We start from the raw sequence: 72089 nt of genomic DNA, 5'->3' as shown, positions 1-72089 counted from the left end.
AGGACAGGCAGGGGATTGGACCCTGAAGTTTGCATGAAAAATGCCACCCCTAGCCAGACAAGCCTGTCTTATTTCCCCCATAGGAAATAATGGAGGAAGGGAGGGCTAAGAGCAGCATCTTTGGGAGGCCATAAAATGCCCCCCAAAGTGGGATCAGCTTCGGCCTTGGTGGAGGGTGGGAAGACAGGTGGGAGATGGGTCCCTGAAGGTTGGGGGTATTTTGCATGCAAAATGCCACCCCTAGCCAGACAAGCCTCTCTTATTTCCCCCATAGGGAATAGTGGAGTGGAGGTGGATAGGGGCACCTTCTTTGGGAGACCATAAAATGCCCCCCAAAGTGGAATCTGCCTGAAACTTGGTGGAGGGTGGGAGGACAGGTGAGAGCAGGTCCCTTGAAAGTTGGGTACATTTTGCTTGCAAAATGCCACCCCAAGTCACCTAGAAAGAGGACTTGTTTTTCCCCTTAGAGAACCATGGAGAGTGTAGGAGGATTGGGGCACCTTGTTTTGGGGGGCATAACATGGCCCCAGACTCCCAGAATGCTGGGAGAAGGTTTTCTCATTGAAAACAATGGCCGAATTGTTTCGGCAATCTCCATTTCGGTATTACCGAAATTTTTCAGTATTCAGAAAAAGTTTCGGTAATACTGAAAAAAATCGAAATGGCCCTGATTTGGTAACTTTAACCTAATCAGAATACCGAATTGCACACCCCTATTCAGGAAGAGACATGATTCCTGGATTCCTCTTTTATCTCAGTTCATGCCACGAAACCGGTTTGTCTGCTTCAGATTCTGGGAAGAGATGCACAGAACTCTCCATTAAGTAAATAGCTCTCAGCATTCTCTCTAATAACATCCCTTTCTATCATGCAAGCATTATTTCTCATTGAGAAAAAGATGGGGCTGTAGAGGTAGAGAAGGTAGAGAAGATGGGTGAGCCTTTCAGTCCTAATGGCTCATCTACAAATTACAAATTCCTCATGTTCATTGGGGACCAGCATGAGGACTTCACATTAGATATGCGATGGAAGTTTTCTGCCTCCCACACATACACCACTGCTTTTTTGGCTGTGACCAAAGCAGGCATTTCTCCGCCCTGCCGCTTTTAGATTTGCAAGCTCCCTGGCTTTGTTGCTGTTGGCTCCATTGTTAGAATCATGTTTCTTATGTGGCTACAGCAAAGTTTCACATTGGAGCATTTAGCAGTCCCAAAGGGCAGTTTGCAAATATCAGAACAGCTGTGAGGAAAGGCTCATGCAGCTTCTTCCTACTTGCTTTAGTTGTAAGCAGAAAAGAGCCTGAGTGTGTATGGCAGCCAGAAATCACCCACTGCACATCTGTTGCAAAGTCCTCTTGATATTTGCCAATGAACACGAGAACTTTGAATTGTGTAGCTGGACCTTAAGGGTTGGAGAAGAAGTAAAGGAAGGTGGAGCATAAGGAGAACTGCAAAACTTGCCTTAGGAGGTTCAGGAAGTATGAGGAGAAGGGCTAATGTTTCTTCCCTGCCAGGTCCCTGAAACAGGGTCTCTGATTTCACTTCAGAAATCCTCCAGTCTGTCATATCATGGTCCTGCATTTTGCCAGTGCTCTGAGCACCAGTTGAATCCTTCCTGCAGCCAAAGGAAACATCCTCTACTTTAAGGGTTCTAGCGTTTGCAGAATGGCCTCTTAAATTGTGAAGAAAGCCCCTTTGTTGGGAGAGAGGTTTCAAACTTTGTTCAGTGAAGCAACAGAATAAAGACCCCTGAAACTGAATAAAGACCCCTCAAAACAGAGATTACAGATAGTATTGATGGGCCACAATAAAATCTTGAAACAAAAGCCTCATAACTAGAGGTGGGCAGGGACCAGGAAAATGCCATGGACCACCTGCCTGTGGTCCACTGATTTTCACGGACCACAAACTTTTCACTTACTAGCCTGTTCACAGACTGGTTAATCAGTCCATAGTCTGTCATTTCTGGAGGCCCTAGGACTTCCCCCGTCACACTCAGAGATCCCAAACTCACAACAAAGCTTCAGCAGGTTCTTCTACAGCCACCATCCAGGTTTCACCAAGATTGTGCTTTTTGTGCCGAAAGTTTTTTCCTTGCACACCCCTAGTTGCAAACTCTGGATTGGGAAATTCCTGGATGTTTGGGGTTTATAGAAGTCAAGATTTGGGGAGGGGAAGGACCTCAGCCAGCTGTAATGCAATATGTATTCCACTCTCCAAATCATTTCCTCCAGGGGACTGATCTTTGTAGTCAAGAGACCAGTTGTCATTCCAGGAGATCTCCAGGCCTCAACTAACCACTCCACTGAGCAAAGGTTGAAACCTTCCTGCAGCCTAAGGAATCTTCCTTCAACTTATATGGCTCTTCCTCTGCCAAAATACCATCCTTGGCAATAAAATACAGGCACCTATGTGTATTCTACATCTTGGAAAGTGGTTGCAGGTAGCTATGTATTTGGGCTACAGCAAAGACCAGAAATAAAAGTCTGGGATCACCTTCTTGTAAAGTCTTTTGGAAGCATCCTGTATTGATTGCTCCTGTGGCCTCCTGGAAAGAATCGGCAAAACACAGAAGCATCAAACTGAATATATAAAAAAACAGTAGCTGAATGTGAGGATCGTTTGTGGAACTACTGATTTTTATATTTTCAGGTGAATGCTTTCCTATTTTTTCCCCTTTTTATTCCCCGAAGATTATGGGTGAAACATGGCATGAGCTTCAGTGTGCACTATTTTATCATTGCAGATTTGCTAAATAGTCTATACAGACTTTTACAAAAGACCTCATATCTATAGCCTGAAAGACCCTGCCTCCATTTTTTTTTTTAACTATCACCTGTGGGGGTTACATCTCATTTTATAGAAGACAGGTGCAACATGACACTGGCTACTGCCTGCTCTGTTTTATCATTCTAGATTTGCTAATGTTCTATACAGGATGTTTACAAAAGGCCTCAAAATCATAGACTGAAAGATCCTGCCTCTTGGGGAAGGGGGTTGATATCCGATTCTACAAGGGGGGAAATTTCTGTCAATTAACAACTCAACGCCTTTGTATCACTAAGAAGAGAAAACTGGATACAAGGGGACAATCACAGATTTAGAGAGAGAGAAAGGTCAGAGATCTGTTTATCCTTGCCTTCTATGCTTCTGCTGCAATGCTCTGATGTGCAGATAGTACTGTTTGGGGCCTCCTCTTCATGATACCTCCTCTTTCTCTCTTTGTCACTCTCCCTCTTTTCCATCTTGCCACCATTGGGCCAAGATATGCCATCCTGGCATCCCCAGGCATCTTTATACTAGATCTCTTATACAAGGAGATCTATCTCTTCCGTTTCCTATCCTCTATGGAGTTCCAATAATAAACTCTTTATTTTTTCTCTAAAGCTTAACCTAGGATCTGGGTGTAAATTTGTTTCTCTCTCTGTGCACGCACACCTACTCTCTCTGTAGCCCATGCTCACATGTGCAGAGACACATGATTTGCTGCACATTATGCAACTCTGCAAACAGCACCCACTTGGGAAGAATAGAGCACATTTTTCACTGGCCATCGACTTTTTATGACTATTTCAATCTCTTTCTCCCCAAGCTGAAAATGGGACCCTCTTTCCTTCCACTCCAAGAGGCATGAGAATCCCCCACTCTGGAAATGCTACTTACCATCCAGCCACTTCTGGGAGGTCATATTAATGGTATGAAATGTGGCTTCAAGGGAAGTGAAAAAATTTTGCTTCTTCGACAGCAAGTTATATTCATAGTGAGAGTCAGGGAGGTTGATGAATTCATCCAATGCCTTCCATTCCATCAGCCAAACAGAGGATAAGCAGACTGCAAAGAGGAAAATGGTCAGAGGATGCATGTCCCAGCTTGTAGTCAGACCCTTTAGCTGTTCTCTCTATGGAAGTGTTGCCTGACAGTCGTGAGAAGTTTGCTGCCTATTTCTAGTGACAGGAAGGAAGTAGCTTTACTGTCGTGGTTTTTGAAAGGAACACCAGGTACAATGCTCTCATTGCGTTTAAATGCTTAGCCAATCCCCTTGGGCTGAATCACCAGCACAGGTGATGGCGAAATCATCCCATGCGCCAGAGGAGGAGCCAGAAAAGAGCATCTTGCCTCTTGAAAGGATCTCACTATTCAGCAAAGTCTAAAGAGGACTAGGTAAATTTTGCTATATCAGTAAAACCTACTGAGAATCTTTAAAGGCTAGACCACAGTCAAGGAAAAATCAATTTTCATTCCTCATAAGGGTGGAGGAGAAGGCAGGACTCAATCACTATCCATATGTCCATTTGCTGTCATGGGATTGTGCTGCATGCTGTGAAATTTAATTTCCAACCTGGAATCCATCTGCTGCCCTCCCTCCTTTCCTTCTATCTAAACCTCATCCATCAAAATATCAATAAAAAGGGAGACACAAGCTTTTAATTACTGGGTGATAGTGTGTAGCTTTATGTTCCTCAAAGGCCTTGGAGTCGTGACCTTAATTATGTCATACTTGAGAGTGAGATGAGTAGAAACCTCTCCCTATTTAAAGTTGAGGTGGCTCCCTGCTCCCATCCAGTGTAGTTTCAGGCTCTCTGGTTTGCTGACCAGTGTCAGATGTGCCCCACTTATCTTACTATATAATTGAGTAAACGTGTTTCAGACAACTCACTTTATACCCTGGTGCACCACCAGAGGGCACTGCTGTGGAGGAAAGCCCAGGTAACTCACCATATCACTCCAGAACACATGCCGTGGTGGGAAGCCCAGTCAGGGAACAGAAGTGGAGCAGGTGCAATGCCCTTCCTGTGCCTTAACCCAGCTGGTATTAGGTGTGGAGAAGGTGGCAATGCCCACCCCTTGCCTTAACCCACCTGGTATTAGGAGTGGAGCAGGTAGCGATGCCTGACTTCTGCTTTAACCCAACTGATATTAGGAGTGGAGCAGGTGGCAATACCCACCCCCTTCAGCCAGCTGGAATCAGGAGCAGAGCAGGTGACAATGCCCTCCCCCTCTTCATCCAGCTGGGATCAAGAGCAGAGCAGGTAGATATGCCCACTTTCCACCTTAACCCAGCTGGAATTAGGAGCAGAGCAGGTGACAATGCCCATTCTCCTTCAGCCAGCTGGTATAGGAACAGAGCAGGTGGCAATGCCCACCTCCTGGCTTAACCCAGCTGGTATTATGAGTAGAGCACGTAGCAATGCCCATCCCCTACCTTAACACAGCAGATATTAGGAGCATAGCAGGTGGCAGTGCCGACCCCCACCCTAACCGAGCTGGTATTAGGAGCAGAGGTGGCAATGCCCATCCCCACCCTAAACAATGGGCCCTAGAAAGGGGAGAGCAGGCAGGCAAGCATTCCCTCCTCCTCCATCACTGATCCTGGCCGGTGAAGGAGGGGTGGTGGGCATTGCCACCTGATCCAGACCTGATCTCAGCAACATAAAGGGGTGGTGGGCTTTGCTACCTGCTCACATGTCTGATACAGGCTGGGTAAAAGGGGGCAGACAGAAGAAGCCAAACAGCCCACAGTTTTTTTGAAAAGCATTCACTTTCTCTTCCAAGTTAAAATTCCATGTGAAGCTAAACCAACTCAGCTGTGTGATTAAAGTGCATTGTTACTCTCCTGTAAAAGTTTTGCCTGTTTCCCATCCTGTAGTGGTGTAGAAGGTGAATAAAGAAACAATAAGGATCCCAAACAGTGAACTAAATGAATTCCTTGTCATTTTTGTACTCTTTCTGTCCCCGAGGAACAAAACAGTTGTTGATATTGCATATAGACTTTAGGAAATGAAAGAGAAATTTCTTGCTTCAAATTCTCTTGTGGTTAACAATCACAATGTCAAAGGCAGGAAGCATCTTGCCACTTAATCTGTTCCTCCCAACTTGAAAGATGGGCTTTTAAAGCATTTCTAATCCGAAGACATAACATTGGTTCCAAAAACACACTTTGAAGAACTCTTAGACATGGATACTCACCATAAAAGAGGGCTGATCTCAAAAATATATACAATTATTATACAGCTTCACAAGCCAAAACAATATGCATATCAAAAAAATTGGCAGCAGGACTGTGATTTGCAAATCTCTCAAAATCAATGGAAAGAAATTGGGTCATCTCCCACTCTAAACTCAAAAGTAATAAATATAAAATTACAATCATTTAAAATTCTAACACGTTGGTACCTAACCCCCCAAAAGCTATCTGTCATCACATCAAAATATTCACCCACGTGTTGGGAAAAATGCAGAAACATAGGCACGTTTGCCCACCTTTGGTGGCAGTGCCGTAAAATCAAAACATTCTGGGAGGAGATATTAAAGCAAATAAAATTAATAACAAACTACGACATACCCTTAGTGCCTCAACTAATTTTTTTAAATCTATGCCACGGGTAAACGTGCCAACACCTCAACGAGATTTAATTAATATCCTACTTGCTATAGCAAAATCATCAATAGCATATTTTTTGGAAAAAGCAGTCCCCACCATCCTTGAATCACTGTTACTCCAGAGTGTGGGACCAGCTCATTATAAATAAAATAACAGACAATTTATCGGCTAATCCCTCTACATCTAACTATTATGACAAATGGTGGTTTTTCTTAGATTTTATCGACAAAACCGAAACACTTCCTCCCAACCATCTTTATCAAGATATATTGAAAGTCTAGCACTACAAACTAAACTATCTACACCAATATATTGTGAATTATTCTTTGTGGTGTGTGAACTACAAATTACAGTAAACAAGTGTTTTAAATGTTTTTCTTCAAAACATGCAATCTTGTATAACCACTAGGGGTGTGCAAGGAAAAAACTTTCGGCTTTCTTGTTTCGGGATTACCCGAAACAAGATTCTCTACCGTTAAAGCCGAAAGCCGAAACAAGAATCTCTTTCGGGATTCGGGATTCGGGATTCTTTCGGCATTCTTTCGGCATTCTTTCGGGGTTTTTTTTTGGGAAAATGCCTCCGTCTTTCAGGACGCCTGGAGGAGGCATTTTCCCACCTAATAAGCCCAAAATTGGTGGGGACCTTCCTCTAACCCTTCTCTAACAACCACCCAAGTTTCAGACAGATTGGACTTTGGGGGGCCATGTTATGGCCCCCCAAAGCAGGTCCCCCCATCCTCCCATAAGAAAGCGAAGGAGCAGCATATTGTTAGCATGCTGCTGCTGATCTTTCTTCATTATTTCCTATGGGGAAAAAATGAAGAGGCAGGCTTCCTTTGCCAGGGGTGGCATTTTGCATGCAAAATGCCCCCCTACCCTCAGGGGCCCTTCTCCCACCCCTCCTCCCACCCCCCACCAAGGCTCAGCCTGCTCCCACTTGGAGGGGCCATTTCATGGCCTCCCCAAGTAGGTGCTCTAATCTCTACCACTGACAGCTGGGGGAGGCTTGTGTTGCCAGGGGTGGCATTTTGCATGCAAAATGCCCCCCAACCCTCTGGGGCCCTTCTCCCACCCCTCCTCCCACCCCCCACCAAGGCTCAGCCTGCTCCCACTTGGGGGGGCATTTCATGGCCTCCCCAAGTAGATGCTCTGCTCTCATCTCTACCACTGACAGCTGGGGGAGGCTTGTGTTGCCAGGGGTGGCATTTTGCATGCAAAATGCCCCCCAGCCCTCTGGGGCCCTTCTCCCACCCTTCCTCCCACCCCCCACCAAGGCTCAGACTGCTCCCACTTGGGGGGGCCATTTCATGGCCTCCCCAAGTAGGTCCTCTCAGCCCCTAAAGTCCACCCCTTACAGCCCCACACAAACCCAATTCCCCCCCCAGCTGCCACACACAGACCCAAATCCCCACATTAGCCCCTCACAGACCCAAATCCACCCCCACCTGCCCTACACCCATAACCCCAGGAACAGGCTGGCAAAGGCCAGCCCTCTCCCTTTGTTCCCTATGCTGGGAACTTCTAAACTCTCTTTCCCTGGGCAATTCTGCACAGCCCAGGGGTGCCACAATGGTGGGCACACTTCTGAGTGCCAGCTGGTCCCTGTGAAAGAGCACCTGAACCACAGACACCCTCCCTCAAATTCCCCCACCACCTACAGAGATGGCTGGCCAGCCAGCCCCATTGTTCCCTATGATGGGAACCAACTGCACAACAAAGAATAAAACAAGAACAACACAAAATAAAGTTTTAAAAAAATTATATTCTCCCTTCCAAAGTACAAGTAGGCAAAGCATTATGACACATTACACCAGCAGTCCCCCACACAGAAAAATTAAAACAAAACTCGCTTAACATCAGAGAATCACAAAGCATGATTCCTGTCAAAAACACTTTATTTCTTGAACAGCTTTAGGTTACACAGCAGGGGGGAACACCAAAGGGCATGGCAGCACTATCTTACACAAAAATAACACAACTCGCTTCACATTAAAGAATCACCCCAAAAAATTGCTGTCAAAAGCACTTTATTTCTGTAACTGCTTTAGGAAGGCACCACAGAGCAGGAAAGCAGTGTACTACACAAAAATAACACAACTCACTTCACATCAGAGAATCACACAAACACAATTGCTGTCAAAAACGGTGAAGTGGGTTGTATTATTTTTTGCAGTACATTGCTTTCATGCCCTGTTGTGCCCTCCTACTGTGTAACCTAAAGCTGTTCAAGAAATAAAGTGTTTTTGCCAGGAATTGTGTTTTGTGATTCTCTGATGTTAAGTGAGTTGTGTTATTTTTGTGTAAGATAGTGCTGCCATGCCCTTTGGTGTTCCCCCCTGCTGTGTAACCTAAAGCTGTTCAAGAAATAAAGTGTTTTTAACAGGAATTGTGCTTTGTGATTCTCTGATGTGAAGTGAGTTGTGTTATTTTTGTGTAAGATAGTGCTGCCATGCCCTTTGGTGTTCCCCCCTGCTGTGTAACCTAAAGCTGTTCAAGAAATAAAGTGTTTTTGACAGGAATCATGCTTTGTGATTCTCTGATGTTAAGTGAGTTTTGTTTTAATTTTTCTGTGGGCTGAGGGCTGGGGGGCATTTTGCATGCAAAATGCCACCCCTGGCAAAGGAAGCCTGCCTCTTCATTTTTTCCCCATAGGAAATAATGAAGAAAGATCAGCAGCAGCATGCTAACAATATGCTGCTCCTTCGCTTTCTTATGGGAGGATGGGGGGACCTGCTTTGGGGGGCCATAACATGGCCCCCCAAAGTCCAATCTGTCTGAAACTTGGGTGGGTGTTAGAGAAGGGTTAGAGGAAGGTCCCCACCAATTTTGGGCTTATTCGGTGGGAAAGTGCCTCCTCCAGACGTCCTGGAAGACGGAGGCATTTTCCCATAGAAAAGCCGAAAGAAAGCCGAAAGAATCCCGAAACGTTTCGGCTTTTTTCTTTCGGCTACCCGAAACGTTTCGGCATTCCCCGAAACGTTTCGGCATTCCCCGAAAGAAGCCGAAACACTTTTGTTTCGGCATTCTTTCGGCATTCTGAATGCCGAAACGCACATCCCTATTTGCAACCATAGAAATGGTACAATGCTGTCCAGTGATGTGACTAGAGACGGGCACGAACCGAAATATGAACCAAAATTAAGCACGAAACAGGCTGGTTCGTGGTTCACGAACCACGGTTCATCAGATCCCATTTCTGACGAACAACCACGAACTTTTAGGCTGGTTCGTTAGGTTCATTTTTTGGTTTGTCACTGCAGACAACCTGGTGCCAATCAATCAGTTTCCTAGGCAACAGGGGATGGACTTCCTGCAAACCTTCTGCTGAACCAGAAGTGACTTTCCGCTGAACCGGAAGTGCCGATTTTCTGATCTGGATGTGACATTTTCACGAACCAAATGAACCAGTTCACGAACCAGGGGCAGGTTCATGAAAGTTCATGGTTTGTGAAATTTTTTTTTTTTTGAAAATTTTTTTATTGGGTTAGAATCCATTATTTTTACATTTACATTTACATTCAATTTTCCCCAATTTTTTCATCTCTAACCCCCTCCCTTCCCCCCCCTTTTTGTTGACTTCCAACAGCTTTCCAACCCTTTGTCCCCTTTCCCTTACTTCTATTAGATTCCTCTATCTAAAACAAATATATATTCTCCATTATTCTAAGCAGTACATCCTTAACTATTTTTAACATTGTATGCCCAAACTGTAAGTCTTTGTTTCCATCATGGTTTGTGAAATTTGATGAACCACAAACCACATGGTTCGAGTTTTTTCCGGTCCGTGCCCATCTCTAGATGTGACACTCGGAGGGTTTTTGAGATTATCTTGCAGTGACTAGGATTCATGGGCTCAGAGGGAAGAAAACTCCTTGAAGCAAGCACAAACTGTATCTAAGTATGCATAAACGTTCATCAGGGATGCTCCCTCTTCTTATTGACAGGTGGCCTTTGCTTCCCTAGGAGGAATAAAAGTGTATAAGGAAATTTGTTGTGTTTTTTTTTTAAGCTGCACTGGAAGTTGCTTCAGATTTTCCTCCCTCAGAACAGGCCACCCAGGGTCAGGGCTGCTCACCCACCTTCTCCACTCCACATCTTGTTCTTTGAGAAATGCTTCTTTGTGGTCCTGCTGCATGACATAAAGGAATATCTTCTACAGGAGGATGTAGGTAGAGGGAACTACATTCTGACATCTCTGTTTTTTCTCCCAGAATCTGAAGTAGACAAACCAGTTTGGCAGCATCAGCTGACAATTGTTGTGCCAAGAAGGGTGAAAATTAATGACACGTGCCTCCTCATAATCACTCCTGGACAAAATGATGGATCTGCTTTAAGTAATCTTTCTTCAAAAGATCAACTGATATTTATAGCATACCAATCTAGATCGTAAGTAAAATGGGCCACTGGTTAAGAGAAGCTAGGCCAACTTATCTTTGAGCTGGTATAATTTGTCAAGAACAGAGATGGATGCCAGGAATGTGAGAATTAAGAACCAAAAAATGCATCCAAGAAAGATACATTAATCTTTTTATTTGTTTATTGCTTTTTCCTCTCTCCCTTCCTCCTCCAATCAGAATGGCATACATGTCTCACTCCTATCATTCATTTTAACCTCTAAACAACCCATCAAGAGTGAGGATTTGAACCTGGATCTCCCAGTACAAGAATGCAATGCTAAGCAGAGTTACACCTTCAATGGCCTTTAAAAACAAATGATTTTTCAAATAAGCAGCAAATAGAAAAGAGAGAGAAAGATATAAAGAAGTGAGAAGAGAAAAAGAAGAGTATTAGGAAAAAGAAAAAGGAGAAGAAAGATAAATATATCCAAAATAATCTACTTACCACAATACTCAGTACGTCATTAAACATTCTTAGTAAATAGCATATACTGTTAATAGTAAGGCATTTAAATCCTTTTACATTCTTGGCCAGTTCAGATCTTTATGCTGATTTTTAATTCAATTGTAAAACAGTATCCAGTGTCTGGCGAACTCTTCTTCCATTTTCCTTTTTAATATTGTCAATTTGTCCATTCCCGCTGTTTCCATAATCTTTCCCATTAGTTCTTCTTGAGTTGGTGTTATTTGCTGTTTCCAGTAAGATGCTGCTAGAATTCTAGCTACTGTCACTGCATGTATTATAAAATGTTTTGGGTCTTTGTTGAATTCATCCAGGATGCAGTTCAGCAGAAACAATTCCGGCTTAAAAGGTATTGGTGTCTGTAAAATTGTATGGAGTAATATATGTGTCATTATCCAATCCTACGTATAGCTTTACAAGTCTACCACATATGATAAAAAGTCCTGTACTTTCCACATTTCCAGCACCTAGTTGGGGTATTTCTGTACATTTTAGCCAATCTATCTGGAGTTAGGTACCATCTATAAATCATCTTACTATATAATTGAGTAAGCGTATTTCAGACAACTCATTTTATACCCTGGTGCACCAACAGAGGGTGCTGTCATGGAGGGAAGCCTGGGCAAGGCACCATGTCCCTCCAGAAAATGAGCCATGGTGGAAAGCCCAGGATGGGAGCAGGATGGGAGCAGGTGGCAATGCCTACCTCCTGCCTTCACTCAGCTGGTATTAGGGGTGAGGCAAGTGGCAATGTCCACAACCTAACTTAACCAAGCTGATATTAGGAGTGGTGCAAGTGGCAATGCTCACCCCCTGCTTTCACCCAACTGGAATCAGAAGTGGAGCAGGTGGAATTTCCCCTGTAATGTGAACATAGATGTTATTAGGAGCGGAGCAGGTGGCAATGCCTCCCCTGACCTTAAGCCAGCTGGTATTAGGAGCGAAGCACTTAGCAATGCCCACACCCCCCTTCACCCAGCTGGGAACAGAAGCAGAATAGGTGGCTTTGCCCACGCACTACCTTAACCCCGCAAGTATTAGGAGTGGATCAGGTGGCAATGCCCACCCACCTTAACCCAGCTGGGATCAGGAGCGGAGCAGATAACAATACCCACCCCCCTTCACCCAGCTGGGATCAGGAACAGATCAGATGGCAATGCCCACCCTCTTTCACCCGACTGATAGCAGACGTGGAGCAAGTGATAATGCCCCCTCTGCTTTAAACCAGCTGGTATTAGGAGCAGAGCAGATGGCAATGCCCATCCCCCACCTTAACCCACCTGGTATTAGGAGTGGAGCAGGTGGCAATGGCCTCCCCAGCCTTAACCCAGCTGGTATTACTGGCGGAGCAGGTGGCAATGCCCACTCCCCGCCATCACCCATTTTGTATTAGGAGTGGAGCATGTGGCAATGCCCTCCATGCGCCTTTACCTGGCTAGGATCAGGTGCAGAGCAGGAGGCAATGCCCTTCTTCTCTTCACCCAGCAGGGATCAGAAGCAGATCAGATGGCAATGTCTGCCCTCCTTCACTCAGCCTTAGTCAGGAGCAGAACAGGAGGCAATGCTTCCCCTTTACCCGGCACGTATCAGGCATGGAGCAGGTAGCAAAGCCCACCACCCCTTCACAGGGCCACTATCAGGCAGATCAGGTGTGGAGCAGTTGACAATGCCTACCCCCCTTCTTCACCAGCTGGAAACAGTGATGGAGGAGGAGTAAATGCCTGCCTGCCCGCCCTCCTCTTTCTAGAGCCCATGTATTTTCCCCCCCACAAAAAATGGCTTTGTTGTTAGTTTTATATAAATTATCTTTTAAAATTAACCGATTTAGTTATTTTCATATTAATCTTCCATACTTTATTCCATTGTTCTGAATCAATCTCATATCCCAAATTTTGTGACCATTTAACCTTACAACCTTTTACCACTTCATTTTTGTTCTTCATTCGTGTTAAAAATACATCTTTTTATCAGTTTTTTTTATTAGAAGCACATAACAATTTTTCAAATTCAGTTTCTTCTGTATAAAAGCCCCCCAACTTTTTATCTTTATGATATCTAGACTCAGTCTTTACTCTTGACCACCAAGCTAGATTGATATCTTGCTTTAATAATTCTTCTTTTGTTTTTAAAGCCAATAATTCTTTATATCTAACAATTTTATCTGTTGATACATTTCATTGTGTGAAAACTTCAAAAGGGGAGACTCATTGTGGCGTTTTAGCATATATTAATGATTCCACTTTTTCCCATTCTGAAAGAATAGATTTTCTTATCATTTGATTTTTAAAATATTTATGGACAGTAGCTTTACCGTACCAGACAAATGCATGACAACCTAGCTTTAAATCATGGCCTTCAATTGCCAACATCTTGGGTTATCTAACATAATCCACTCTCTCATCCACACTAAACAACATGTTCTGTAATACATTTGCCAATTTGGAAGTGAAAAGCCTGCATCTTCTTTGAAGTCTTGGAGTACTTTCAATTTAATTATCAGTTTTTTCACTTACCATGTGAATTTTGAGATTAACTTATTCAGCTCCTTAAAGAAGGACTGATTAATATAGATGGGAATGGTTTAAAATAAGAACATGAGGTGTGGCGGAATATTCATTTTAATGGCTGCAATCCTTCCCATAAACAATAGTTGAAGATGTCCCCATCTCTCTAAATTTTTCTTGATCTCTTATTGTGGTTTCACATAGTTATCTTTCATCAAAGAACTACATTTTGCAGATATATATTCTTCAAAATATTTTTTTCTTTTCTGATTGATATCCTGTCGACTTAATTAGTTCCGCTTCTTGTACTAAAGTCATGTTTTTTGTAATATCTTCTGTCTTTTGATAGTTCATTTTTAATCCTGCCATTGCACCATACTCCTTAATGTGATGCATTAATTGCTTTATATAGTTCACTGGATCTTCTAATATAAACATTAAATCATCAGCTAATGCTTGTAGTTTATATTTATGTCCTTTAACTGTTTCTCTCTTAATTATGGGGTCCTTTCTAATAGCTCTTGTCAGTACTTCCAAGGTCAGTACAAAGGTGAGAGTGGACATACTTGTCTTATCTCTTTTTCTATGCAGATTGTATCAGTCAAATCATTATTAATAATTATTTTAGCCTTTTGTTTTTTATATATAGCTTCTATTGCTCTTATGAAATTTACTCCAAAGTCCATTTCTTTCATTTGCTCTATGAGGAATTGCCAACTGACATCGTCAAAAGCTTTTTCTGCATCCAAAAATATCATAGCTATCGCTTTTTCCGTGTGTACTTCATAGTATTCCAGTAGATTTAAAGTAGTTCTAATATTATTCCTCATTTGTCTTTTAGGGAGAAATCCAGCTTGGTCTTGGTGTATTATTTCCTGCAGTATTTTTTAAGCCTTATAGCTAGTATTGAAGAAAATATTTTATAATCTGTTTATTTATTTATTTATTATTTATTTGATTTATACCCCGCCTTATTAAATGTCAATAATTCTTAATTTCTTTTAAGTCTGTTCCTTCTTTATGAATCAACGAAATAGTGGCATCCATCCACGAATCTGGTATGGTCTCTTCTTCAATCACTGTAGCAATTGGATTCCTGTATGGTAGTGAAATAACATCTTCCATCACTTTATAATATTCTGCTAGTAGTCCATCTGGTCCAGAAGCTTTCCCAATATTTTGCTTGCATGTAGTCTCCATTTCCATCACTGTTATAGGGTTATTAATAATTCTCTTATTCTGCTCTGAAAGTTTAGGGAGGTCTTGCTTATGTAAGAAGTTCTTCTGGTCCTCTATTGGTATCACCACTTTCCCATATAGTGGTTTATAAAAGGACTCCACTATTTTCTTCAGATCATCCTTTTGTGTCTTCTCTGTCTTTGTAGCATCATATAATCCATGTATCATTCTCTTTTCTCTTTCCTTTCTGAGTTTATAAGCAGGCCATCATCCCAGTTTATTTCCATATTCAAAGTAATTTTGTTTAGCAAATTTAACATTTTTAGCAATTTCTTCAGTTAATAATAGATTAATTTGATTTTGTAATATCTTAATATTAGATTTTAAATTCAAGTTTGAGGGAACCCTTTTCAAACCTTTCTCATTTTTCTCCAAGTTATCTATAATCACTTGATATTTTTGATTTCTTTCCCTTTTCTGCTTGGCCACATATCTTATTGCTAGTCCTCTATCTATTTTGAATTTCTTTTTCTTGTAGACCATCTCATTCAGTTTTGATCCATATCTTTCCATGAAGATTTCTGTTTTGAATACTCAATCAATCTTGTATCTCTGGCCTTCAAAAATAAAAAGGACACTTTCTGGAATTAACCATCTAAAGGGAATTGAGTTCTGATTGAGGCTTTGAGATAAGGATACATACTGTCACCTTTGTCTTATCTTCCACAGGATGTCTTTCAATATTCTAATCTCTCTTCCCTGCATCTCAAGTGGATTTTCGTGTGTTATTTTTAAAATGTGGTTCCTCATTGAGCATCTTGTGAATTTAATATGGACTTCCCTTGGCAAATTATTCTTCTTCGCATATTCTGAATTGACTCTATATATCAGGTCAATTTCTTTCATATTTTCTTCAGATTCATCTTCTATCACTTCCGCCAGAAGCTCTGCCATCACCCTCTTCCAGTCCTCTCCTCATTTTTCCAGTATATTTTGGAATCTTAATATATATGCTGATCTTTCCATCTCAAGTATACTTACGGAGCTCCAAGTAACCCTTTGCTGTGAGTCTATTGCATCTAATGTTTGTGTGGCAGCTTCTGCTTTCAAATCTACTGCTTTAATTTGTTCAATCATGTCCTGTGTTGCCTGTTTATTTTCAATAAGCTGGAATTGAAAATCATTCATTTTACCCTTCAGGTCCACAACTTCTGTATTCAGGTTCTTAATTTGGTCCACCACTTGTCCTAAAGTATTTTGTATTGGAACCATGGTTGTTTGTAGCATAGATTGCAAATTATTCTGAATTTCTACAATCAAATCCTGTGGCATCATCATTGCCCCTGATTTATGTACTGAGGATACTTTTGTAGATGAATGGGGCATCAGCTTTTTGCCTGATTTATTCATCTTCTCTCATTTTTATCAATTTCTATCAATTTACATAAACCAATAATTATTCAAAACAAACCACAAGACACTATTATTCTATTCACTCAAACTTTACAGATAAATCACCAGATGAGAAAAACTATATAAAAAATAAAAATGACAAATCACCACATTCAAATCATTTTATAAATCAACTCCCCCCTCCCATCTTCTTTTCCTCTAAGTAATTTATATATATACAATGTAGGAAAACCAGTGTTAAATGTTTATATATCAACCTCCAGTAGATGGCAGTAGATGATCACAAATAAAAAGAATACCACGGTCATAACATGGCAAACTTCCAGCTCTTAAAAAAAAAACTTCTTTATCTCTTCTTCGTTGTATCAGTTAAAACAAAAATTGCCAGTAGAAGTTGTAATCCATCATCAAAATGTGGTGGAAAAACTCAGTACTCCTTCAGAAAGATTTCTTTTCTTTTTGCAATATTCCCCTCAAAAAATAATCTTTAAAACTTGTTATCATTGCACAAATGTCTCAAATATACTTAATCCACTGTTACCAATTCACCTCCAACAACAAAAACGTTCATATTCCATATAAGAAAAAAAAGTGAAAGAGAAAAACAGCAAAGCAGAGGGAAAGAGTCTTCAATCCACTGTTCTATTCTATTTCCTCAAAAAAAGCCCATTAGTCCAATCAATAAGTTCTGCTTTAATGAAGCAGTTTCAGCCACTTCTTCTTAGGAGGGGGAGTGAGCTCCACGTCTTCTCCCCTTCCTTTTATCTCTCTCAAAGTAATAATGTTAACTCGTCTACTAATTAAGCCATAACGTCGGTCCTTCAAACAACCCAGTGCTAATTTACACTCATGGTTCAAAGCAGAAGAGGTTATAAGCAGAAAGTTCTTCTAGTCAGAAATGCTGAAATCCTGGAGGCTGGCAGCTAATCACCATTACGGGCTCCTGTCTCACTTTCTGTGCAAAGGATCTTCTTTTGAGGGTTCCCCTCAGCTGATACCAAGAGGAGCCCCTCCAAAAGGCAATTCCAAGCATCAGGGCCCCCCTCCAAGAGCCCCCTTAGAGCCCAGTAACAACTGGGGCCCCCCAGACAGGACAGGTCAGCTGTGTCTTGGGGAGCTCTCCCCAGATTCAGCTGAAGCTTACTGCTGCAATTCCGGAAGTCTACTTTCAATGGCCTTAAGGTGTGACTGCTTCGAATTTACCTGTGATGCTCTGTTTCTTAATGCAGAATTCAGAGTATTGAAGATGGTAAAGGGAGGGGCTGTGGAGCAGTTGAAGAACCTCTAATTGCCATGCAAAGGTTCTAGGTTCAATCCCCAGTATTTCCCATTAAAAAGGACCAGGCAGTAGGTGACATGAAAGACCTCTGCCTGAGACCTTGGAGAGCTTTTGCCAGTCTAAGAAGGCAGTGTAGACCTTGATGGGCCAATGGTCTTACTGTGTGTGTTGTGTGACCTAAGGCAAAGGCATTGCCAAGAACTTTGATATCTGGCAAGGAAATGCATTAAAAGGAAAGTAGATAGTAGGAACTGCAAAGAGTTCTTACCAGTCACCACTGGAGGCAATAAGTTTTGAAAAACGTGTCTTATCTGGAGCCCTTCATTTTAAAAAAATAGAAAAGGGGACACTTAAAGCACTATCCAGAAGCCCATCATGCAGCCCCTGCCCACATACCTGCAGCACTGCTTGCCCACTTCCTGAGGACTTTGGCAGAAGAAGATGGGGCCCCTCAGTGTGTGTGCCTGGCCCTTTTGCATGACAGCCAACAGATCTCCCAGTCAGCCCTCGGCTGCTTCTGCCAATACAGCAAAGCCAATCATGCACTCATGACCTCAGGACACATCTTCACTCCAGTTGTAGTGTATCTCCAGCCACTCCCTCTCAATCACTGCTTTTATGGCAGAGGATCAGGAGGATATGCTGTACAGGGTGAAGTCCCTGTGCCTGGGACCTGACAGTGGCAGCGGGTCTCCTACATCCCTCTCTGGTCCAGAGCCTAAAGCACCTACCCCTTGGTCTACCTGTCTAGCCGCCCCACAGACCCCCTTCATTTCCCCACCAATGTTGCCTTCCCTCATGGAGGATGTAGAGTTTGCCCATGGCACAGAGTCCCCCATGGTTGCTGGCTCCAGGGATCTGCCAATGCTGAGATTCTGAAGGATAGCCATTCCTGCAATGGCAGTCCATTGCAAGGGGGCCATGGCTCAAGGATGTTCTACCACTTCAGTTGAGATTGCTAGCTTGCATGCTACTGTGGGGGACATTCAGGCCCGCCACCACCTCTAACAGGTGCAGCAGGGTATCTTCTGATTCACTGGGCAGTCGGTACACCAAGCAGATAGCCAAACTTTCTTTGGCATTCCACACTAGGCCCAAACAATCAATGCCAGAGATCTCAGGGGTGGGGAGCGGCTTGAAGGAGAAAGCCTCTTGGATGAGGATTGCCATGCCCCCCTCCCCAGCCCTTCATTTGAGACTGATGAAGGACCAAATATCCGGGGGGGGGGGGGTCAGTTCACCCAAGGCGACCGTTTCACCTTCCCTTACCCAGGTCCATATTAGCTGCTGAAAAAGTATCCTGCAGTGTTCTGGTCTTATTGTTTATAGACCTGGAATTGCACAACATCAGTGTCAAAGGTGGGTTTACTTCCTTAGCTCCAACACCTGCATATCTCGGGATGTGACATAGATTAGAAGAGCACTGAGCATTTCTGTATCTCTGTGGCCTTCTCCACTTTGACCGTGTCCCACTTTCATGTCTCCCTCTTCCCCAGAGACTGGGAACCCTGGCTCCACCTCGGCCACCCTCCCATGAATATAAATGTCATGGATGAGCAATTTTATCCAGTCCTACACTCTACTATCCAGTAGTGAAAACAGATACCTGATAGCTATAAAATTATCCAAGGGTAGGGATCAATTGATATTGTTCCATGTCACTTCAGGTTGTCCCCGACTATCTTTTATTGACATGGCTTCTAAAGTCAACAGGTTGAGAGCTCCTTTCATGTTCACAAGGGAAGTGACTGTTGTCTCTCTGCAGGATCGTAGCAGTGCTGAGGCAGGTTCCCTTCCAGCCACTGACCTTTTATGTAAGTACTGAAGGGCTTCTCTGTACAGAAATTTCCCTCCGTCCCTGAATCCAGTCAGTAGATTCCCCGATAGGCAGCACTCTTCCTCTGCGGCAGAATCCCCCTAACCACAATGTTACAATGGGGCAGGCTTTTCATTTCAATACAAAACAGAATTAAAGCTGGGTTAGCTGGAAACTGCATTTCTGATGAAAGTCCACCGGAGGGAGGGACCAATATCCCTTTAAATATTCATTAAGGAAAGGCCCATTTCTTTTGGCAAAGGTGATCTACCTTCTGTGTCCCTCTCATTTCTTTTGTTCCAGAAACATCCTTTAGGACGTGAGAATATTGAAGGACTGGATATATTTGCATATTCCTGGTGGAAGTTTATGAATGATCCAGCTGCACCACCACACTGGCTTGTGCAATTCCCAATGGTCAAGGTAATCCTCACATTTTATAGGTGCTACTGCACTGTTTCTCTTTTCTACTTCTTCCATCTAGGCGACCTCTACATAAGCATCATCTGCTCCTCATGAGGAAGCTATTCTCTCATTTTGTCTCTGCAGGCCACCGTGAGAGCCATGGACACGATCACACACTACGTAATGAAAACAATGAAGAAAAACATCACACGGTTCACACTGACAGGTATTTCCATGGTAAGTAGGAGGGCCTTACTGAGCACGTTGTTCATTCTCTCTTGGCTGTATTGCTGCTTGTATGTGCATCATCCCTCCCAAGCGCCATGCTCTGAGATTCAAGTAGTTGCTGTGTAAACTGTTTCTCTTCTCCCCTCCACCCTTTAATTTTTACTCCGTCTGCTTTCTCCACCCTGCAGGATGGATGGATCACTTGGCTGACTGCAGCAGTCGACAGCAGAGTTGATGCAATTATTCCCATTGGCATGGATTTTCTCAACCTCACAGAGGTGACATTCAACTTTCAGTCAAGTATTCCCATGAAGCACATATATACAAATTTCAGCTTAATGACAAGTAGCAAGAAGCAGCACTTAAACCTTCATAAAATTGTTTGTGTCCATTAAAAAAATATAAAGCAAATCTTTGGTCACATTCATGTTCTCACTGCTCTTCCATGGCTGTCCCACACTTTCCCCCTCACTATCTTCTCCAAAAAGCTGTTTTCCATATTTGATTGTATGACAGTGCAGTTGTACGGTCTAAGTCCATTTCAGTCATTTCAGTCTATTTCAGTGGATTGCACAATCTATTATCTTGGGTATTCTGCGAAAAGTAATACTGTTCATCTCACAAGTATTTTCCCCTTACACATTTTGCACACCAAACCTGAGCATGTTTGTGTTAACTGAGTTTTCTAAATCAGATCACCGATTTTTTCTCATGCTTGCACATTGGCAGCACAATGAGTGGCCACTGATTAATTAATGCCACTGAGTGTTCCTGTGACTAGGCAGCATGTGAAATGTAGCTGAATTCAAATCATTAGGGGTGTGTAATCTGCCTGGATTTTTGCAGAATCAGTATATCAAAACTTCTCGAACCAAATCAGAGAATCCTGGATCTAGGAAACCAGATCTAGACTCTTGGATAAATCTGGGTAAATCTGGGAAATGTTGCCTCAGCCTCTGGTTAACTCCTTCCTGGGCTTCTTCCACTTTTTTTCCAAGCAGGGAGGGGAAGGAGGGAGAGGGGAAGTGAGGCAGAGGCAGGAGGAGTGAGGCAGGGAGGGGGGAAATGAGTGGCTGACCAGTGTAGGAGGTCTGCTTGGCTCCTGTGAGTTACTCGGGGCTAAGTTGCAACAGTGCCCCTTGCTTCAATATGGTTCGGGTGGAATTCTCTATTGTGACATGATTCTTTGGTTTGATGTTGGTCCTCTTGATTCATTTTGTTTCTGGGAGAATTCCATCCATTTCCTCCTTCAGTTTAGTAATGTAGGGCTTCCTATGGTATTTGGGAGTCTTTCTTTGGCCACTTCCAGTCTTGACCCTGTGTCTTTTTGCCTCAGAGCCTCCTTGGAAATGTTTCCTTTTTAGGAAATACTGGAAAGTGTCTGGAGGGCACCTTCTTCAGGGGCCCATAGAATTGGACCCCAGGGTCCAATCTTCCTGAAACTTGTAGGGTCATTAGAGGACAGTCTGGAATTGGTTCCCAAAAAAATTTGATGGAGTCCTTTTGAAAAATTTCACCCCCATATCCCATAGAGCTTCCAGATAATTTCCCCCTTAGGGAATAATGACCAAATAAATCTGGGATTCTCTGATCTGTCTTAACTGAACCAGAGAATCTTTGCCAGATTTCAGAAATACCCAATATGGGGAGGAGGGGGGAGAATCCCTGAAACATGGATGCAGGTTTCCCAGATTTGTTGAGGGGGTTGTACACACCCCTGCAAATTATTTTTCTCTTCCCATCAGTGACTCTGAATTGCTGTAAATTTTGTGCAAGCTGTTATTTTGTGACTGGCCCCAACCATTGAGCCACTATTTTCTAACTATTTCTGCCAACCAAGCTGCCATTTTGTGACTGATAGCTCCCCACTGTTATTGAAAAAGGTTATGTTCCTTCCAGAAATATTGTCTGCCTTCTCCTAGGACAGGTGCCCAACTCTCATAATTCCAATTTTGTGCAGAGTTTCCACCACCAATACCGAGCATATTGTGGCTGGTCTTATAGGCTAAGAGCCTTCTATGAGATGAATATAACCCAAGAGTTGGACCACCCCCGTTTCAGTCTTCTGGCTTCTCATTTGGACCCACTGGGTGAGCAAATGCTATCCTTGTCAATAAGCACAGTGGGAGGGAGAGTGCAGTGGGAGAACGAATTTTAAAAGCGCTGGTTGAAATCCATCTGTGATGGAAAGAGCAGCACTTCTCCTGTGTATTGCAGTGGCTCTTTCCATTCTTCTCAACAGATTTTAGGCTCAGAGTGGGACTTTCATGCACCTGCCATGATAATAACCTTTGCATTTTCCCTTTCCAGCATACAATGAGCGGTTCACAAACGTATCCAAGTTCATAATCCTTGCTCCGGGGGATGAAGTCTCCATGCCTGACAACTCCCGTTATTACTTTCCCTACCTAGAAGGAGAGAAGCATCTCCAGTGAGTCTGTACTCCAAAAGTGAATTTTACCTTCTGACGGCCAACATTTTTTCTTATTCCCCATGGAGAAGGAGAATGGGAAATTTCTCCACAAAGCAGAAGCATTGTCACTGGTTTTGGTTCAATATTAATTTTTAAGGAAGCAGCATATTTAAGATGGTGCCCAGCAAGTCCATTTATGATGTCAATTAATCCACCCACATAAAAGCAATACCTCTGGTGTGCTAGTGTAGTTCACTGAAGATTTTAGCCCAATTAAAACTTCCTGTGTGGAATTTGTGTTGGCAATTCTGTGTTCAGAAAGGAATAATTGGGCAAATGGAAGCCCAATTCATATTGGGATTGGAGGGAGAGGGTTTTAAGCCCCTACTCTGCCTGCGTGTGATTTTCCTTAGAGACATGCCTGGGGAACTGTTATTGGCCCTGTTAGATAAACCTATGTGTACCAATGTACCACATATAGGTTTCCTAATGGGGCCAGTAGAATCTCCCTAGATCTTTTTAATTTGGGGAAATGGTAGGGGGAGGATTATGTTCCAATGCACCACAGTACTGATCCCCAGTATGGCCCACGCATAACTGGAAATTAAGGTCTAAGCAAGGTCATGCCTGCTGGCAGTTCAGGGGGACTTTGCAACACATGAAGAAGCTCTACCAGTTGGCCAGAACTATAGGTACTGAAACTGGGAGGGAGTAAGAATGAGAAAAGATTGCACAACCATGTTAAAATGGATTTATTCTTCCCCTCTCCCTCTGACTGCTCTTGTGATTGGAATATGATCTATTAATATTCCAATGAGCAGTGCAATGGGGATTGGCACTTTGGGTCTTATGCAGCCCACATTTTTCTCCTCTCATTTGAAGTTACCATGAACACTGATAAAAAGCACTTTTATTTTCCAAAGCTAGCTCAGGAGGGGTTCCTGTTTGTTGTTATCCACCAGTGTTGCAGAACATTCCATTCTTAATAGAAAATATCTTTTATTTCATACAAAGGTTTAATTGGGATTTAAAAAAAACATTTATTTTTGTGTGGCAACTCATGGTATGCTTTTCCGAGGAGTCATGAGAAGTTCAAACCCCAAACCCTTACTTTCTGGACAAAAAGTTTGTGCATGAATCTCTGCAATCAGGGTGTTTCACAGTATTCTTCCTTTTCCTTTCCAGCATCATCCCAAATATTGATTGCAGATTTCAGGGTTCATCAACGTTATTAAATCCAATCCTCGTTTTCTATAGACGGATTAGATCTAATCATAAACGTCCCTCAGTCTCTTGGCAGAAAACAATGGTAAGAAAAGGGTACATACCCTGATAGTCATCCCATGAAAGGAGTAGACAGGAATCAGCAACTTGCTTTGTAATTTCCATCTGATGCTCCCATTTCGGTGCTATTGGGAAGTGATGTTTGAAGTTGTCTCTTTGTCATCAATACGCGGATGACACCCAACTTTTTCTGTTGATGGACGGCCAGCCAGACACGGCCCCAGACAATCTGGCCAGAGCTTTGGAGGCTGTGACGGCATGGTTGAAACAGAGCAGGCTGAAATTGAACCCAGTGAAGACGGAGGTCCTGCAGCTGGGACAGGGGCTGCCAGATGTTGGGATCCAGCTCCCTGCCCTGGATGGGACACCACTGGTTGCCAGTGGTAAAGAGTCTGGGTGTGCTCCTGGATGCCTCCCTATTGATGGAGGCCCAGGTCACGGCAGTTGCCAAGTCTGCATTTTTCCATCTTCGTCAAATCAGGCAACTTGCCCCCTACCTGACACCCCAGGACCTGGCTACAGTGATCCATGCAACGGTCACCTCCAGGCTAGATTACTGTAACTCACTCTACGCTGGGCTACCCCTGGGCCTGATCCGGAAACTATAACTGGTCCAGAATGCGGCAGCACGGGTCCTGACTGGTACACCTTACCAGTCACACATCACACCTGTCCTGTGCCAGCTGCACTGGCTTCCGGTTGAATTCTGAATCAGGTTCAAAGTGTTGGTTCCTACCTTTAAAGCCCTGAGTGGGTTGGGACCGGCATATCTTCGGGACCGCCTCTCCCTGTACGTTCCACGGAGATCGCTCCGATCAGCGAATAAATATTTACTTGTGGTCCCCGGCCCTAAGGAAGCCCGCCTCGCTTCAACCAGGGCCAGGGCCTTTTCAGTCCTGGCCCCAGCCTGGTGGAACGCCCTGTCAATGGAAACCCGGGCCCAGCAGGACATATTATCGTTCCGCCGGGCCTGTAAGACAGAGCTGTTCCGCCAGGCATTTGGTGATTGAAGGGGGTGGTGCCATGTCGGCCTCCCACCTTTGGGGTGGGGAAGGTTCTCCCCACCACTGCACCTTGTTAATTTGTTTTATTATTTGTATATTGATTTTAGTTTTTGTTTTTATCGATTTTAACTGTTCACCGCCCAGAGCCCCTGGGGATGGGCGGTATATAAATTGAATAAATAAATAAATAAATAAATAAATAAATAAATAAAATTTTCCACCCTCCCTACCTGTGCTGGCCTTGTCCCCCAACATGGGCCCCAAATGGCTGACATTGTTCTTCTGTCTTCCATTTTGCCCCCCCTCCCCCAGTCGAAATAAAAGGCAGACACAAAACTTGGGTATAAAATTGGGCCACTTTATTAATTTCAACATAAACTGTCAATACGGCAAGGGATCTAACTAACTAGCAGTACCGGTCAACCCTGGGGGTCACCCATGACCTCCATCTTGACCTGTCTGGGTGATCCCCCACTGCCACGGGGGTGAGCCATACAAATCATGGCTGGGACATGGCCGGCCAGGCAAATGGTTCCCCCTCCAAGCCTGCAGCTCCTTGCCATACAGCAGAAGGGCCTTACTTGTACAAGGGAGCCACGTGGCAGTCTGCTCGTGCAACTGGCTGCCGTGGAGCCCACCAGTCACTCCTAAAAGACTGTAATTCACCACCAATGGGGGTGCGCCAAGGGGGGTCACCGTCCCACTCATTTTCCCATCCTAACCTGCCATTGCTACAGCCAAGCCTCTGCTTAGGCCCTTGTGCCCCCACAGGTGGCTTATGGCCAACCTGAGCCCCCGCCGTAAATCATTCAGGAATATGTTATAGCCAGCAACCGATAGGTAGACCCCATCACCTCTCTAGAGTTTGGTGAATTCAACCAATAATGCCTCAGCCCTCCCCAAAAGCCAAAGTAATTACCATTCAAGTGAATGGCCAAAACAGGAGGCGGAGGACTGCACCTCCCCTAGAACCATCAGGCCACTACTTTCCTGGGCACTGCAAGGCTGTGTCAGCCAGTAAGGAAAGGGCCATGCCCTGTAATCCCAGGTCAACACCCTCCAGGCGAAAGACCAGCACGTGAGGCCAAGGACCACACCTCCCCTCCAATCATCAGGCCACTACTTGCCTTGGCAGTACAAGCCTGTGTGAGCCTGTAAGGAAAAGGCCGTGCCCTGTAATTCAAGGTCAACACCCTCCAGGCGAAAGATGAGCAGGTCAGGCTGAGGACCACACCTCCCCTCCAATCATCAGGCCACTATTTGCCTGGGCAATGCAGGACTGTGTGGGCCTGTAAGGAAAGGGCGGTGCCCTGTGAGCCAAGGTCATCACCCCTCTGGTGAATGACTGGGATGTGAGGCAGATGTCCACACCTCCCTTCAAAGCATCAGACCACTACTTGCCTGGGTGGTGCAAGCCTGCATGAGCCTGTAGTGAAAGGGGGCATGCTCTATGAGACGACATGAGGGCAAAAAAATCTCTACCAAACCACTGAGCCTGGCGCTGGGCCCTGGCTCTCAACCTGGAGTTTGAAGGTAGCAAGCTGGAGTTGAAGGTGGCAAGCAGGGGAATAGCACAGCTTCTCCAATGCAGCTACTGCTGCCTAGACCTGAGGGCCTCCAATAAAACCAGCCGCAGAGGAGCTCAGCTTGAAGTGTGATCTGCTCAGGACGAGCAACAAAGACAACTGTATGCTGGGGAAGGGTGGAGCAAGCAAATATGCCTTTGGCTCCACCCATCCAGCAAAGCCCTTGGATACCTAGGGAAGGCCCAACTGCCTTTCCTTCTTCTTCTGGGGCTGCAAATGTGGCCCCTGTCCAAGCTGCGGTGCTGTCATCCAGGTGGGCCAAATTATCCTCACAATAACGATCCTATGAGAAAGGGAAGAGGAGCCTGGGTGGTGTTACCTCAAGAAACCTCCCACTCCCATGCCCTTTCTAGTGTAAGCTCTGTTCTTTGTGGCAGGCACACAAATGAGAAAATAAAAGGAGATGTCTGACAATTGGCCTCCTGCTTCAGGATGATGGTGAATGTCAGAAAAAGACATTCCCTCCTCATAACTATGTTACTGGCCCAAGAGCACCCAAATGAACTTCATAACCGAATGAGGCTTTAAATCTGGGCCTCCCTGAGTCCAGTACTCAAAACACCAGACCACAGAGCCACAAGTCTGAGATTCTATGAAGTGGAAGTATCTTTGGCTTCATTTGTCCTCACTAACATCTTTTGCTTTCTCTAGACAAATTCCACTGGAATCATCTATTTCAATTCATCCCCAGAACCCTATGAAATTTTCTCTTACCATGCCGACACTGTTGGAGGCACCAGGTAAGGTTCTTCCACCCACATTGAAGTGCGGTAGATACTTGGTCTCTGACAGAGATTTTTCTCAGCAGATAGCACACATCCCATTCTGCTTTAATATTCCTAGGCGAGACTTCAGAATGAGGATAGGAGCTGGAAATACTTTTCGAAACAACGTTGTTAAATGGACCAAGACCAATGTTGATCATGTGGTGAGTGTCTTTTTCTTGACATGGTTTAGTGATTGAGGAATAAATAGTTGCTATATAAAAGAGAATGTGGGGATGAAACTTAAAGGCTCTCTCTCCCAGTGGTTTATGTTTCCACTAGGGTTGCAATTAGACATGGGTACAATAAAAAAAAAATACCGATCAATCTAATCGTGGATCTGTGCTGGTGACAACCCCAGATCTCCGATTCACTCCGATCAAGTCCCATTTCCGATCTGGGATCGGGGAGGCCAAAGCGGAGGGGCAACCCACCCACCCCCACACACACAGAGGGGCAGAGGGGAAAAAAAGTTTTTAACCCGGCAACGAGCCACCTCCCCTCAGGGAGGGGACGTTTTCTCACACACACACACACGCACTTAGAGCAGAGGGGGGGGAAGTTTTTAACCCATCCCTGCCTCTCCAAATAGAGAGAGAGAGAGAGACACCCCGTCAACAAGTTTCAGCCAGCTTTTAAGAAACAACAGGGATAGAATCCTCCATTCCTCCCCACCCGATTTTAAAAGCAAGCAGCCAGTCTTCCAAAATGCACTGAATGAACTCAGTCAGGAGGAGAGATCTCTTCTCAGTGTTAACTCTTTCAACACACTGAATGAACTCAGGAGAGGAGTGCAAAACAGCTTCTGCTGTTTTCATTCAGTGCGCTGAAAGAGTTAACACTGAGAAGAGATCTCTTTTCAGTGTTCTGCTGATAGCCGCGCTCAAACAGCTTCTGCTGATAGCCACGCTCAAAGCCAGGGGGTTTTGTTTTCTCTCTCTCTTAAGTCTTAACCCCTTCCTCTCCCAATCACTTTGCTTATATTTTTCTCAGGAAGCCACCTTTTCACTCACAACTGTTTGCTTTTCCTCGCTAGGGGAAATATTATCAAGTTTCAAACAGAGCTCAGGCATTCCCCTGCCTCCATTGCCAGGGGAATAGATTGTTGGCGCCTGAATGTCTAGCTTCCCGATCCTATCACGATCACCCGGTCCAGCCCCCTCCCGACCGCTGGATCATTTGCCATGGAAGACAACGATCCATCAGGTCCTGACTGCGTGAACGCCATTATCGTGGGGTTTTTTTTATCATAATGCAGGTCATGCCCATCTCTAGTTGCAATGTCCCCTTACCCTGCCAGTGGGAGGGGGGATCTGGCTCTTATCTTCTTCTTGCTTTCTGTACTCTTTACTCATGCATGCTGTTTGTGTGCAGTCCCACAGCTGAGTGGTGACGGCACTTCCGGTGACATCAATTCCAGTGATGTTACCACGTAGGTGTAGGGGGCACAACTGCTTCACAGCAGGCTGATTTGGGCCTCAAAAGGGGCCACGGTGAAGCACAGGAGAGCTCCTGGGGCAGTGTGATTAGGTCTGTGATGTCATCGCATCACCCTGAGAGCGTGCCTGGGAGGCCCATTTCTGTGTCTCCCTCCCCCGCTGGCCAGGTAAGTGGAGGTAGGGGGCAGCGGGTGAAAACAGGGGATTCCTCATCCCCACCTCGGGAATGGGATCCCTAGTGTCCATTTAGACCTTCCCAGCTGTTCGTATGCTCAACTCCATTAGACAGACCACTTCTCAATCATGGTGTGTGTGTTCTTCATTCTTTTTTTTTCCACTGCAAAGCAAAAGTGTTTTAAGAGGGCTGTAAGTGCAACTGGCTACATATTCCAGTGGCTGTTTTGAGGGGTGGGGATTTTTGTATGTTTATTGAGTTCAATTAATATATGCCAAAAGTTGATCATGGCATATTGTTCAATTGAAGACTTATTCTGACAAAGCTTTGTGCCTTTGATTGGAGTGAATGACTAAGTAATGTTTGAAACAATACTAGTGCTACCCACAAACTCAGTGCTACATGTGCATGTGTTGGGGTGGCCCCCGTAACACTTTGGGGACAGGGATGACATTGAGCAACATTGTGTGACTTCCAGTCCCAAACCAGAATTAGCATCTTTGGATCAGCCTATTCCTTCGATGAATGGAGGTGTAAAGAACTTAACTGACATGCTTGCTGAGATACTTTTATTACAATTTGGATATATGTGCACCAGGTAGGATTTATATGAGGTGGACAAGGTTCAGAAAATCTTACGATGGTTGCAGTTAAGTAGTAAGGGATGTGATCAAGTTACTATTCTCTTACTCGATACTGAAAAAGCTTTTGAGAAAAAATACTGGAAATTTACTTTTGCTGCTGTGGCAGACCCCTTCTTGTAAGTGAGGGGAAACAGAGTGCCAGTTATGAATTTGGGGCTCCTGGCTGGTTCTGCAATAGATACCTTCCCCGCAATTTCAAGATGTCCTGAGAGTAAGCGGCACAAAGGCTTTAGGCTGCTGCTGAGAGGTTAGTTTTCTACAGTGTATTGACAGTGCAGAGATCACTGAAGCAGGAAGTTGAACAAAACAACAAAGAAGATTGATTTAAGTAAGGCAGTTTTAAAGGAATAGTTCAGCAGCACAGGTAGTGAAGCAGTTGCTGGAGAAGCCCAGCTGAGGCGCTGAAACTTAAGCAAGTTATGGCTTCAGGCTGTGGTCTGAGTTGTATTCAACACCTGAGGTTACAAACAGGTTCCACTGCCTTAGCACCAGGATGGATCCTTTCACACACACAAGATCCCTTCCTCACCAGCTTGCCCTTTCCCAACAGTCATACTATGGGTCTCAGTTCCACTCCACACCAGAGAGGCAAGCCTCACAACCAGGTACTCTGTCCTGTTTCCAAGGTAGTATCAAACCTTCTGCAGCTAGCCTGTTTTATCCCAAAAGACAGGTTCTGAGGCTTCCAAACGTCAGCATGCCATTTCCAGCCTGGTTGGGTTTTTTTAACTATGACTGACCTGTTGTAAGCACTCAGCTGTTGCCTTGATCCCATGGGGTCATTTTGTCAGCTGTAGGGGAGGAGACAGCAGTGCCTTCCCTCTATCAACTCACCCACCTCCATGCCAGTTGGTAAGGTCCTGGCATCAAGGCTGAAATAAGAGGTGTTAATGCAGACAGATCATCTCTCTTTGTGTTTTTTTTTACTCCTCCATTTTTTCAATGTTTATGATTTTTCAACAAACCTTGTGGTGCTCAAAATTGGGAGGAAAATTTCCCTTGCATAGAGGTGGTCCAAATCCATGGATTGTACACACTTGGCTATTAAAATATGAGGTTTATTCATGCAGTTAGTTGTAGTGTTGCAGGTTAGAGCTTGCAGGTTAACCTGTTGCAGGTTAAGCTTCCTAAAAATGTTGCCTGTCTTCCTCTTCTTTGATCTTTGTGCAGAAAAGTCGTCAGTATAAGAAGGAATTGGAAATTCCAGCAGAGGGATGGAGGGCCTTCTTCGTTCAGGTAGGGTCGTAGTTTCTTTTACTCTCCTCTCCTCTTTCCCCTGTCCAGATGTAGGACTTTATGCCTATCAGATGCACATATGAATGTTTATGTCCTCAAATTATCCCAAAGCTCCTAATGGCATAGCAAAAATACAATTTTGCATCTTTATAATCACAGAGTACTATCCCTTTACCTAACTCCATCTCACTTTCGTGTTTAATGTTCAATGTTTCCATCAAGCCTGAACACCCAAAGAGCTTTCATGCTTGCAAGATGCTTAGTCAAATCTGATTTCTGAGTCTTTAGTCCATTCCTCCACTTAATTACTAGGCTATCAAATTATCTACGGTTACATTTTGAACAGAATAACAATTTCTTCACAGGCCATTTTCCCAAGAGATGGAAGTGGTGTGAAGTTGGTGTTGACATCAGAAATCCACATCATTCCAGACACTTTCCCGTGTCCTAATTGCAACGGATGCCATGGAACACTGGTCTGAAAACCTTCAAGAAACAACGATGAAGCAATTTGCTTTTCATAAAGGAATTTGGGTGGTGGTTCTAGAACTTAGGTAGTACAACAAAGGAAAAGGTACAAGGTAGAAGTGTGCCGACAATGTAGCTCTAATGTTAGATAGCCTTGCTTTAGTTCTAAAACAGCTGTGATGTCATCACTAGAATATCAGACTAAGATTGAGAAGCCCTAGTTTCAAATCCTCAGTGGGCCACGCGTCTCCCAGCTTTAGCTTGGGGGAATTGCTCTCTCTCAGTTTATGTATCTTAGAAGATTGTCATAAAGATAAAAATGGGGGGCTTGGACCATACATACTGCTCTGAGTTCACTGGAGAACAGGTGGGATTTTAAAAAAGTCACAAAATAAGAGCAAGGACACTATAGACCTTTGTCAGAGCATAGACAACCATAAGGCTGAGAGAATCAGAGAGCTGAAAAACTTCACTACAGAAAATAAACCAGATGAATAAGAACAAAAATGTATTGTCGAAGGCTTTCACGGCCGGAGAACGATGGTTGTTGTGGGTTTTCCGGGCTGTATTGCCGTGGTCTTGGCATTGTAGTTCCTGACGTTTCGCCAGCAGCTGTGGCTGGCATCTTCAGAGGTGTAGCACCAAAAGACAGAGATCTCTCAGTGTCACAAAATGCTACTGAAAGTGCTCTTCACTGAGGCTGTTTTCTCTGTCTTTTCTGTCTTCCATTTTTGCTAAGAGACAAACTACATGAGATACAAAGCTAACAAATAGCACTCAAGAGGTAGAATTTCACACTTACCTCACTGACATTTTTATCATCTCAATTCTCCCTCCTCCAAGGCTGCAATTGACCCCACTGGGGCAAACATCCAGGATTCAGTGTAGGGAGACAATGGAAACCTTGCTGAACACAGTTTCTCTCATAATGTGGCTCTGTTCTGAAATGGACCATACACAACCACAATGGGCAACCCCACCCGTTTGGTCCTCAGTTGCCTTGAATGACACGATCCATGAAGCAGCAGAGCCAAGGTTGCCCATTCCAAGCTGCACAAATGGGTCAAATTTCAAATTCCAGCTTCTCCTCAGATGCTTGAGGAAATCTGTGTAGCTCTCCACCCTGGGGCCGTAGCATTGTAAAATGCATCTTCTATCTTGCCAGTATGTTATGGAAATAACTAGCCAAAGTTACCTTTTATAATTATTCCTGTTATCATTTTACTACATAAATGGCTTTTTTTTTCTTTTCCTTTCTCATACTTAATAAAACTTTCTTCGTCTGACATTTGAGTAATTACTGATAAAGACATTGAATACAATATAAGAGGGGAAAGAAAGATATGGGTTGGACAGCAGGAGTAAAATGCTTCTTTCCCATAATCCACATCCCAAACTGAGAGAAGTCCCCATCCACCCCGTGATGGTGTCCTTGGGCAGAGCCATTCGGGCCCACTGAGAGGAAACCCACAATGCCTGGAAGGAGGGTTGCGCAGGGGTTGTAAAATTCAAAGGCTTTGTCAAATTTGCTTGAAACTTAGGGGCAGAAGATACCCTGCTGCAAGTTTGATGAGATCTGACAATAGAAAAGTCCAGCCCTGGCCCAGGAATACCCACATAGGAAATAACAAAACGTTACAGGAATTGGTCTCCTAGCAACTGGGGGGAATTAGCGGCAAGGCTATGCAGGAGGGCTAACAAGCGGAATACTCCACCAATTTTTATGGGGTCTCCTCCCCAAGGAAACTGACAAGATGGGTGTTCTTTGAAATAAAGAGTAGTTTTATTTAAAGGGGAAAACACACACACAAGAGACTAATAAACGGTTCACACACTGGAGTCCTGGGTTGGAATAGAGTGTGGGATTTGGGATATAGTTACCATCAGAGGAGTAGTGTACTCCATGGAGGAAGAGGGCTTCAAATATCCTGTGTCTCTGGCCAGAGAGGAAGGCTCGGAGAGAGACTCTGAGGGAACAGTGCTAAGATTCAAAGTAGGTGCCCACCACACTGCTCGATTTGATTGGGACAGAGCTAGGGTTCTTTTTTATTATTATATATTTTTATTAGTTTTTGTTCCAAATTAAACTTCATACAGATTACTTCAGCAATTACATACTTGCTTCATGTAGATACCATACATCTGGATACACATTTCTTATAGAATCATAATTATATTTCCCTTTTATTGCAATCCTCCTATTATAACTATAAGTCTACTTTATTTAGATCTAATACACATTTTCATTCTCATTCTAACCATTTACATCCCACTGAGATATAATTTTCTTTTTTTCAGTTTTCATTCCATCCATCTCTAGAGCAATATTTAGATTCTTATTCTATGTTTTCCTTCAGTTCAACAAATTGGCGGTGTGAAGACCACCCTCACTTCCAATTGTGTCTATTTTTTTCTAGGTAATTGCATCATCATTCAATAATGAGGACAGGAAGTAGTATTCTCTTCTCTTCTTCTTCGTGTTCCAAGATGTCTCCACAAATATCTTCGCCTCATTCCCTTTTGTATTTACAGCCTTATCTCTCATTTCTCTGGATGGTATTCCTCTTGTCCTTCTCTTTGTAGAACACTCCTGTGCCCCTCTTGGCAATTTAATGTTCCTTTTGGAATTTAAGTTTACTCTCAATTTAGTATTGATTGTAACTTTACCTTTGAACATTATGGAAAATAATAGAAGTAGAGGGAACAATATATGAATTATATGGTATAAGCGCTGTTGGAGGTCTGATGGGGGTGAGGGAAAGGGTGGGTTGGGGATAAATTTGTATGCAATAGGAGAAATAATGAAATGTATATTTTTTCTTTTATGTTTGTTCTCAGCCTATCCATTAAAATGTTTCTTACAAAGAGTTTACTCTAAAAAGGATGTCTGTTTTTCTAAAAAGTTCTCCATTCCCCCTTTTCAGTATTGGCACATTCACTTCAAAAAGAATATCCCTCAGTACTCCCTCTTTATTTCCAGTTATCTTTTGCTTCTTTATGACTTCCCCAATAATATAAAGACACCCAGGCTCGAACTCCAAGGAGTACCTCCATCAGCTACAGGCCCCAAGGCCTTTATAAATAGGCCCACGAGCTGCAGCAATTAGAAAAATAGGAGGGGGTGAGGACACATTCCTCGAAATTTGCCTGTAGGCCTCAAGGCCCCAGCCTCTGCCACCTGATGGCAGCACAGCTGCGCTTATGTGGCCAGCAGACCCCCCAAAGCCCTTCACCACCCCACCCCTGCCACCACCAAAGCCCCTAATAAGGAGGTGGGCAACCACAATCCCCACTTGCTTCACTGCCTTTTTTTTGCCACCACAACACGGCGTGGGCAACCCTCCAACCCCCCTGGCACCCAAGGCCCTGATGCCTGGGGCGCAAAACAATAAAAGGGGGGAATATGGGCCCAATGAAAGAAAAGCAGCTGCAAAAGCCATGCAAAGCTGGGCCGGGCCCCACACCCTAAAGGCCATGGGTACAGAAGTGGCATGGTGTGGAAGCAGCTGGTTTGTCCCACACCGCCGCTAAGCCAGGTCGAGGCCCCTCACCTGAAAATGAAGCTGCCTGCTGGCTCTGAAAGCGGTGTGGTGTGGCTGTGGCCAATGTCCTCTGTGCTGCCGCTTCCCACCACCGATACCACCAATACCGCCGCCACCTCTGCGCTGTTGCCTGACGCTCCCAGAACTCAGCAAGAGTGAGCCCATCTGCCGCCATCTTGGCTCCATGGAGAGCTGCAAAAGCACACCTCTCCACCTGAGCCAAATGCGACAACTGAAGGGCCTGAGGGGTAAAGCTGGCTTATAAGCCTTTGGATCCACCCCCAGGCCTATGCCTGGATGGCTGGGAAAGAGCAGGCTGCCTTTTCCCCATTCTGGAGCAGCAAACCCAGCCTCCAGTCTCAGCAGCTTTAGCTGCCAACCGGGAAGGGTCTGCATTCTCACAGTTCTTGGATTGGAAGGAAGGAGGCCACCATGTACAGCTTAGTGAGAAAGATATTGAAAGTGTGATTCTTTGTTCATGGGTAGGGGTGTGCAAGCCAAAAAATTTCGGCTAAAGCCGAAAGCCGAAAGCCGAAAGAAGAATCTCTTTCGAATAAGCCGAAAGCCGAAACGGCCAGCCGTTTCGGCTTTCGGCTTTCAGCTTTGTTTCGGCTTTCTTTCGGCTTTCGGCTTTCAGCTTTTCAATGGGAAAATGCCTCCGTCTTCCCAGACGTCTGGGGGAGGCATTTCCCCACCGAATCAGCCCAAAATTGGTGGGGAACTTCCTCTAACCCCTCTCTAAAACCTCCCCAAGTTTCAGACCGATTGGACTTTGGGGGGCCAAGTTATGGCCCCCCAAAGCAGGTCCCCCTATCCTCCCATAAGAAAGCGAAGGAGCAGCATATTGTTAGCATGCTGCTGCTCATCTTCTTCATTATTTCCTATGGGGAAAAATGAAGAAGCAGGCTTCCTTTGCCAGGGGTGGCATGCAAAATGCCCCCTTACCCTCAGGGGCCCTTCTCCCACCCTTCCTCCCACCCCCACCAAGGCTCAGCCTGCTCCCACTTGGGGGGGCCATTTCATGGCCTCCCCAAGTAGGTGCTCTAATCTCTACCACTGACAGCTTGGGGAGGCTTGTCTTGCCAGGGGTGGCATTTTGCATGCAAAATGCCCCCCAGCCCTCAGGGGCCCTTCTCCCACCCCTCCTCCCACCCCCCACCAAGGCTCAGCCTGCTCCCACTTGGGGGGGGCCATTTCATGGCCTCCCCAAGTAGGTCTTCTCAGCCCCTAAAGTCCACCCCTTACAGCCCCACACAAACCCAATTCCCCCCCAGCTGCCACACACAGACCCAAATCCCCACATTAGCCCCTCACAGACCCAAATCCACCCCCACCTGCCCCACACCCATAACCCCAGGAACAGGCTGGCAAAGGCCAGCCCTCTCCCTTTGTTCCCTATGCTGGGAACTTCTAAACTCTCTTTCCCTGGGCAATTCTGCACAGCCCAGGGGTGCCACAATGGTGGGCACACTTCTGAGTGCCAGCTGGTCCCTGTGAAAGAGCACCTGAACCACAGACACCCTCCCTCAAATTCCCCCACCACCTACAGAGATGGCTGGCCAGCCAGCCCCATTGTTCCCTATGATGGGAACCAACTGCACAACAAAGAATAAAACATGAACAACACAAAATAAAGTTTTTTAAAAATTATTTTCTCCCTTTCAAAGTACAAGTAGGCAAAGCATTATGACACATTACACCAGCAGTCCCCCACACAGAAAAATTAACACAACTCACTTAACTTCAGAGAATCACAAAACACGATTCCTGTCAAAAACACTTTATTTCTTGAACAGCTTTAGGTTACACAGCAGGGGGGCACACCAAAGGGCATGGCAGCAGTATCTTACACAAAAATAACACAACTCACTTAACATCAGAGAATCACAAAAGCACAATTCCTGTCAAAAACACTTTATTTCTTGAACAGCTTTAGGATACACAGCAGGGGGTTGCACCAAAGGGCATGATAGAAGTATACTACACAAAATAATACAACCCACTTCACCGTTTTTGACAGCAGTTGTGTTTGTGTGATTCTCCGATGTGAAGTGAGTTGTGTTATTTTTATGTAGTACACTGCTTTCATGCCCTGTTGTGCCTTCCTACTGTGTAACCTAAAGCAGTTAAGGAAATAAAGTGCTTTTGACAGCAATATTTTGGGGTGATTCTCTGATGTTGAGTGAGTTGTGTTATTTTTGTGTAAGATACTGCTGCCATGCCCTTTGGTGCGCCCCCCTGCTGTGTATCCTAAAGCTGTTTAAGAAATAAAGTGTTTTTGACAGGAATCGTGTTTTGTGATTCTCTGATGTTAAGTGAGTTGTGTTTTAATTTTTCTGTGTGGGGGACTGCTGGTGTAATGTGTCATAATGCTTTGCCTACTTGTACTTTGAAAGGGAGAAAATAATTTTTAAAAAACTTTATTTTGTGTTGTTCATGTTTTATTCTTTGTTGTGCAGTTGGTTCCCATCATAGGGAACAATGGGGCTGGCTGGCCAGCCATCTCTGTAGGTGGTGGGGGAATTTGAGGGAGGGTGTCTGTGGTTCAGGTGCTCTTTCACAGGGACCAGCTGGCACTCAGAAGTGTGCCCACCATTGTGGCACCCCTGGGCTGTGCAGAATTGCCCAGGGAAAGAGAGTTTAGAAGTTCCCAGCATAGGGAACAAAGGGAGAAGGCTGGCCTTTGCCAGCCTGTTCCTGGGGTTATGGGTGTGGGGCAGGTGGGGGTGGATTTGGGTCTGTGAGGGGATAATGTGGGGATTTGGGTCTGTGTGTGGCAGCTGGGGGGGATTGGGTTTGTGTGGGGCTGTAAGGGGTGGACTTTAGGGGCTGAAAGGACCTACTTGGGGAGGCCATGAAACGGCCCCCCCCAAGTGGGAGCAGGCTGAGCCTTGGTGGGGGGTGGGAGGAGGGGTGGGAGAAGGGCCCCTGAGGGCTGGGGGGCATTTTGCATGCAAAATGCCACCCCTGGCAAGACAAGCCTCCCCCAGCTGTCAGTGGTAGAGATGAGAGCAGAGCACCTACTTGGGGAGGCCATGAAATGGCCCCCCCAAGTGGGAGCAGGCTGAGCCTTGGTGGGGGGTGGGAGGAAGGGTGGGAGAAGGGCCCTTGAGGGTAAGGTGGCATGCAAAATGCCACCCCTGGCAAAGGAAGCCTGCTTCTTCATTTTTCCCCATAGGAAATAATGAAGAAGATGAGCAGCAGCATGCTAACAATATGCTGCTCCTTCGCTTTCTTATGGGAGGATAGGGGGACCTGCTTTGGGGGGCCATAACTTGGCCCCCCAAAGTCCAATCGGTCTGAAACTTGGGGAGGTTTTAGAGAGGGGTTAGAGGAAGTTCCCCACCAATTTTGGGCTGATTCGGTGGGGAAATGCCTCCCCTAGACGTCCGGGAAGACGGAGGCATTTTCCCTTTGAAAAGCTGAAAGAAAGCCGAAAGAAGCCGAAGCGTTTCGGCTTTTTTTCTTTCGGCTAGCCGAAACGTTTCGGCTTTCTCCTAAACGTTTCGGCTGACCCAAAAGAAGCCGAAACACTTTTGTTTCGGCTTTCTTTCGGCATTCAGAAAGCCGAAACGCACATCCCTATTCATGGGCAGTGAAAAATTGAGAGACATTGGCTGGGCTCTCAGGCAGCAACAAAGGAAAGTATTTCTTTTCTGAAATGACATTGTAGAGAGAGACCATTTCTCATGGACCTGGCAGGGAAGAAACCCTCGAGATATCAAGAAAACACACACAAGCTATTTTTAGGAACTCCCCCTTCTCATCCTTCCCAGACTTCATAAGGCAAGTTTTGAAGTTCTCCTTATGCTTCATGTTCTCTTGTTTCTGGCTTCCATACATCCACCAGCTCTTTTCAGCTTACAACCAAAGCAGGTAGGAAGAAACAGGTCTTCTGATATTTGGAAACTGCCCTTTGGAGCTGCTAATACCTCCACTGTGAAACTCGTGCAGCCATGTAAGTAACAAGATTTTAACAATGGAGCTAACAACTTTGCTGGGCAACTTTCAAATTTAAAAAAGGCAGGGGGAGAAACCAAAATTCCTTCACTCTACCTGCTTTGGCTGCCAGTAGAAATGGCGAGCAGGAACAAGGTGGTGTGGGAGTGGGGGGAGGCAGAGAACTCCCATTGCACATCTGATGCATAGTCTCCATGTTGTTCTCCAATAAACACAAGTCCTTTGCAATGTATTGATAACCCACCAGGGTTAAAAAGCTCAGCCACCTTCTCCACCTTCTCCCTCTGGCATTTTGCTCGTTGATAAATAAAGGAATGTGCTTAGGCAGCTATGTTCTGAATGCAGAGTTCTGCGTTTCTCTTCCCAGAATCTGAAGTGGACAAACAGGCTGGGTGGCATGAACTGAGATAAGAAAACAATCTAGGATTCACGTTGCCTCATAAACAGAGCTCAAGAAATTGATGCATCGGCTTCAAGTCATCTTTCCTCAAATTGGACATTGTATTATTCCTTTACTAAAAATGTGCCATGGTGTCCAATATACCATAAACATATTTTTTTGCTGAATAAGGTACAGCTTAAGATCCATAGAAGCAACAGGTATAAGGCTTAAAGCTGTGTCCAACTACTTTGGCAGAACTGGATGATCAACTTTGCTATTATGTTTATTTCTGAGCCTCTATATATCATATTTCTTACCAAACAAAGAATTTATAAACAAATATTATAAGTTTCATTATCTGGGTTGATAGAATCAGTTTCCAGAAATGGGGATGATTCAGAAACACTCAAAGCTACAGGACCATATTTAAATACCAACAAATGTTGCAATTGTAAATATTGCTATTCAACAAAAATTGATACATCTGTCTAGACCTCAGCTGAGAAAATGGAGATGGAATAGGATCCATTCTAACATTAGTAGACCCTAATGCATTCAATTTAAAGAGTGGCTCCAAACAACAAGCCTCCAAGACTGCCCAAGATGAATAATCCAATGGAGATGAGCAATCACAATAATTTGTACAAATTAATAAATACAAATATTTGTTAACTTGTACAAATTATTGTACAAGATAGAGAAAAAGAAATCCTCCTTCATTATTTGAAAGTTGCATCTTCTTTAAAGAAATCCGTGGTGATGACGAACCCCATTTAAATTTCTGATACAAAATACTAATTTTATGAATATATCTAAAAGGTATATGAAAAAAATCACATATAAATCATATATAATTCTAGTTATAATGTTCATTTTGGGTGTATGTACTTTACCCCATAATGACTGAGAGTTGCCTATCTGTCCAAAGACATAACAGTAATCAACTTGCTAAAGTTTAGTACAATCATATAATTAATATTTCTAGAGATCAATACTCCAAATTAGTGACATCTGGGCAGGAGCAAAAATGTCCACCAGCAAATACATTCTCTGATATATTGTCTCCCAGTGGCATCAATGCTGATTTTTTGTCCAATGCTGATTTGACAAATCCCCATAATTATTACTGAAGCTCACGGAAGGCTGGATCTGAGATAAAAAAAATAAAAGATCATCTGCCTATGAAATAATTTTAAATTCTAAAGAGCTATGTGCAAAGCCGTATAGCTTACTATTTTGTCTAACAGTACAAGCCAGAGGTTCCAAAAATAAAAGGAGAATGAGGACAACCTTGTCTAGTACCTCTCTCAAGAGGAAAAAGTGCAGAAAAGATGTCATTGGAGCACTCATTTCTATTCATGGCACACAGTAATTGCCCTATGATAGGACAGGATTACTTCCATCATTCAGTGGGAAATACAATTTAAATAAGATTGCTAAATATATGAGTTGCTATGATAATCTCCCACTCTTTTTTCACTTTCGAGCAGCTATGCAAACCTGAATTACTTAGGAGGGCTTTTTTACACAGGTAGGAAGACTTTGCTGTAAAGAAAAGATCCTTTGAAAGTTCCTTCAGAAAGATCTTTTGGTAAAGGGACAGGGATTGCATACTATACTACTGACTACTGTCTGTGGATGCAGATATGCTCCTAGTGGGTAGTTTCTGTGTCATTTAATAGGTGACTTAAAATTACTTACATTTTGTTTCAGCAATGTTTCATCTCCTCATTCCCGTATCCTTATTTCATACTTCTTTTCCAAATTTCTGCTATGGATGTCCTATTGTATAATTTGTTGAATATCCCAGATTTTGAGTGCATGGGCTTGCATTGTGTAAGCCACCTTGAATTCAATGAGATACTAGAATGAATGACTTGAAACCGATGAATCAATTTCCCCAGCTCAGTTTATCTGGAGACATGATTCCTACATTGTTCTATTATCTCAGTTCATGCTACCCAATTAGTTTGTCTGCATCAGGTTATGGGAAGAGAAACACAGAACTCTGTATTCAATACATAGCTCCTCAGCATTCTCTCTAATCACATCCTTTTCTATCATGCAAGAATTATTCCTCAATGAGCAAAAAATGAGGTGGAAAAAGTAGAGAAGGTGGGTGCACTTTTCAGCCCTTATGGCTTATCTACACATTGCAAAGTCCTCATGTTCATTGGAGACCAGCATAAAGACTGATGTGCGATAGAAGTTTTCTGCTTCCCACACATACACCCCTGATTTTCTCGTTGCAGCCAAAGTAGACAGGGAGAAGGAGTTTTGTCCCCGTCCCCCTGCCCCTGCTGTTTTAGCATTTGCAACCTCCTTGACATTGCTGCTGTTGGCTCCATTGTTAGAATCACATTTCTTATCTGGTTACAGCAAAGTTTCACAGTGGAGCTTTTTGGAGGCCAAAAGGGTAGTTTGCAAATGTCAGAACACCAGGGAGGAGAGGCTCATCTCATGCTGCTGCTTCCTACCTGCTTTGGTTGTAAGCAGAAAAGAACTGGCATGTACCTAGCAGCTAGAAATCTCCCATTGCACATCTGCTGCAAAATCCTCCTGTTGTTTGCCAGTGAACAGATGGGCTTTGAAATATGTAGATGGACCTTAAGGGTTGGAGAAGAAGCAAGGGAAGGTGACGCATAAGGAGAACTGCAAAACTTGCCTTATCAGGTTTGGGAAGGATGAGAAGGGGGAGTTCCTAAAAAATGGCTTGTGTGTGTTTTCTTGATATATCAGTGATTTCTTCCTTGCAAAGTCCTTGGACCATGGTCTCTGCAATATCATTTCAGAAATCCTCCAGAATGTCATATTACAGTCCTGCATTTTGCCAGTCCACTGAGCACTGGCTGAATCCTTCCTGCAGCCAAAGGAAACATCCTCCAGTTTAAGCATTCTTCCTCCACCAGAACGGCCTCTTAAACTGAGAGCCAAACTACAAGTGACGCCTGACACAGGTTGGACACTTGTCAGCTTCCCTCAAGTGCTGATGGGAAATGTAGGCATCCTGGTCTTGCAGCTGTAATGGAGAGCCAAGCTGTAAAACCAGGATGCCTACATTTCCCATCAAAACTTGAGGGAAGCTGACAAGTGTCCAACCTGTGTAAGGCGTCACTTGTAGCTTGGCTCTGAGAATGTCCCTTAGGTGGAAGAGAGGCTCTAAACGTTGCTCAGTGGAGTGACAGAATAAAGACTCCGGAAATTTGTAAGGTCTTTTTGAAGCCTTCTGCGCAGAAAGCACATTTGATCTTCTGGAAAGAAGAAGCAAAACATAGAAACGGTGACCTGAAACTATAAAAACTAGTAGTTGCAAGAGTGTTATTTGATCACCAACTACTGTTTTATATTTTCAGGCGGATGCTTCCATGTTGCTTTTTCTTCTAGATGAACCCTCTGCTGATTGTGGATCAAGTATATTGGTTTGGGCTAGGTTTTTGATAAAGGGTTTGAAGTAACAAATAGGGGCAGCCTTGTTAAGACAATAAAAGAAATACGTGAAGTGGGAACCACTTAGTAAGTCTAGAAAGGGGATCCATTTACATTGAGGTTACTGCGGTGGCATCATTATCATAGTGGAGATTGAGTGTGTTTATTTCGTTCCAAGCTCTGGCATCTATAAAGTGATGTTTAGAATCCTGGAGAAAAGCCGCCAGTGTTCTGTGAGAGGGCCGTCCCTGTAAGGACAAGCAGAAAAGGCCTCCATCATCCCGTAAATAAAAGCTTTCATCTCCCTCTTTGTTAATATTGTGGTGTTTAGACAAAAGGAAAGGAGGGAGAGCAGCTGACGGGTTCCATGTTGGAAACTAAATCTCACAGCAAGCAGCACAATCCCATGACATAGCAAATGGGCATATGGATAGTGATTGAGATCTGCCTTCCCCTCCACCATTATTAGGAATGGAAATTGATTTTTCATTGACTGTGACCTAATCTTTAAAGATTCTCAGTAGGTTTTACTCGTATTGCGAAATTTACCTAGTCCTCTTTAGACTTTGCTGAATAATGAGATCCTTGCCAAGAGTCAAGGTGACCTTTCCTGGCTCCTCCTCGGGCGCATGGGATGATTTTGCTACCAGCTGTGCCGATGATTCAGCCCAAGGGGATTGGATGGGTGTTTAAAGGCAATGGGAGTGTTCAGCGTGGCATTCCTTTCGAAAGCCACGCCAGCAAAGCTCTTTCCTTTCCCATCACTAGAAATAGGCAGCAAACTTCTCGCCATTATCAGGCAACACCTCCCTGGAGAGGGGTCCGACTAGGTCCTGGGACATGCATCCTCTAACCCTTTTCCTCTTGGCAGCCTGCTTGTCCTCTGTTTGGCTGATGGAATGGAAGGCACTGGATGAATTTGTGAACCTCCCTGACTCTCACTATGATTATACCTTCCTGGGGATACAGGAAGTTTACTTCTATTTGTTACAAACCACATTTCATACCATCAACATGACCTCCCAGAAGTGGCTGGATGGTAAGTAGCATGTGCAGGGACAGGGATTCCTACTGCTCTTGGAGTGAAAGGGAGGAGGCCACCATGGCGAACTTGGTGAGAAAGACACTGAAATAGCGATAGCCAAAGAATGTGCAGTGAAAAATTAAGAGACTTTGTCTAGGATCCTAGACAGAACCAGGGAAAGCTTGGGCATAGGGAGATATACCATACCTTTACTTTCCCCAGGAGCTAGGTATTGCAAAATGGGTGTCTGCAGAGTGGAGGAGAAAGAAAACAAATTCTTCCCACTTGCCACCACAAGTTTCTTACTGAAGAGGAAGGCGTCATCCTATCTAACCCCCAGTCTTTTCAAGAATGATGGTGATTGGGGCATACAAGATTACCCTTTAAAAGCCCTAAAATCCTTCCTTCTACTCACATGCATGAATGCACACACCCAAACTACGACAAGGAGAGGTGGTATTTGGCCTCATGAGCTGTTCTTCCCAACTGGATAAGAGATCTTTGAGTCATTCGTTGCCTGAGATTTTAGCCCTTATAGAATGGCATATCAACCCTCTTCCCTAGTCTTGAGTTAGAAAGAAATGGAGGTTGAACCTTTCAGGTCATGATTTTGAGGCCTTTTGTAAGCATCCTGTATAGAACATTAAGCAGCTCTGGAAAGATAAAACAGAGCAGGGGAAAGGCACTGTCAAGTTGCACTTTATTCTTCTGGGAAGAAAAAACATCAAATGAAAGCATTCACCTGAAGATACAAAAATCAGTAGTTCCACAAATGATCCTCACATATAACTACTCATTTTTATATGTTTAGTTTGATGCTTCTGTGTTTGGCTGCACCAAAAGTGCTGTCAATGTAGGATGCTTCCATGAGACATGACAACAAAGTGTACCCAGGCTTTTGTTTCTGGCTCTTGCTGTAGCACAACAACATGGCTACCTGCAACCTCTGTCCACAATGGGGAATGGATGTAGTTGCCTGTGTTTTATGGATAAGAGAAGTATTCTGCCAGAGGAAGAGCTAGTTAAGTTCCTCAGGCTGCAGGAAAGTTTCAACCACTGCTGAATTGAGTGGTTAGGCGTGCCAATCTCCAGTCAGGTCCTGGAGATCTCCCAGAATTACAAATGGTGTTCAGAATACAGAGATCAGTTCTCCTGGAGAGGATGGGTATTTTGGAGGGTGGACTGTGTAACAGTGCATTGCAGCCTACTGAGGTCCTCTCCTCTCCAATCCTTGGCCTCTCCAGGCTCCACCCATCAAACCTCCATTACTTTCCTACCCCAGAATTTGCAACTCTAGGAGCAGTATAGGGCTGTCCAGTGATGCAACACTCAGGAGGATTTCTGAGATATTCCTGCAGTGACTAGGACCCACAGGTTCAACAGGAAGGAAACTCCTTGAAGCAACCACAGAATGTCCAGAAACATTTTGCAGGGTTTCTACCTCCTTGTGTTGAAGAGTGGCAGGTCTTTGCTGCCCTAACACCCTTCATTTTGCTCTTTGGGAAATATTTCAGGACTAGCAACAAAGCCCATTGTGGAAAAAAAATACAACAGGCTCTGGAAAGGGGAGGATGGGCAGGTAGGCATTCCCTCATCCTCCGTCATTGATCCCAGCCTGATGAAGGCGGGGAGGCAGGGGGCAGGCATGGCCATCTCCTCTGTACCTGAGACTGGCTGAATGAGGAGAGGTGGGCATTGCCTCCTGATTCTGGCTGGGTGAAGTGGGAGGGGGCAATGTCATGTATGTCAGTATCGATGCAATGTTTGCATGTACACATGCCATGTTTATATTTTGGTGGGTGACTGCTGATTGCCATGTAGGTATACCATTTCCTGTCTGCCAAAACTATACACTGTATTCTGTGTAAGCCATTTGAGATTGTTCAACTGTTAATTGCAAGAGAGCCAGAAAGGCCTCCCGTTATCTCTTAGAAATATGTACTTTCAGTTTTCAAGCAAGTGTCCTTGGAGCTAACTGCTCCCAGACTCCAATGTGTCTTTCTCAGGAGCTGAGATAGTTCTCTGCGTACCTTATGTAGCCTAAACTAATCTGTTCCCACAAGTCTGTGTGACGTTTCCCACCAGAATGTCAACAGACTTTGGAGGGCGGGAAAATCTTCCTATAACTAGTGATACCTTGATTTGAATTGTCACTTCTGCCAATACCCACCGTCGGGTGAATACCTGTACTGCATAGATCTCAATAAAGCTACTTCTACTGGAATACTTGCGTGTTAACTATGGAGGGCTTGAGGGACCTAACTGCCAGGGACTGTCAGGCAATGCCGCCCATTCCACATTTGATTAAGGCAGGTTGAAAGGGTGGACAGGCATAGTTTCCTGCTCCCTGCCTGATCCAGGCCAGATGAAGGGGGCAGGCATTGCCTCATGCTCCGCTCCTGATCCTGGCTGGGTGAAGGGGGATGGGTCGTGTCTCCTGCTTCTTGCTTGATCTTGGTTGGGTGAAGGGGGAGGGCATTGCCACCTGCTTGGCTTCTGATTCCAGCTAGGTAAAGTGGGCGGGCATTTCCTCCTGCTCCATGGCAGATCCCGGCCGGGTGAAGGGGGGCATTGCCGCCTGCTCTGCTCCTGATACAAGCTGAGTGAAGGTGGATAGTAGGCATTGTCACCTGCTCCATACCTGATACTAGCTGGGTGATAGCAGAGTGTGGGCATTGCCACCTGCTCTGCTCCTCATCTCAGCCAGGTGAAGGGGGGAGTGAGCATTGCCACTTACTTTGCTCTTGATCTGAGCTAGTTGAAGAGGAGATCGGTATTTCCACCTATTCCAGTCCTGATTCCAGCTGGGTGAAGGTGTGTCCAGGGTCTACAGCCCAGCCCCCAGACTTACCTGGAGAAGAGGTCAGGAGACCCCCAGGAGACAGCGGCCCAGCTGCCTCAACAGACAGCCAGACCCAGATCCAGCTGGCCACAGGGGGAAAGGAAGAGACACCCAAGCCCCAGCCAGCCATAGGGGGAACGGAAGAGACACCCAAGCCTCAGAGGGTTAGAAGGGGCAGGTGGAGGCCAGCCAGCCCCACCCTCCAGTGGGAGTCCAGGGGGCCAGGTAAGGAGACTGAGGGCAACCCAGAGGGGGCAAGAGCGGATGGAGAGGGCCAAGACAGTGAGGACAGGCAGCCAGCAGTGGGCCAAGCTGAAGCCTTACCAGCCAGGGAGGAGCAGCAGCCTCAGCAGCTCAGAGCCACGCGCCAGGCTGCAGCCCAGCTGGAAAGCAGTAACCTAAACCAGGGGATGCTAGGAGCTAAGCAGCTTCAGGTGGAGCTGCCTGAGGCATTCTGTGGGAGGAGATGGACAGCCAGCCAGGGATTCTCAGCTGTGCCTGCCTTCAGCCGTCAGCTCAGCCAGGGAGGCTGGACAGCCAGCCAACAAGGCACAGGTGGACCAGCTCAGTGCTTCCAGCCAAATGAGCACAGGTGCAGCTGCATAGGCCAGCTATGGCCATGGGTGGAAGGCAGCAGGAGGGCATGGTTGACAGGTGGAGCATGGCTAGGCTGAAGGAATAAAAGGGAAGCACACCCACAGGGAGCGGTGGGTTTAGGAGCAATGGAGTGGAGTTGGTGCGGAGCGGAGCAGAGCGGAGGCAAGGAGGAGGGTCGACGAAGGAGGAAATGGCAGAGATCAAAGGGGGTGAGTGGCACAGGTTGAGCAGGCCAGCAAGTGGACTGAGAGGGAGTCTGGGTGAGGTATACCGCCCCTTCTTCAACACAGCAGGGTCCTGCAGCATCAATGGCACCTCCTTGATGTCAGGGCCGGTCAAGCCAGCGCCCCGCCCAGCAGCCACCACCGCAAGCCCTGACAAGGTGGATGATGGGTATTGCCCCCTCCTCCATGCACGATCCCAGCTGGGTAAAGGTTGGGTGGGCATTGTCACCTGCTCTGGGCCTGATTTCAGCTGGGTGAGGGTGGCAGGTAGACATGGGCAAGAACCGCATTACAAACTCAAAAAACCCATGAACTGCTGGATTGTCTGTTCGCGAACTGGCAGTTCGTGAGGGTCCATGGCCAATGAATGAGTGTTCGTAACAAGTCCGGTTCATTGCGTTCGTCCACAGTTCGTGAAGCCAGACAGTCACCATCAATCAATTCCCTTGGAAATGGAGTCAGGGGACTGCCTGAACTCTGTCTGCACTCCTTCTGTCACCCTGGAAACCCGAATCGAAGCCCAACTTACCTTTATGGGCAGGTCTTCCTTCCAACCATGGAGCTGCAAATTGGTTAAAATTGGTTACATAGGAGAAGACACCCAGGGGGAGGGAGGGGGAGGGGGTGTTCTGTAGCCATGGGCACTCCAATCTCATCCCTGCAAACCCTGATAGGCAGCTCTGACGGCCAACCACAGACCTCCTGCTTTTCTCAATGAGACCTCGGTTTATAAAAGGGCACTGTGCTCCCGACTCTGGCTTTCACTTTCAGCAAGCAGTGGAGTGGGACAGAGCTGTTGCTTGCTACTTGCTAGCCTTTGAGAAGAGAGTCAGAGAGAGTATGCCAACGTATGGGCCAACATCAACTGGTGGCTCTAATTGTATCTACTGGAAGTTTCCTGGGGGCCTCGGATTGGAGAAGGTATAACTCCAAGATCCCTATTGCAATCTTGACCTAACTTGGGTGCTGGCTGGAGGAGAGCCTGCTAAACACTCCCTGTGAATATGGGCTCTCTAAGTCCAACAGGGGCCGTTCTGACCCCCACGAACCACGAACATGTTAGTCAGCGGGGCATGTTCATTACGGTTTGTGGGTTCAGTTTCATTGGTGGCAACGAACCACGAACTGCAGGTTCATTATTTTTTTGGTCCATGCCCATGTGTAGTGGCGGGCAGGCTGCTTGATCAGAGTTTAGTATCTACTTGCGGTAGGTCTGTATCTCCTTATCGGGTATACTTCATGGAACCCTTGTGTTTTGTTGGTCCTCTCCTGATCCCAGCTTGAAGGGCAGGTGGGAATTGCCACCTGCTCTGCTTCTGATCCCAGCTGGGTGAAGGTGGAAGATGGGCATTGCTCCCTGCTTTGCTCCTCATCCCAGCTGGGTGAAGGTGGGCGTGGTCATTGCCACCTGCTCCACTCCTTAATCCAAGCTGTGTGAAGGGGAGATTGGCATTGCCACCTGCTCTGCTCCTGATCCCACCAAAACAGAGAAATGCCATGACTAACTTACCACTACAGATTTTTAAAGACACAGTACATAACAGTTAAACCATCAAGTAATCTTCTTTATGTGGTAAAATAGAAAGGTCAATCCATTACAGAAGGCAAAAATGACCATAACAGCCAGCCAATAGCATCATACGTTCTAGAGAATTCAAATAGCAATAGTGCTTGTAAACTTTAGCGGTTGCTATTTCTGTGGCTCTCTCTTATTTCAAGCTGCTCCTGATCCCAGCTGGGTGAAGGCAGGGGGTGGGAATTCCCACCAGCTCTGCTCCTGATCCCAGCTGGGTGAAGAGAGGAAGCAAGCATTGCCAATTGCTTTGATCCTGATCCTAGCTGGGTGAAGGCAGAGAGAGGGCACTGCAACCTGATCTGGCTGAAGAGAGGGGATGGGCATTGCCACCTGCTCTGCTCCTGATCTCAGCTGGGTGAAGGGCAGGTAGGCATTGCAACCTGCTCTGTTCCTGATACCAGCTGGGTGAATGCAGAAGGCAGACATTGCCACATGCTCCACTCCTTTTTTTTTTAAAGAAACGTTTTATTGGATAGGTTGAGAACAAACATAAAAGAAAAAATATACATTTCACTATTTCTTTCTCCTATTGAGTACAAATTTATCCCCAACCCACCCTTTCCCTCCCCCCCCGTCAGACCTCCAACAGCACTTATACCCTATAATTCATACATTGTTCCCTCTAATTCTATTATTTTCCATAATCTTCAAAGCTAAAGTTACAATCAATACTAAATTCAACAAATTACATAATACTCATCAAAAATTATCCATAGACCACAATTGGTCTTTTACATTCCAATTCTTTTCCAGATAGTCTTTCAGTTTCTGCAAACTGTCAGAAAATCATTTGAACTTTGTTCTTTTAGCTTTCTAGTTAATTTGTCCATTTCCACCATCTACAAAAGTTTTTGTATCCACTCATCAACTTCTGGTATCTTGTCTTTCTTCCAATATTGTGCATACAGCAATCTCGCTGCTATAATCATATACCATAATAATGTTCTATCTCTTACATTTATAGTTTCTAAATTAAGTCCTAACAAAAACATTTCAAGATTTTTCTGCAAATTACATTTCAAAATTTTCAATATTTCAGCATGAATAGAAGACCAAAATTGTTTTACCTTATCACAAGTCCACAATATATGGTAAAAGGAACCTTCATGTTCCTGACATTTCCAACATTTATTGGACATTACATTATTCATGTTTGCTAATTTTTCAGCGTTAAATACCATCTGTACATCATTTTATAACAATTTTCCTTCAAATTGACACACGTGGATATTCTCAGGGCATTTTTCCATAAATACTCCCATGATTCATTGTAATCTCTTTATTAAAATTCAATGCCCATTTCACCATTTGAACCTTAACCACTTCATCCTCTGTATACCATTTCAATAATCGTTTAGAAAATTTCGAAATCATTTTCCTATAATCTCCTAATAAAAGTTCTTCCATTGCTGAATTTTCCCTTCTATAACTAAATTTCTTTTTATCTGACTCATATAAGTCTTTAATTTGCTGGTATTGTAGGCATCCATATTTAAAAGTTAAGTTCTCTTCTTTCTTCATTTTAACGATATCTCCATGTATTAACAACAAGTCTTTATAAGTTAGCCATTCCTTCCCTTGATATTCCAAATGCGGTTTTATGACTTCTGCAGGAACAATCCATAAAGGTCTTCTTTCTTCCAAAAATTTTTTGTACTTCAGCCATACAGAGAAAATACTTTTTCTTATATAATGATGTAAAAACATACCATCCATTTTATATTTGTCATACCATAAATAAGCATGCCAACCAAAAATATTGTTATGCCCTTCCAAAGTTAACAATTTATGATTAGTTAAATGTACCCAATCTCTTAGCCATGTCAAACAGATCGCTTTATGATACAATCTCAAATTTGGCATTTGCAAACCACCTTTTTCTTTTGCTTCACACAATACCTTCATCTTAACCCTTGGTTTTTTGCCCGCCCAAACAAAATTTAGCAATTTCCTTTTCCATTTATCAAATTGTTTCACCTCTTTAACAATTGGAATTGTTTGCAATAAAAACATTATCCTTGGTAATACATTCATTTTCACCACAGATATACGACCCATCAATGACAAATTCAATTTACTTCATTTTATCATATCTTTTTTCCAATTGTACCCACAATTTTTCCTAGTTGTTCTTAAATAAATCTATATTTTTCATTGTTAACTCAATTCCCAAGTATTTTGTTTTTTTGACCACTTCACACTCAGTAAGTCTCATTAAATCCTCCTGTTTTGCTTTGATCATATTTTTACATAACAGTTCGGACTTTAATTTGTTAATATAAAATCCTGCCAAATCTCCAAACTCCTTGATCTTATTCAGTAGCAACGGAAGTGTCTGAACTGGATCTTCCAAGATAAACATCGCATCATCTGCAAATGCCCTAAACTTATAGGAAAAACCTTTCACCACATGCTCCACTCCTGATCCCAGCTGGGTGAAAGTGGGGGTGGGCATTGCCACCTTCTCTGTTCCTGTTTCCAGTTGGGTGAAGGTGGCAGGTGGGCATTGCTTCCTACTCCATGCCTGATCCCAGCCTGGGCTTCACACCATGGCGCACTCTCTCGAGGTCTGGTTGTCTCATCTGGGCTTCTCTCCACAACAGCACACTCTGGTGGCACACCAGGTTAGGAAGTGAGTTGTCTTAAATACACTTAGACTTTTATATAGTAGGACTAGCAAAAAAGCCCATGGGGGGGCGCAATGGGCTCAAGAAAGGGGAGGGTGGGCAAGCAGGCTTTTGCTCCTCCTCCGTCACTGATTCCAGCTGATGAAGGAGAAGGTTGGGCATTGTCAACTGCCCCACGCCTGATCTGGTCGGCTTTGCTAGCTGCTCTATGCATGATACATGCCGGTTAAAGGGGGGGGGGATTGCCTCCTGTTCTGTGCCTGACTACAGCTGGGTGAAGAGAGGCAGGCATCGCTACTTGCTCCAAGCCTGATCTCAGCTGAGTGAAGGGGGTGGGTGGGCATTGTCATCTGCTCCCCACTGGGTGAAAGGAGGAAGGCATTGCCTCCTGCTCTGTGCCTGATCCAGACAGGTGAAGGTATGTGACAGGCTTTACTACGTGCTCTGCTCCTGATCCCAGCTGGGTGAAGGGGGAGCAGACATTGCTACCTGCTCTGCCCCTGATTCCAGCAGGTTGAAGGGGGAGGGGCAGGCATTGCTGCATGCTTGGCTCCTGACTCCAGCTGTTTGAAAACAGGGTGGGCATTGCTGCCTGCTCAGTAGCTTATTCCAGTAGGTTGAAGAGGGTGGGCATTGCCACCTGCTCTGTTCCTTATCCTAACTGAGTGAAGGGAAGAAGTGCATTGCCTCCTGCTCTGCACCTGATCCCAGCCAGCTGAAGGTGTGAGGAGTGCATTGCCACCTACTCCACTCCTGATCCCAAATAGGTGATGGAGGGGGGTGGGCATTGCCACCTGCTCTGTTCCTTATCCTAACTGGGTGAAGGGAAGAAGGGCATTGACACCTGCTCTGCTCCTAATACCTGCCATTTATATTTTACATCACATTTCCTCAAGAAAGCCGCAAGTCCTTTATACTTGAATCTTCTTTTACGAGCCAAAAATGGGACATCCTTCAATATTTTAACCTTATTGCCCAAATAATCCAAGTCCACATTGTACGAATTATATAAAATGGTGTCCCAAATCTTCTTAGATGAAAAGTCAATTATAATCTCGCGACGTAGCTGACGCTTCATTACATACTTTGAAGATGTCCGACGTACTTCCAAAATATCGCTTTTTAGCTCTTCTTTAGTTGCCTTTGCGAATGGCGCCAAAAGTCCAGACACCAAATCTTTTAAATTTTCACTTTGCTCTTCTTTTACATTTTGAAGATGCAGTACCGTTTGGGCACGGTCCACTTGTAATCCTATTATTTGATTCTCCAAAAGCTTCACTTCCTTACTTGTTGCTTTCATGCTCTGCTCCGGTCGCTGTTTCTTTAATTGCTTTCACTTCGCTTTCCACTGAATCAACCTTTTGCCCCATTTCATTCAGTTTTTCAACAAAGGGCTGCACAGCATCAAAAACTGCTCATCTCACCATCTCTTCCAAAGTTTCCCCCTTCCCTTGTAACGTTGCCATCACCGATTTACTCATTGCTGGGCTCTGCTTTCTCGTCGCCATCTTAGGGGTGGGGGGCGCCAACTAAGTTCCGAAACTCGGTGCAGGGGAAGAAATCCGCGCCTTTTTAGCTTCAACTCCCACCAATCCTTCGCATACGCTTGAAAATCAGAAGGGATTTGCTTACTCACAGGTTTTCACCTTAAATCTGCTTATTGCCGTTCTCCATGGCCAGAGGACAACAAACCAGGGCTTCAAGAAGTCAAATCCTAAGTGTAATCCAGTTTCTTATAATACAAAGTGCAAAAGTGCTATAAATACATACATAAATACAAGCTAGATTATACAAAATCAATCATAAGTGCATAAATACAGAGTTCAAGTAAGTAGCAAGTATACAATAATTGTAAATCGTCACTGTCCGGAACAAATCTATCAGTTAAAGTGCAAATGCCAAAATTGACAAAGAAGAATCGGTAGGTGGGAGCTTGTGCCAGTGGTACATTAACAGTCCATGAAGTCAAAATATATATAGAAAAATACGCCGACGGGAACTTGCAGGCAAATAACATTAACCCGTTTTGTGAGTATCACTCCTCACTTCCTCCTGGGCATGTATCAGTTTGAACTGAGCATAAGTATGAAGCCAGCACAACAGACTCTCCCACCGTTCCTCCGACCACGTGATTCACGGTTCTCCATGGCCCGGCAGCACATGGAGTGCTGCACAAGTCTGCCGGCCTCCGTTGGAGCAAACGGGCAATTTACCCCCTGCATTGCTTCCAGGGGGTTCTTCCCGCGGCGCCCAGGACCCTGGCTCCCTCACTGGGAGTCCTGGGGGTTAACCCTCGCGGGTCAACCGCCCGGTCAGGCTGCTCAGACGGTTCCTCCCGGACCTGCGGAGAGGAGCGTCCGACATGGCCGGGAAAACGAAACCGAATCAGATGGTTCTGCTATATGATGTAAAAGGATGTCTTCTGCAGGAGGATGTGATTACAGGGAATGCTCAGGAACCATGTCCTGAATGCAGAATTCTTTGTTGTGGATTGTGTTGTGGTTTATTTCCAGCAATTTTTCATCTTTAGAGTGTGATCCCATGCACCTATTTGTAATGTGAATGGCTATAGAGATATTTTCTCTGTACTCTGTCTCACTCTCTCACGTTTCTCACTCTTTTTATCTCACCCATGTGTACTCCCACTCCTTCTATATATTTCTGTCATTTTCATTTCCCCATCCCATTATTCTCTGTTGGCAGAGTTGCGTAGTATGCAGCCTATGCTACAGAGAGAGCTAGCGCTTGTGGAAAGAGACACAAGCTTACACTCAGAGACTTGGTTAAGATTTAGAAATGTGAGTTTCTTTATCATTGGAACACCAGTTAGAAAGGGAAGAGACAGGTCTCGTTACAGCTGTCTAGTCTAAAGATGACAGTGGATGGCTGGATATTGTGTCTTCTTGCATCCAAGGTGGCAAGATAGAAAAGTGGGACAAAGAAAGGAAGATAAGATGTCAGGAAGAGGAAGTCCCTGAGAATACATTCAACACACCAAAGGATAGTGGCAGGATAGTCGAAAGCAAGGGTAAACAGATCCCTGACCTTTCTATCTCTCTGGCTCTTGGATTGTCCCCCTCCGAAAATAGAGAAAGGGATAATTTTCAGTCATCCTCTTCTTACACTCTGTCTGCCTTTCTCCTCCCCTCCACACACATCCATCTTTGTTACCACTCATCATTATCAAGCAAACAAAACATCACAGAGGAAGGTAAAGAGTGTCTTCTCCCTTTATGACAAAGAAAGGAAGAGCAAAGGAATAAAATAGGAGAAGGGAAATGGAAGAGGGGAAGAGATCATCTCCCCCACCCTCAAATACAATTTCCCCATTACAATTTGAAAGGAGGAAATTTTCTGCACATCATATTAAAAGGAAAGCCCCCTGCAGTTCCAAATTGTTTCTTTGGGGTGCAACAACACACACACAGCCCACACACACCCCAGGGTCACAGATAGAGGCTGTCATTCTTCACATTTTGAACTCCCAGAGGTGAAAATAAAGAGCTTAGGGCAGCTGCTCTTAGAGACAAACGTCTGCAAGATGTGCAGCACACAGTGTAGCACCCAAAGGCGAGACAATATCCTGCAAAAGCGTGATGCTCACTTACAGTTGAGCCTGTGGGTAGCTCACCAAGCATCTGAGTAGCTCACCAAGCAAGCTCCATGATCAGAGAAAGGCACCCTGTGGAACTGGTACACCAGCCGCTTGGCCCACTGCCGCCTGTTGCTTCCCTATAAGGCTATGCCCCAGCCTCGACAGACCTTCCTGATGTGAGATCCCAGGTAGCAGGTTAGAACCCGGGGCACCCATCTCCCTGACCGTCTCCAGCCTCAGCTGGTTCAACAACAAGGGAAGATGCACCAGCTTCATGTACAGAAGAGGGTGGATGCTGGAAGGCCAGTGGAGGTGCACTGTGTGCTCATATGCAGGCAACAGATCCCGTTTTCAGGTTTAACCCCCAATGTATTTTTCAAGGTTTCAGATCGGGGGTTCTCCAAGTTTGCAGGCCTACCTGATTTGTTAAGGCAAATCCAAGAGGGGGTGGTCCCAAACAAAATGAAACAAAGCCGAAGAACAGGACCACGTACAAAAGAGTTTAATTTTCTTGCTATCAAAACTCAAATATAAGGCACAACGAAAAGCCAAAATCAATTTTCTTGCTGCCAGAACACAATTGTAAGGCACATAATAAGCCAAAATCAACCGAGGAGTTGTGAAGAATTCCCAAACTCCCGGCTGGAGGTGGCAATGGGTTTGCCAGCTTGGAAATTAGGCCCCGTTTCGCACAATGTGCTTTGTCATAAGCCACATGTAAATCAATTATAGTCTGCTACTGCTATTTTTCTCTTAGAAGCTTCTGTTCCCGAATGATTTTACTTCATGTACTGATTTTGTACTCTTTTGTACGTGGTCCTGTTCTTCGGCTTCGTTTCTACCTGATTTGTTGCCAAGTGCTCCCAAAAGAAATGTCTTAGTATACACAAGTAGGGGGTACTTGACTATTAATACATATGATACTGACTAGCTTTGTCCTGAATGCAGAATTCTTTGTTTTTCTTCCCAGAATCTGAAGTGGACAAACCAGTTTGGTCTCATGAATTGACAATTATTGTGCCCAAACTATGGGAAAAGATGGACTCCTGCCTCATAATCATCTCCGGACAAGATGATGTATTTTCTTCAAGTAAATTGCCCTTCAGATTGTACCTAGCATCTTTATCAATCTCATCTCGCTCGTAAGTAAAATGAGTGACAGACGCTAGCCAACCCTATACTAGGACTGGTATTTTTTGCTAAGGGTGGATATGGGTGCCAGCAGTGTGAGAATTAAGAACCATGAGATGCATGCATCCAAGAAAGATGCATCTATTTATTTATTGCATTCCTATCCCTTCTACTGTATCAAAGGCTGCACACAGATCCAATGGAAGCAGTAAGGAGGCATGGCCTTTGTCCATATTCAGACAGAGATCATCCACTAATGCTACTAGTGCTGTCTCTTTCCCATGCCCTGATCTGAAGCCTAATTGGAAAGTGTCCAGAGCGCTAAGGTTATCCAAGAAAGTCTGGAGTTGGTCAGCTACCGCTCTCTCAATCACTTTGCCAGGAAAGGGCAGATTAGAGACTGGGCAATAATTGGCCAGATCATTTTTGTCTAGGGATGGTTTTTTAAGTAGCGGATGGATAACCACCTGTTTGAGCTGTCGGGGAAAGCTGCCCTGAGTTAGCAACTGATTTACAATAGACCTCAGTGGCTCACTTATATGGTCCTTACTTGACGTTAACAGCCAGGATGGGCAAGGATCGAGCGCACAAGTAGTGGTTTTCACAGACATCAAGATCTTGTTAAGATCTGTCATTGTGATTGGTTCAAAGCAGCTCAAATATAAGCTGCATAGTGTATTTGGCATTTCTTCTATCTCGCTTGCGTTGCAGCTAGCATCTAGATCAGAGCGTATTCGTGTTATTTTATCAGCAAAAAACTTAGCAAAGGCCTCACAGTTAATTGTCTGTTCTTGGGACTGTAAAGGTTCAGATTTAGGGTAGCATCATTTGTTGGGGGTAATAGCAGGGGAATGCCTTTGAGTGCTGCTTCAAGCAGCACTTGGGTGGATGTTGTGGAAAACAAGTGACTGGAGTGGATGGACTTTTGGAGTGGCTTTTGATGCTCTTACCGTCAGGTCTCTTGCAGAGAGAATGATCCTTGTTTTATTCTTCCCAAATCACCAAAGTTGATTTTCAGAGAACTAAAATTAGCCTCACATTAGCTTAACCAAGGGCCATTCAGGAGAGCACCAAAGCTGTGCAGAGTCTTTTGATAACTAGGTGGCAAAAAAAAAAAAACCCTCAACATTTTTCTAAAGAGTACCAGCAGTTTTCTATCCCATTTTCTTTTGAAATGTGCTTCATGAATATACATAAACCATGGGTACATAGTTTTATCCAGTCCCAAACATTGTAATCCAGGGTAATAGTAATTGCAATTAAAACTAGATGTCTGATGACACTAATCCAAGGTTAGGAATCAATTGAGATTGCTTCATGTCACTTCAAGTGTCTTGTTGCCATCTGTCTTTTAAGAAAAGGGGTTCTGACATCCATATTGTCAGACCTTGGCAGGTAGATCCCTCAAGTCCTCTACAGCAAACACACAGGTGATTTGGTTGAAGAAACTTATTAGAGATCCATCAGGTTCAAGTTGCTCAAACAGTGAAATTGGCAGAAGTGGCGTGGTAAAGGAAAGTATAGTCAGATATAGGGGGAGGTCCCGCCCTCAGGTTAGGGACCCATTAGAATTCTGGCACAAAGGCCAGAGACAAAAGTACCACTGTTTAGATTGAGCAAGAGATCATGCCCATTCCCTTAGAAGATACAATTCAGATTAGCTGCAGCTGGCCCCAAGGACATTGACTTTAAAAGTGAAAGTGTCTAACTTCAAAGTCTAGATAACACAGTGAGTTCACAAATAACAAGCACTGAATGGCACTCAGGACTCTCCACAGTCTCAGAGGATTAATAGGTAGCAAATAACATACACGTGGCATGGAAGCAGGCAGGCATACTTGACACATAGACTTTGTACTCTGAAGGCAAGTGACCGTTGTCTCTCTGCAGGGTCGTAGCATTGCTGAAGCCAGTTCCTGTCCAGCCACTCACCTTCTATGTAAGTACTGAAGGGCTTCTCTTTGCTTCGACAACCAAACTTGTCAGTAGGATTTTCCAGTATGCTGTGCCCATCCACTGCGGCAGAATCCCCTCAACCGCAGGGCTTCAATGGGGGAGGCTTAGCCTCAGAAGTTGGGATTTGCTGGCAACTGCATTTCTGATGAAATTCCACCAAAGGGACCAATATCATCTTACTATATAATTGAGTAAGCGTATTTCAGACAACTCACTTTACACTCTGGTGCACCACCAGAGGGCATTGCCATGGAGGGAAGCCTAGACAAGGCACTATGTCCCTCCAGAAAACGTGCCATGGTGGGAAGCCCAGGCTGGGAGCAGGATGGGAGCAGGTGGCAATGCCCGCCTCCTGCCTCCACCCAGTTGGCATTAGAAGTGAGGCAGGTGGCAATGCCAACCACCCAACTTAACCCAGCTGATACTAGGAGCGGAAGAGGTGGCAATACCCACCTCCTACCTTCACCCAGCTGGTATTAGGAGCAGAGCAGGTGGCAATGCTCACCCACCCCCACCTTAACCCAGTTGGTATTAGGAGCAAAGCAGTTGGCAATGCTTACTCCCCCCCTTCAGCCAGATGGGATCAGGAGCAGAGCAGGTGGCAATGCCTAACCCCAGCTTAACCCAGCTGATAGCAGCAGCGGAGCAGGAGGCAATGCCTACCCCCCCTTTGTACCAGTTGGGATCAGGAGCACAGCAGTTGGCAATGCCTGCCCCCACCATAACCCAGCTGGTATTAGGAGCGGAGCAGGTAGCAATGCCCATCCCCTGCCTTAACCCAGCTGGTAATAGGAGTGGAGCAAATGATAATGCCCACGCTCTGTCTTAACCCAGCTGGTATTAGGAGCAGAGCAGGTGACAATGTCCACCCCCTGCCTTAACACAGCTAGAGCAGGTGGCAGTGCTCACCCCCCTTCAGCCAGCTGGGATCAGGAGCGGAGCAGGTGGCAATGCCTAGCCCCTGCCTTAACCCAGCTGGTATTAGGAGTGGTGCAGGTGGCAATGCCCACCCCTCTACCAAAACCCATTTGGGATCAGGATTGGAGCAGGCGACAATGCCCACCTCGGGCATTCACCTGGCTGGGATCAGGTGCAGAGCAGGAGGAAATGTGCTTCTTCCCTTCACCCAGCTGGGATAAGGAGCAGAGGAGGTGGCAATGCCCACCCTCTTCAATCTACCAGAATAAGCCACTGAGCAGGCAGCAATGCCCACCCTGTCTTCACCCTGCTGGAGTCAGAAGCCAAGCATGCAGCAATGCCTCCCCCCCCCCCACATTCAACCTGCCAGAATCAGAAACAGAGCAGATGGAAATGCCTGCACCTGCTTCACCCAGCTGGGATCAGGAGAAGAGCAGGTAGTAAAGCCCGCCAACCACCTTCACCTGTCAGGATCAGGCACGGAGCAGGAGGCAATAGCTATTCCTCCCTTCACCCAGTGGGGAGCAGGTGGCAATGCCCACCCCCTTCACTTAGCTGGGATCAGGCTCGGAGCAGGCAGCAATGCCTGCCCCCCTTCACCCAGCCATAGTCAGACACAGAACAGGAGGCAATGCCCCATCTTTACCCAGCATGTATCAGACATGGAGCAGGTAGCAAAGCTCACCACCCCTTCATATGGCCAAGGTCAGGCAGATTAGGCATGGAGTAGATGGCAATGCCCACCCCCCTCCTTCACCAGCTGGAATCAGTGATGGAGGAGGAGCGAATGCCTGCCTGCCCGCCCTCACCTTTTTAGAGCCCACTGTATTTTTCTCCCACAGAGGGCTTTGTGCTAGTTTTAAATATTCAGTTAGGAAAGGCCAATTTCTTTTGCCAAAGGCGATCTTTTGCTTCTATGTTCCTTTCATTTCTTTTGTTTCAGAAACACCCATTAGGATGGGAGAATATTACAGGATATGATATAATGGCATATTCATGGTGGAGGTTTATGAATGACTCTGCTGCACCCCCACACTGGCTAGTGCAATTCCCGATGGTCAAGGTAACCCTCACTTTTGTCTCCACCAAGGCTGGCTAGGCCATTCCCTCATCCTTAAACTGCAGAAATGACACTAGAGGCATTTTTAAAATTTTAAAAAAATCTAGTTTATTGATTTTAGAGGGAAAAGGTAAGGTGAAATTAGGGGTTGAAAATATCTGAGGCAATTCAACAAATTTATACCTCTGAGGTAAAATCAGTATATGCACAGACTTTAGTTCTTATGCTTATCACAGATACTTAAATGTATATGTTTTGAGGCTTTTGTTCCCTTAGTTTTCCCCAAATACTCTAGCATACTTTCTTTTAGTATTCTTTTTCTCTTTTGGAGTTAGGAATGCTGGTACCCATTTTCCAGTACCCCAAGCCTCTTCTCTTCACACATCAGTGCTTTTCTTCAGTTGTTAACTGAATTGGAGGGTCTCCACAGGTAGTTTTCAACCACACCTGACCAGGAATCTCTCCACTCTCCAGAGCTACCTCCCTGTTTGTCTCGGAAGGACAATCTCCTCTCCTTAGAAGATCTATCCATTTTCTTTGGCCTGAATGGGAGTCTGCGCCTACTTTCCAAACTTCCTTGCCAATTTTTCTCCAGTTCTCCTGGCGGTGTTAAACTGCTTTCAGTTAGAACTCCATCTCCTAACTCTTAACACTCTATTCCTCTCAGCTTGGACTGACATCAGAACATCCTCTTTCCAGCTCATGCTATCCAATCAGATTCTTTGGAGTAGCCTGTCACTCAAAGCTCTCTGTGTCTATGAAGGATTAACCCTTAAAGATCCTTCAGCTGTGTGTACAGAACTTCCAGGCTTTTAAAAATGTGCAGTTTGTCATACCTGGGTACTGAATCCAGAGAATCCACTCTGCTGCTTTCACAAGTACCTCATATTTCTCTGTTCCCCATAACTTGTGTATCTGCAAATAAGTGAAGGACTAGGAAGTTCAGGAGTGGAATAGGAAGTCAAAAGTTGCTTGGGCCCCCATGTGACATGGATAGGCCATGTGTCCAGATGTATCACATAATCAGCTCATAACATATGATGGACCAAGAGGTACTGAGGAACACTTCAGGTGCTGCTGCCTCCACCTCCTTGCCAGCCACAGTCTCCTCCTGAGAAAGAGGTGAGCAAGCAGAGACCACTGTGCTTGCACTTGGACTGTGCTCCTCCCAATGACGAAGACAAAGAAGCCACTGCAGCTGTTGCCTCCTGCTCGCTTCTCTGCAGATGTGGCATTCCTTCTCCTCCTTAGACCCAGGTGGTAATATTGATTGAGATTTGCCTGTTGCCTCCTCTTGTGCCACTGCCAATTAGGGGCAAGCCAAGTCCCAGCAGCCCTGAAAATCATGGACATGCCTTTTAGCAGCTGCAGTCTCCGATTCATCTGAACATTGGGCCACCAAGATGTTTCCTGGTAAGTTAAATGGACAGTCCAGCCCAGAATGTGATGAAAAATTGAACCACCTGCAGATCTTAATTCTCCAAAACATGTTTCATTATTGACAGCAAGAGAAAAAGTGAATGTGTCCAAATATTCCTGGAGTCATGTTACCAGCAGACCTTTACAATATTCATATTCAATTATCTAAACTTGAAAAGAATTAAGGCAGCCTGCATTTCAACAGAAAATGTCAAACTGTTTTATACCAATTAACAAACAACTATCGTTTGACTTCTGAACATTTGTTCCTTCACTATTAGCTTGATAGATAGGCAACATGGAAACAGTTTTGGGATGGTATTTTCCTTTTATCTTAGGAGATGTGCCATATAGGCAACCTCTGTCCAGGGATCTTTTACCCCCATGAGAAGCCTATTCACTTGTTCTCTCTCTGCAGGCCACTGTGAGAGCCATGGACACAGTCACAGACTATGTGATGAAAACGTATTATCAAAACATCACACAGTTCACATTAACAGGTGTTTCCATGGTAGGTATGAATGGCATTGCTAAGCACATTGTTCACTGTTTCTTGGCTGTATCTCTGCTTTCATGTTCATCATCCCTGCTGCGTGCCATTCTCTGATTCTTACATACTTGCTGTGTAAATTGCGTCTCTTCTCTCTGTCTGCTTTCTCCTTCCTGCAGGCTGGCTGGGTCACTTGGCTGACAGCAGCAGTTGACAGGAGGGTTGCTGCAATCATTCCCATTGGCATGGATTTGCTGAACTTCACTGAGGTGAGAATCACCTTTCACTCAAATGTCCCCATGGAGCATTGCAGGTTGATGGCAAGTAGCAAGCAGCAGCATTGACTCCGTCATAAATGTGTTTGTGTTCTTTTAAAAACTGTATAGCATATGGTTGTTGTGGGTTTTCCGGGCTGTATTGCCAAGACCACGGCAATACAGCCCGGAAAACCCACAACAACCATCGTTCTCCGGCTGTGAAAGCCTTCGACAATGTATAGCATATGTTTGGTTACACTCATCCTCACACTGCTTCCCCACATCTGTTTCTAGTCTCTCTTCCTACTATCTGATAAAAAATACTGATATAGCAAAACTGTGTTACTATCTTTGGTTGTATGACAACACAGTCCTAAGAGGACTTATACTTTCTCAGTCCATTGAACTCAATGGCCTTAGAAGGAAGTAACTCTGATCAGGACTGCATAATGAATTGTCGGATCAGCAGGGGTGGGATGACGGGGAGTTATATGACTAGTTTTACTAGTATTTCCCCCTTGCACATTTTGCATGCCAAAGCTGAGCATGTTTTTTTGTTAAGTGAGAGTTCATCTTTGTAGCTTCTGTGCAAAGACAGTACATCAAATGTAGCTATACTGTTTCACTTACCCATCAAGTGCCTCATGACCTTATTTGAAGATTTATATCTACATCCCATTGCAGTACTGCCTAGAAATTGCACGGCGGAGACATCTGAATTCATGCCACAGTAACCGCAAGGCTTCTCTGTCTGGCATGGGTGGTGGAACTGGGGGAGAAGGTGGAGAAGGAAGGAGGGGAAAGCAGCAACAGCACCAGTGCCACCTCCTTTTCCTGGATGCCTCTGCTTGTCTGCTTTCTCTCCCTGCCAGTGTTTTTACTTCCTTCTTCTATCCCCAACACCTTGTTTCCCATCCAGGTTCTTTTGTGGCTTGCAGCAGCTCCCACCACCCTCCAGCTTCTTCCCTTTCATCATCATTCCACTTGCCCCATCCGGCTTCTTCTCTGCCTCTCCTCATCTTCCACTGGAAGCTACATTAACACTGTTCAGTTGAGATCCTTTACATTGTGTTGGTTTGGGGTGTTTTTAATTTTTTTTTAAAAAAATATTTCAATTAATAAATACCAAACAACACAATTTGGTGCTACACCTCTGAAGATGCCAGCCACAGCTGCTGGCGAAACGTCAGGAACTACAATGCCAAGACCACGGCAATACAGCCCGGAAAACCCCCAACAACCAACACAAAATATAAATTACAATCATCTAAATCATACATCTACAATCATTCACTGCTACAGCCTCCCTTAGCAGAATCCAAAACCCTTATCCTCTCTAACTCCCTTTCCAACAAACTCCAACAGTCACTGACCCAGCATTCTGCCAGCTCTCATTGGCTGTTTCTCAGGAGAGGTGGAGCTGTAACCAGTCCTGTCCATCACAACATTCTTATATTTCCCTCTAAACCTTACATGGAAGCTTCTCTCCTCTTTCTCTTTTGCGTGAAAGGAGACAAACACATACCCCTTTGCTCTAGATGGAAACACAACAGCATCAGCATCTTTTCTGTTTGTCTCTCCTCCTCCTTCAAGCTTACACAGATATGACAGTCAACCTTTAGCCGGCTACCTGAACCCGGCTTCCACCAGGATCGAACTCAGGTCATGAGCAAAGTTTGGACTGCAGTACTGCAGCTTACCACTCTGTGCCACGGGGCTCTTCTCTGCTAGGATAATCCTTAACTTTTACTGGGCTTTTAAACAATGGCCTGTGCTTCCTATATTAGCCAATCTGATTCTGGAATCTCAACTTCTTAAAATGCTGGCCTCCACAATCCAACCCTGCTGAGAATGGCCTTATATTCATCCAAGTCTCATGTTCCTAATTTTGTGCAGAATTTCCACCATCAATACCGAGTGTACTGTGGTTGGTCTTACATGTTGAGACCCTTCTATGAGATGAATATAACTCAGGTGTTGGACAATCCCTGTTTCAGTGATCTGGCTTCGCATGTGGACCCATTGGGTGAGCAAGTATTATCTTTGTAGAGACTCACTGAATATATGGAGGAAAAGGAGTGGAGGTGGGATGGAAAGTATCAGAAGGGCTGGTTGAAGTCCATCTGTGATGGACACAGCAGCATTTCTCCTTCTGTCCTGTGCAATGGTTCCTCTTCCATGCTACTTAGCTGGAGTTAGGATCAGAGTGGGGCTTTCATGCACCTGCCTTGACAATAACCATTGGATTGTCCCTTTCCAGCATACAATCAGCGATACACAAACATATCCAAGTACATAATCATTGCTTCAGGGGATGAGTTTTTCCAGCCTGACAACTCACATAATTACTTTTTCCAGCTAGAAGGAGAAAAACATCTACAGTAAGTCTGTACTCCTTCGGAAGGTCATTTTTTTCTTTCTTATTCCTAATAGAGGAAGAGATGAGAATGGCAAATTTCCACACAAAAAAAAGTAGAAATGTTACAGCTTATAGTCAATATTAATATGTAAACAGCATAGTTTATGAAGGTGCATATAGCAATTATATCAATTACGTCAGTTAGTCCACCCTCATCAGACACTGCCTTTTGTAAAAGGAATACTTTTTGTGTGTGTATGGAGTATTGGGTAACCCTACCGTCACTCAGTCTTCACAGTCTATCAGCCAATTAACACCTTATAATGTCTGTGTAGAACATAATTCACATTCATGGTGGGAGTTTTGTGCTCAGAAATAGATCCCTGGGTATAAGGGGGACCAATTGAGATTGGGACTGCTGGGAGGGAGAATTAAGCCTTTCCTCCATGCAGATTTCCTGACTGGAAACATGCCTATGAAGCTGTTACTTGCCCTGTTGGTGAAATCTACGTGTGCTGGTGGATCAGATGTATAATTTCCCAAGTAGGGTATAGAGAAGCTTCTTATTAGGTTGGGAAACTGGTGTGTGGTGGAGGCTTAAGTTCCCATGCACCACAGTCCTCATCCAAATTAGGCCCATGCATGCCTGAGAATTCAGTTCTAAGCAGGAAACTCCCAGGTCACTCCTGCTGGCCGTCCAAGTGGTCTTCACAGAGTGTGAAACAGTTCTGATCAGTGGGCTAGAAATATCAGTGCTGAAACTGGGGGAGAGGAAGAATGAGAAATTATTGCAATCTCATTTCAGACAGGGTTTCTTTTTAATCTTTTCCTAGTCTGGCCCCAACTACTCTTGAGACTGAAAGATGAAGTATGGATATCCCAATGAGCAGTCAAAGGGGGATTTAAACTTTAGGGTTTGCCCCCTCCCCTTTTCTCCTGGTATAACTCCTTTACGGGCCTGAGTCAGGGACTCCTGGGTTGGGCAAGAGTTCCCATGAGTTCTTTATTGGCCATGCTCTGTAATCTTTTCTTCCTAGGGTTGCCAGTCCCCTACTTGGGGGAGGGGAGAATCCTCAACTGCTGCCAGCTGCCATCCCCTACCATTGCTCACCTGGCCTGTTGGGGGACAAATGGTGCAGCGAATTGACTGGGAGGTGCAGCCTACCCAGGAGGCACATGGCCAGAACTGACATGTGTGCACCCACTTTGCAGGGAAATGATGTCATTTCTATTGTGACATGGAAGCAATAAGCAATGCGAGGATATGATTTTTTTTAAAAAAAAAACATCGCAGGCACTCAGCAATCAAGGTGATTTACAATTTTCTTCCTTTTCCTTTCCAGAATCATTCCCAATATTGATTACAGATTTCAGGATAATTTGAGACTATTAAAGACAATCCTAGTTTATTACAGTTACATCATAAATAATGAACTACGGCCCTTCATCTCTTGGCAGAGAGCAACGGTAAGAAAAACACACGTACTCTGAACATCACCCCCTGAAAGGTGCAGACAGGCATATTCTACTTGCTTTGTACTTTCCTCTCGATACCCCTGTTGCACTACTACTGGGAAGTGATGTTTGAGTTTATGTTAAGGGTGGGAGCTGAACTTTCAAAACAAATGCTTCACTTTTTGACCTAACTAGCAGGTTCATCATGCCACCACAGGCTCCTGATATTGTACCAGTCACCTTCCGAACTTATGGGTGCCTTGCAAAGACTGCCACTTCTCAGGTGCTAGGAAAAATTATGAGTTCCTTCCTTACAAGAAGGTTAAACAGGACATGCAGGTTTGACCCTGAGGCCGCATAGCATCTGTGGGGAATAGCTGTTTAAAAAATAAAGGAGAACCCAAATGGCCTCAGAACACCACTGCAGAAGAAAGAGCTCCAGACTTCTCCCTAAGCCATTTCCCCTTCTCAAAAGAGCACAAGGGGAGGGTATTTTCCTGTTTTTACTGGTCCATGTTCACAGAATTATCCATGTGGAGCAGGAAAAACAGATGCCACCCCACTTGCTATTTTGGAAAATGCTTGAGGGGACAGAGAAGAGCCTTTCCTGTGAGCTACCACAAATTTTGTTAGTCTTATAGGTGCTACTGGATTCTTGCTCTTTTCCCCCTGTTTTGGCATTCTTAGGCCTTTTGGGCTGTCCTTTATTTTTAACAGCCATTCCTCACAGCTGCTGTATGGCTGTGGGGAACTTCAGTTGGGTCTAGTGAGCGCAGGCCCAACTCTTTAAATCTGCACAGTCTGCAGTGTGAACATGGCCATTTTCACATGCACTCGTAAGCCTCCAGAAGATCGCTTGAAACTCCCAGCAAGAAGCATCTTCCTAGAGCAATTTCGCAGCACAGTCTTGTTTAATGGTGCAATTTCTAACATCATTGCACCATTAAAGGGCTAGGAAGATGTTTTGTGCTGTGAGTTTCACGCAATCTTCCAGAGGCTGAAGGGTGCATGTGAAAATGACCAATGTCAGGAAAGCATTCATGGCTAATAGCTGCTTTCTTTATGCTCTTGATGATACTGGATTGTGCCCTATTTTATGGGTATAAACTGACCATCTGTGCTTAAGACAGTTGTTGCTGAAGGCAACAATTTTAGTTTTAGTGTAGTTGATTCTTAATTCTTCCCTATCACAGTAATCCGCCAGGCTGGCTAACAGCCTTCCGAGTCCAATTTGGGTAAATGATACTATTGCCATGTCATCCGCATACAATAGAGTGGTGATTTTCTGACTGGCCAGTGAGGGGGGGAAAGAATTCTGAGAATTCATGGCCTGAACAAAATCATTAATATAAAAATATATGATTTTTAGCTTCCACAAGAATTTTAGCTAAATTATAAATCTGTTTTAGTCCAGGGTTTAATTGCACCACTTATTTGTACAGATATTTTAAATTCTACTTACTTGTATCTTGTTATGATGGACTGTCTAACTTGTACTGAAATGAATTGTGTCTTTGCATTTTGTGCTATGGGGTTAGGATGTTATGGCCCATGGCTACAATAATAAACATTTTGCTTTGCTTACTGGATTGTGCCCAGCAGGGCAATGGATCTGGTAGAGAGGAGATAAAGGGACTCAATATCCACTCCTAACGGGACCCAAAGTTTCTTTGCAAGAGTCCAGAGCTAAATGTCACCTTCCTTCCTACTACAGGGCAGAGTGGTAAGCTGCAATACTGCAGCCCAAGCTCTGCTCATGACCTGAGTTCGATCCTGGTGGAAGCCGGGTTCAGGTAGCCGGCTCAAGGTTGACTCAGCCTTCCATCCTTCCAGGGTCGGTAAAATGAGTGCCCAGTTTCCAGGGGGTAACGTGTAGATGACTGAGAAAGGCCATGGCAAACCACCCTGTAAAAAAAGTCTGCCAAGAAAACGTCGTGATGCGGCATCCCCCCATGGGTCAGTAATGACTCAGTGCTTGCACCTTTACCTTTTAAAAATAAAAGTAGATGTTTGAAAATGGACCACCAGCTTCAGGATGATGGTAGTGGTCCATTTTCAGAAAAAGGTAGTGATCCATTTTCAGAAAAAAGGTGGTGGTGATTTTCAGAAAAAGGAATTCCTCTCTCCATATCAATATCACTTGGTCAACAGCACCCAAAATGAACTTCATGGGCTTCCCTGAGTCAAGTACTCACCGTATCATACTTCCTAGGCACAAGTCTCAGCTTTTAAGAAGCCAAAGAATCTTTGGTTCATTTTTTCTCACGATCATCTTTTGCTCTTTCTAGACAAATACCTCTGGAATCATCTATTTCAATTCATCCTCAACACCCTCTGAAATTTTCTCTTACCATGCCGATACCGTTGATGGTTCCAGGTAGGGTTCTTCCAGCCACACTGAAGTTTAGTAGATACTTGATCTTTGACAGAGATTTTTCTCAGCAGATAACACAAATTCCATTCTGCCTCTAATATTCCTAGGAGAGACTTTAGGATGAGGATAGCAGCTGACCATTCTTCTCAAGACAATCCTGTAAAATGGACTAAGAGTAATGTTAAGCATGTGGTGAGTAACTTTTTCATTAAATGGCTTCATGATTGAGGAATAAATGTTTGCAATATAAAAGAGAATGTGGAGATGATACTTAAAGGTTGTTTCTCCTAATTGGGGCCTATGGGTCCACTTAGATCTTCCCAGCAATTTCCGTTGGCTCTTCTCACACTCAGGCCTATTATACTGACCACTGCTCAAATATTTTTAGAGGCACTGCAAAGCAAAAGTGTCAGTAGAGGTGGATATAGTTTGTGTTTGGGGTAATGAGGTTTTTTGTCTCTCTATTTCAATAAATATATCCCTGATGCTGATCACGGTAGACTGCTCAGCTGCGGATGCAGTCTGACAAAACTGTAGAGGAGTTAGCCGTGTTAGTCTGTGGTAGCAAAATCAAAAAGAGTCCAGTAGCACCTTTAAGACTAACCAATTTTATTGTAGCATAAACTTTCGAGAATCAAGTTCTCTTCGTCAGATGCCTGATACAGAGACTGGTCAAATACAGAAGAGCAGGAGAGAGAAGAGGCAATTAGGGGGAGGAAGGGGGAGGGAGCAATCAAAACATTCCTTTGCTAGTATATGTAAACATCTCCTTTTAGTGTGTGTATCAGTTGGCTTCAAAGGAGTTTGCCCTGTTAGTTTGTAGAAGCCAAACAGCTAGACCATCCAATTCCAATGCAGTATGGGCCTTCGATAACCACAGCTCTCCCTGCCAGATGCATCTGACAAAGAGATCTGTGGTTCCCGAAAGCCCACACCAGGTGCCACTGAGCTCCCCCAGACCCCACCTCTGTAAAGGAAATCTGTTACCTGTGGTAATGTGATAACCATTCATAGTCCCTATTCAGTCCCAGCTTGACAGAGTCAAATTTGCATATGAATTCCAGTTCAGCAGCCTCCCGTTGGATTTTGTTTTTGAAAGGTTGATGTTGAACTACAGTGACCTTTAAGTCTTTGATGGAATGTCCTGGTAGATTGAAGTGTTCTCCCACTGGTTTCTGGACGTTTCCATTTCTAATGTCAGATTTGTGTCCATTTATTCTTTTGCGTAGAGGTTGGCTGGTTTGTCCAATGTACAGAGCAGAAGGACATTGTTGGCACATGAGGGCATATATCAGATTGGAGGATGAGCAGCTGTAAGAGCCAGAGACAGTGTAGTTGATGCCATTGGGTCCTGTAATTGTATTCCCTGGGTAGATATAGGGGCAGAGCTGGCATCTGGGTCTGTTGCAGGGCCTGGTCCCTGTGCTGGTGACTCTGCTGGCCGATTCATGGTTGTGAGTGAGAAGTCGTTTCAGGTTGGGGGGCTGTCTGTAGGCAAGGAGAGGTCTTCCACCCAGGGCTTCTGAGAGAGAGGTATCATTTTCCAGGATGGGTTGTAGCTCACTGATGATACGTTGGATGGGTTTGAGCTGGGAGCTATAGGTGACAACCAGTGGTGTTCTGTTGTTAGTTCCTTTAGGTTTGTCCTGGAGCAGGCTGTTTCTGGGTACTAGTCTGGCCCTGTTGATTTGTTTCTTCACTTCATTTGGTGGGTACTGTAGTCCCAAAAATGCTCAATGTTAGATCTGCATGGGCTGGGGTGGGCCGGCAACTCTTGTAATCTTTGGTGGACAGGGGCTGTATTCTGCAACACTGCGTGACTTCCAGTCGCAAACCACAAGTGGCATCATTGGGTCAGCTTATTTCATGATGCTAAGTGCCATTCTTACTAAAAGACTTCAGAAGGTGATTACTACCTGGTACATGTAGACCCAGTGGAATTTATACAAAATAGGCAAGGATTTAACAGGGGGGATCCAACATGGTGCCTGAATAGCAGTCTCTGGACAGAGCTCTTCGACCCGTTTCGCTTCTGGGCTTATTGCCATTGGTTCTAACCCAGGTAGGCTGCGAAATATTGGCCTTTACCTGCCTCTGATTAGAGATACCCACGCAGGTGCCGTGGTTTAATCCTGGGGTCATTATCTAGCCATTTTAACGAGTGGTCAGGTTTCGTCTCAGAACCCCATATGCACAGGAAGGAAACTGAGTTGCTTTGTAAGCATTTAAGACAGCCGGATTGCTAAGATATACTTCCTTCTATATTTTCACTGTAATTGCAAGATATTTTTCCTTTATTTTTCTTTTCTCCATCTATCTTCAGTTTGACTATTTTCTTCGGTGACTGAGTTTTATCAGCAAATAAGTTTTAATTAGAAGACTACTGACTTTTAAAAGTAAATAACTCTCTTAATAATTTGAAGAAGGTCTGAGATTACAGCCAACAGCTAATCTTTGCTTCTTAAGAAAAGTTTTTCTCTTCCCGACACCTACTTTCTCCATCTGTTTTGACACTGGTTTTTGTTTTTTTCTTTTGGATGGTTAAAGAGATCTCCGTTTCTTCTCTGCTATTAACTTGTACTGAGACTATGGATTTAATTTTCTTATCTTGTGCATTATAATTATTGGGAATCATTTGGCATCATTTATCAGAAGAAGGGACTAAAATTTCTATCTACCTTTGGATTTTGGAACATATAAATATATTTGTTTTATTTTGTTGTGGATAATCTTACCCTGGTATTGAGTTACAGTTATTTTTTGAATTACTTCTCCTGGCTTGTTGATTTTTTGCCATGACTTTCAATGGATCTTATAAATTGTTTTTTTCAAAAAAATAAAAAAATGTGCAACAAAGATAGCCGAAGAGGGTCTTCATACAGAAAATTGACCTGCTGGACAGTTGAAGAATTTTCTCTCTCTCTCTTCCCCCCCTTCCCCTCTGGTTCCCCTTCACACTGTTAGTATATACCTTTGATTTGTGTCTATATATCATTTAATTATAAAATTAGATAATTTCAATTGTTGTAATGTTAGACCAGCTTGACTGAGGTCAGGGGGATTGCAAATTGTATGTTGATATTGCTGTAAGAAAAGGTTGTTAGCAGCTGTCAGAAGACGTAGGAGACTAGCTAAAGTCAAGAGAATGGCAAAAGGCACAAAAAAAAGCAAACTTGAACTCTGCTTAGAAGATGTACCAAATGACGGCCAGAAGAAATTTTAAAAGAGATTTTTCAAGAAATTCTTAGACTTTCAAGAAGGAGAGACTCTACTTTGTGGACATGAATGGTGTCTTGACCTGTAAAACTGATAGATAGAGCTGAGGTTTTGCTGTGGTTTTGTCCGGGATAATATTCCTTATGGCTTGCAGTCCATCTGCATGTGGGATATTGGTGTACTGGGCCTCCACATCCATGGTTGCTAGGATGGTATTATCTGGTAGGTTGTCAATGGACTGTATTTTCCTGAGGAAGTCAGTGGTGTCCCGTAAATAGCTGGGTGTGCTGGTGGCATAGGGCCTGCAAGCCATAAGGAATATTATCCCAGACAAAACCACAGCACACCTCGCCACTGAACTTTGCCACTTCGTACTCACTCACAATTACTTCAAATTTGGTGAGAGCTTATATCTACAGGTTAATGGCACAGCCATGTGCACACGCATGGCACCACAATATGCTAACATATTCATGGCAAACGTGGAGCAACGCTTCCTCAGCTCCCATCCACTGAAACCACTACTATACTTAAGATGCTTGGATGACATCTTCATCATTTGGACCCATGGGAAGGAAGCT

At 44.5% G+C, this 72089-nt stretch overlaps 1 protein-coding gene across 1 annotated transcript; it reads left to right on the top strand.

Moving 5' to 3' along the window:
• Positions 1-19309: 19309 nt before the first annotated feature.
• On the top strand, positions 19310-68299 carry LOC129326319 (autocrine proliferation repressor protein A-like). The gene is made up of 11 exons (XM_054974473.1): positions 19310-19430; positions 19982-20074; positions 22376-22496; positions 27196-27280; positions 59822-59941; positions 61776-61868; positions 62027-62116; positions 64001-64130; positions 64365-64485; positions 65807-65930; positions 68207-68299. The coding sequence occupies exons 1-11, from the start codon at positions 19310-19312 to the stop codon at positions 68297-68299; spliced, it is 1191 nt and encodes a 396-aa protein (XP_054830448.1).
• The last annotated feature ends 3790 nt before the right edge of the window (positions 68300-72089 follow it).

The sequence above is a fragment of the Eublepharis macularius genome, chromosome 3, assembly GCF_028583425.1.
Source record: "Eublepharis macularius isolate TG4126 chromosome 3, MPM_Emac_v1.0, whole genome shotgun sequence".
NCBI lineage: Eukaryota > Metazoa > Chordata > Lepidosauria > Squamata > Eublepharidae > Eublepharis > Eublepharis macularius.
The sequence above is the reverse complement of the archived record's forward strand: the minus strand, read 5'-3'. Positions and strand labels throughout refer to the sequence as shown.

Excerpts from the sequence above, each read along its gene's own strand:
- LOC129326319 (XM_054974473.1), top strand. The coding sequence starts at position 19,310 with ATGGCTTCTAAAGTCAACAGGTTGAGAGCTCCTTTCATGTTCACAAGG. Across the intron at positions 61,869-62,026 it reads CATTAACAGGTGTTTCCATG|GCTGGCTGGGTCACTTGGCT; the intron begins GTAGGTATGAAT and ends TCCTTCCTGCAG. Across the intron at positions 64,131-64,364 it reads TTCGCATGTGGACCCATTGG|CATACAATCAGCGATACACA; the intron begins GTGAGCAAGTAT and ends GTCCCTTTCCAG.